General features: G+C 43.6%; 1 protein-coding gene across 3 annotated transcripts; it reads left to right on the top strand.

Moving 5' to 3' along the window:
• Positions 1-26,746: 26,746 nt before the first annotated feature.
• Positions 26,747-71,803, top strand: LOC147893990 (homeobox-DDT domain protein RLT2-like). Of its 3 annotated transcripts, none has more exons than XM_087385793.1 (19): positions 26,747-27,467; positions 27,585-27,876; positions 27,985-28,497; positions 31,198-31,307; positions 31,591-32,115; positions 32,238-32,327; positions 32,786-32,938; positions 33,057-33,279; positions 45,316-45,416; positions 45,648-45,734; positions 45,958-46,110; positions 46,493-46,648; positions 46,804-47,013; positions 47,199-47,924; positions 54,061-54,606; positions 54,844-55,524; positions 68,714-68,818; positions 68,898-69,134; positions 70,192-71,803. In XM_087385793.1, exons 2-19 carry the CDS (start codon positions 27,771-27,773, stop codon positions 71,056-71,058), a joined length of 5,589 nt encoding a protein of 1,862 aa, XP_087241919.1. In that variant the 5' UTR covers positions 26,747-27,467; positions 27,585-27,770; the 3' UTR covers positions 71,059-71,803. The 3 variants fall into 3 exon arrangements, with proteins under 3 accessions (XP_087241919.1, XP_087241917.1, XP_087241918.1); XM_087385791.1 differs by having other exon boundaries at positions 32,774-32,938; XM_087385792.1 differs by having other exon boundaries at positions 26,748-27,467; positions 32,774-32,938; positions 47,199-47,921.
• The last annotated feature ends 286 nt before the right edge of the window (positions 71,804-72,089 follow it).

Below are 72,089 nucleotides of genomic sequence, written 5' to 3'. Positions count from 1 at the left end.
TATTCTATTCTCTACAAAGTTAAAATGTTTATCTAGGCACCTCAAACATTAAGAAGGTAACTCTGTGCATGATGTTGGGTATTGGATAAATTTATCATAGATCTATACTCTTTCTCAAAGACATTGTTTGGCTTTTGTATACATTAACCTCTCTCCCTTCCTCCCTCCCTCCCTCTCTCTCTCTCTCTCTCTCTCTCTCTCTCTCTCTCTCTCTCTTCCTAATGCTCCAAATCTATTGTAGCCTTGCAAACCTAACAACTAAGGAGAGACATAGAGAATCTTTGTACTCCTTATTTGGGAGGTGCTACATGGCACTCAAAAAGAAGTGCCACATGCCACTGCCCTTTGAGTTCCATCATGTTTGGATTTGACCTTTCTTTCTTCATCCTCCAAGATATAGCCCTCACCAATGACGATACCTTCTAGCTCAACCTTGATGAGGTCCAATTGGACAAAATGCTTGAAGGCTTACCTTGCAACCTTAAGCCCAAGTTTGTTGTTTTTTGTATCTCTACTTACCTCAACCCAGTGCACTCCACTATGATACTAAAGAAGTTGATTCGATTTTAGTATTGTCAATTTAGAAGCTCAGTATAAGGGGACATGGCATTGCAACCATGTGGAGCCCTTCTCGGCAACATTAAAAGCATGCATTATGTACTAATTATGTAGGATATGGACATGTCAACAAATGGAAATGGTTGGCACATGATTAGTTGGGTATATAGAGAGGTTGAGGCATCTTCTCCCTCTTGCATCCTCTCCAATGTTTCAAGCAACCAAAATGTATGCAACTTTAGCATAATGTTAGCTCAAGCATCAACACTTGGATGTGTACATTGACATAAATGTAGTTGCCTAATTCAAAGGTAGAACCATCCACTTCAGCTCTTGAATAGTGGGCAACACATTGTACAACTTTCTGCAAGTTTGGTGCCCTCCCATAAACATTTGGAGACAATGTTCATAGAAGCAATAGCTATCAAATTCGGCACCCAACAACAATTAAATTTCAAAGTCAAGAAAGATATTAGACTCATTGACTCAAATTTTTGTAAAAAATTAAGGGGACATAGTAACATGGATGCAAAATTTGGTAAGCAAGTAGGATTGCTAAGGAAGCAAATAATTCTTTCTTCAACCCAAGAATCTTCCAACACTGGATTTGGAGGCACCTCCCTTGATCCCATCGCTAGATTGATCAATTTGTAGAGCTCAAAGGATGGTTCATTTGCCTCCTCAATGTTGGTGTAATAGGCAATGACGACTGTTATCTGCTTGCCTCCTACACCAAGGATGCAACATTGTCTATATGATCGCACCCATGCCTCCAACTATTGCAACCATCTTCTCCTTGCAAGAGAAGAGAAGCAACTTCACTTGGCTGACTGTATCATCAAGACCTACCACAAACTCAAGTACTCACTATACATTTGCTCCAACTTGCCTCTAAACTTGATCATTACCTGTAGCAACATGGTCTCTAGTTCTATTAGCTTGACTAACCTACTCCATGAGAAGAGATGTATTTTGATCACTGGCGCCCTGTAAGTGGGTTGTTGGATCGACCGATTCTTGCAGCTTCTATTGCTATTGCAGAACCAGCTGGTATGCATGTAGATGCTACAAACGTAGCATGTCTAAAGCCGTCTCAGCTTCGAGATGGCTTTATTGTAGGGAAGTTTCTGAATGGGGTGCTAGTGAGTGAGATACATGCAGTTGTGCATCAGCGATCTCCCCACCTCAGGCTTTTCCTAGAAATCGACCAAGGAGTTTCCCACAAATGGGTCATTGGTGTTGAAATATCGAGGCATATTTCAGAGAAGATGGGGTGATGGGTATCAAGGTCCTTGGCCAACGCCCTCAGTATTTCTTGCGCCACACCATCTTTTTCAGCTATAGTGGAGGGCTCATTGTAGACTTGAGTGCCTCCACCATGCCCTCCTTGTCTCTCCATCACTAGCTCCTCAGATCTGTCAATAGCCTTGCTCACAAATTTGCACCTCCGTGTTTGTGAGCAGTGGAGAATTCATCATTTTTTTAGTCGTTCGAGGGGCCTACAGAGCTTCTCGTTGGTCGAGCCTCAATTCAAAGGGGTACGTGCCGAAGATGAATAATTCTCAAGCTCGGCTAGGCTAGGTGCCACTGAGATGTGTGAGGTGACTATGAAGGGAGAGGTAGATCTCTTGCTAATAGCACGACTATCTCTAGCAGCATTTTTGTAAGCTTTTTGAGGTTCGCTTGGCACTTGTGTTCTGCCCAATCTTCTCCCTCCCCGTGAACGTTAGAGTACGTAGCACCCATCGAGCGCTGGAATCACTCCTTCACTCTGCTTTGGCAAGAAGAAAAACCCTCAGGAGATAACCGCTACAACTTCATCAGTGAATCAAAAAACTGTTATTTCTTTACATTTCGAAAAAACCTATGAGCAAACTTGGAAATGATGCTGCTGCACACAAACGTCCGTAAATCCATCCATGGTCTTAATTCTGGCACCTCTGATCAAATCTTCTGGACTGTGAGATGCTCTCGATAACGGTAGATAGAGATTGAAGTTTGATAGTGCTTTCCAATATGTGATTCTCTTCCACTGCAAGGTTGGCAAAGATCAGCTGCATCCATTATGTGACTTTGATTCGCATGGGTTGTTCAGGTGGTTCTTGTTTGCTTTTCTGTCAGGTGGAGCTTGCGTGAGTTGCTTTGTCTACCTTGGCTGAGGGAGACTTCACAGCTTGGATTGGAAATTTTAGGTGAATTTTTTCCAGGATGGATTCGATGGAAGGAGTGACTTGCAACTTGTGATCAAATGGGTAGCTGCAAATCCTACACATCACAACGACGAACCTCCCACGTCCGTCTTGTCCCCCAGCTCCACCACCCTCGAAAACTCCTTGTCCATTGTGCTGGCTCCCACCATTAGTAACCATGGTGCCGTATTCACCACAGTTCCAACCTCCAGATCTCCGTTCCCCGCTGCTGTTGATTACCCCCCCTCTTATCATCGCTCTGAACCTTCCCACTGCTACCACATTTTCAGACAACTTCCCCCGTTCTTGCCCTCCTAACGATATGGACACTATATCTACTCCGTCCCACTTTCTCCATCACTGCTACTATATCCACCAGCACACTTTGTACATCACCACCCATGGGAGGAAATTCCTTCTCTCTACCAATTTTGAGGGGGTCATGCTAAAGGGGAGTATTTTTCACTTGAGAGGGCAAATCCAAGCTCATAGACTTGGAGGCATGGAATTGGATGGGTAAACATCTTTTCTTGCGATCTCTAGCTTGGCAAATTCTTTCAAGCTCGGTAAAGTCTTGAGAAAAAGGAATTCGGGGACTTGGCGAGCCTGGAAGGAAGTAGTAGTGAGTAGGCGGAGGACATTCCGCTACACAACTGTGCCCAAGAACGACATTAAAGGTCTCCAGTATCAAACTCCTACATAATAAATAAAGAAAACGCAAGAGAACACTCAATACATTGGCGAGTAAAACTGGATACATTCAACAGGTAGAAAAATGGATAGATAGTTACGCTGTAATCCATCGCATCATTAAGGAGAGATATCGTGTGCTCAAAAACTTCGCCCTTATTCTTTGCTTGTAGGATGTCGTTCATGCCTTCCTTGTGGGGTGAGGCATCTCTCAAGCTTGTAGAAAGTTCATGGCAAATTGAATGTAGGGGAGTGGGTGGCTATGGCAGATTAACGGGGCAAGGGGAGAAATCACTAAAGCCTTTCTCTTGTAGGAGTCATGGGCTACAAGGCAATGGAGGGAAGGTGGCCAACCGAGGAGAAAGAGCACCAAATTCAAATTTCAAAATGTGCCTTGTCCTATCCAAACCTCCTTGTACTTCTTCCCAAGTTCTAGTCTCCTTAAAAGCTCCCCTTCAACTCCCTCTCCACATGACATGTGGCACATTCTTGCAATTCCCCCTCCACACAACACATGGCACATTCTTGCCTCCCTCCCTCCTTAAGAAATACCATATAGTATAGAAGGTTGAAGAACAAGAGGGAGAGGGCAGACATCCTGACAAAAAAAGTCATGAGGGAAATTGCATAGCACATAGAGAGAGCTGCAATGTCTCTAAAGTCCAATAGCATGTTTGGTGAGCGCAAGCTGGAGTGAAGCAAATTTTGATTAGAACTAGGGAGGATGAGAGAGTTGCATTTTTCTTAGTGTTGCGCAATCAAGAACCGTTGGACCTTGGGTATAGGTCGAGACTCCAGACTCAGAATATAATGATAAAGCTGGGCAACATACATTGATTATAGTTTCTTATGTCAAAGAACATTTAGAAGGAGAAGACACTAAAGATCGTTCTCAAGTGCAAGAACAAGACACATACTCTTTGTAGGCATTATGGGTGATAGAACTTCCACATTCAAAAGAGTCATTGCACAAAGATTGCAATTCAAAATTGATGCACATGGACACAAACCTTCCGGGTGATCATGATTTTTTGCGATCAACGATGTATTCATTGTAAAGAACAGTGGTAGTGACTCTACTAAAGATGGTAGTGACTCTGCTAAAGTAGTGGCTACACTTGAGCTGTTCCAAGAAAGATGTCTCAAATTCCTCCGAGATTTCATCCACTACTTTTTTCGCTGATGGCACCACCTGCTCATGCAGTGGCATTTGAACCCACTCTCATCATGGCACTTCTTGTGGCACATTTGGCAATACTATCAAAGTTTCTCTAGTTGGTGATAGCTTTAGTGGTGAGGAAATTGGTGATAGCTTTAGTGGTGAGGAAATTGTTCTTCCCCATATTGGGGAATGAGCAAAAGATACAACGCTTCTACCTATGCTACACATCCTTCATTCCATTTTGTGAGTTCTAGCAGACCCTGTTGGCCATGGCGATTGCTAGAATTGGCCATGATGCAGATGCTCGAAAGCACACTTATTGGCATGGACCTTCCCTTTCCAAGTAGATCTCCCCAATATAAAGGGGAGGAGTTGCCATCCATTGATTTGCAATTCAATAAATGGCCTACCTCCGTGGTGGACAAGAACATCATACTACAGCTCGCAGATCATTGCAACTCACGAATCAAACTATAGCTTGCAAATCATTGCAACTTCCAGCAAGATTAATGTGTTACAAATCAAAAGTGGCATCAGCATTCTATTTGCCATGGCTTCATTTACTTCAAGAACCTCAGCTCTGGATCATATGCCAAAAAGTCTCAATCCTCCTACTCCCAATTAGAGCCCACGCAAGAAGAAAACGTTAGGAAACACAACATCCATCATGCTCTCTAATTAATCCGAGCCCCAAAATGGGCGTCACATATCCAAAGGATAACAATAAAAAATTAGTAGTTTTGTGAATAAAATTCGGATAGCTCTACGGAGAATGTAGGAAATTCAAAGCTTGAATCAAAAAGCAAATCTGCGCATAGAGAAAGCTCAGCCTATGATTAATTTTTGCAAAAGATGTCAGAGAATCTAGCTTCGGGTTTATTTACGGTGTTGGCATCGTGGGAATTCGATGTTCCTCTTGCCATGCTTCAATTGATTCTTTGCATATCCTAAGCTAAGCGCATATGCCACTAGAGCATTAAGGCAATTCGTAGTAGCAGTTCGCCATTGACCTCCACGTAAGTATGACATTGCAAGATTGTTTTATTTTTACGCAACATATCCAACATTGGATGTGCTCTCCCATATGCTACACCTCCAACACTAGTGGCTATCTTTTTAAAAATTAGGGGAAGGCATATTATGAATTTACGGAGAGAGTTGAGCTGACTCTCCGGCATACGTTATGTATGGATTTCTTTTTTTCCCTCTTTCCCCTCTCTTCCCATCCTTGTGCACACATTCTTCTCATGCACATTTATATTACTTTAGGATTCCAGTCCAAACCTACTAACCCTTTTTGTTTTTGTTTGTTTTCGCTAAAGTTTGCAAATTCAAAACAAACATCGTACTTTGGACGAATATATTCTTTAAAAGGTATACATTTTCCAACCTTTTTATTATGTTACAATTTGGAATAGATGTAAAAAAGAAACAATGTATGAACATTAGAAAATAGGCATCAAATAAGATTGTATTCATCATGTCAATTATCATGCACATCAAAACTTCTAATCTATGAATAGAGGTGGCCTACATGTTTACATACTACTCATGTTGAGTATCCTCAATACGACTCATGCACATATTTGCATCCGACCTGGCCAAGCATTCTAGTTAACATTCTAAGTCCCTTTTTTGTCAAAGCTATATGTCATGTCTTCATTGGCCTTTCAAGAAGGTTTTTTTTCTCCTTACCCACTTACCCACTCTTACACCCATGAAAGGGCTTGTGCTACCATGCAATAGGAGACATTTGACAAGGTTCAAATGTAGGCAGCCATATAAGGTAGGCAAATGCCCCATCGCTCGCTCCAACCCCACTACTCTTAAGACAATTCAAAACAAGATGCCTATCATCTTTATTGGCCCTACTAAGAGCCTATGGAAAGTTTGGGGATTCTTTTTGGGCTGTAGTTTGTTTTCCTTTGTATTTGGACAACACGACTTTTTCAAAAATTGGGTTAACCTATTAAAGTCATTAAAATGGGGATTAAAATAGGCTTTCTTTCTTCTACCTTTTTGCAAAATCAAAATTGTATCATGTACAAGAAAAAGAAAAATTTCGGCCTCCTATAAAGGTAGGTAGTTACATAAAAGCTCTTTGAGTAGACAACTTGTTAATAACTCCATGAGCTTGGTAAAGAGAGCTATTTCTTTTCCAAAAAACTCAAGTAATGCTTCATATCTACCAAAACTTCTTGAAGAAAAAGATTGCATCTATATTAATTCATAAAGCACAATAGTTGTGAAATTTTCATATCTTAATGATCATCACACCTCTAACAACCTACCATAACTAATACAATAGATCATTTAGCCTCCCTCTATCACCTAACAGTGCTTGCTTCCAAGTTGGCACAAAATATAAGGATGCACTCGCAAGCCACTTGCATACTCCCCTCCATATAGCACATACAACAAAGCATTCCCATAAAACATGGCAATGGGTTTCTTTCCTAAGCTTACAAAAAGGACATAACGGCCGGAGACATTCCACTTTGATAATCTTGACCTGACTGGCATCTTTCCAACTATTACTTTCCATAAAATTGAAAGACGGTGTGGCATTCCATATCCTTGCTAGTCTTACTCTCCATGTAGTAACCCTATCAAAAGGTGCACTGATAACCTATTGTCTATGAGCCATACAAGTTATTCCACCAACATTTTCTTTCATAAAGTCTTTCAAAGTGCATTTCTATAAGAACTTACCCAATCAATGCATAAAACCTCATCGGCTCTTCCTAAACTACCTTTCTTTAGTACTAGACCTCAATGGCTCTTCCTTTCATTAAAGCAGGTGTTATAGAAATTATATTTTTGCTATATCTTGCTTTGGATATTATTTTATTTTAGTCAAGTGTGACTATGGAAAAGTATTCCATAAGAACGCACCAGACATGACATGGGTCCTAGTGGATGCTTTGTGTGGTTAGTTGGGGAGGCCTAAGTAGCCTATGTTTTGCCATGCTAGATGGTTGGTATTGTGGGTGATTCCATGTTAATACTGTTGTCTCTAGTTTTATTGGTGTTGTGCTTGATTATTATACTTTAAGCACGGTTACATTGGGATCGATTGTTTTGGTGATGCGTTCAATCGATTGTTAATAACTAATGTAATGGGAAGCTTGAGTACAGGTGATGGAACTAATTGGAGTTAGTGTGAGGGTACTGATCGAGGTGTCACATAGTGCATCTTGTATGGCCATGGGCTGATTTTGTATTTCTTTAATATTGCAAAGTTTGAATGATATATTTTGGAGAGGACACAGATCCTGCCATTGCCCGAGCACAGGCAGAATGGGACAAGAAAGACAAGTATGCATATCATCTGATCAAGCAGAATGTGCAAGATGTCATGCTAGGATAGCTCAACACAGTCAAGACATCAAAAGAAGCATGGGATATGTTTGCAGCTCTCTACGAGTCCAAGAACACTTCCAGGATTCTCACCCCGAAAAATCAAATCAACCAGAGTTTCTGCAATAGTGGTGAAACCGGTCATGCTTGCATGCTCAGGTATCAAAGATCACAACAATCAGCTTGCAACAAATAGGAGAGACCATGAATCCAGCAGAAATGGTTAAAGTCATCCTGAATGGACTAGGAGAGGGATACATGAATCTAGTCCAGAGTATTGCCATTCAATGGCAAATTCTGACACTGAAAGAACTTCAGTCAATTTTACTTGGTGAAGAACTCACGACTCAGGCCATTCATGCACGTAAAGGTAATTCTAATGATCAAGCATTCATAGCTTTAGACAGAAGTAGAGGCAGAGGTAGATCATTCCAGAGAAGTAGTCATCATCATCAGCAACAAAATCATCATCAAAGTTAGAATCAGCATCAGCAACATCAAAATCAGCAAAGAGGAAATCATTCCAACCAAGGAAGATTCTAAGGATGAGGGAATGCATCCACCAACGTGTCAAACATTCAGTGCAACTACTGTCATAAGTTTGGACACTATGAAAGAGATTGCCGTAAGAAGCAATACGACCAAAATAGTCAATCTAGTAGCAATCGAGGGAATTTTTGCAGAAGAGAAAATCATCGTAGTGGACATTCTAGTCACAATCATTATGCAAATTAACATGGGAATATGTTCCTTGCAAACAAGGATATGTAGAAGACTAATACAGTGTATCTAGACAGTGTATCTAGACACTAATTGCAATTCAAAAGAAGATTTCAACTATTAAGTCATCCAAGCATATCAGGAACCTTGGTACGTCGATAGCGGTGCATCATCTCATATGACAAATCATCAAGAATGGTTCACAGAGATGAAACCATTAGAAGGTCAAAAGAATGTCATCTACACAATAGATAATACACCGAATCCAGTTCAAGGGACAGGTACCCTATGAACAATTTTACTGGTATGAAAGGATTGGTGAAAGATGTACTCTATGTTCCGAAGCTCAGCAAGAACCTCTTGTCATCAGTAGGTCAAATGATGGAACACAACTATCGAGTCATCTTCAATGGAGCTGAATATATTATCAAAGACAACTCCAGAGGATTTCAGCTAGTAGGAAAAGGAGTCAAGGAAGAACGCTTGTATAGAATGCTAGCTACAGTACTAGATTTGCATGCCATGTTAGCCCAACCACAATAGATGCCACTATTCACAAAATGGCACAAGAGATATGCTCATGTCAATTTCAAGAGCTTGATAGATCTCAGGAATCAGAATATGGCAATTGGAATTCCTAAGCTATAGTTTCTTGGAAAATTTTGTGAAGCATGTTGCTTTGGCAAACAAAAGCGAGCCAACTTTGGTAGAAGCACCTCAAGGTCTTCTTGATTTGATACATACAGATGTCTGGGGTTATGCCTAGACCTGCAGCATCAATGGTTCACTTTACTACTTGACTGTCATCGATGACTACAGTAAATATTGTTGGGTCTACTTTTTGAAAGAGAAATCTGAATTGTTTTCCAGATTTCAAGAATTCAAAGCCATGGTAGAAAACCAAAACCAAACAGGTAGAAAGATCAAAGTCATGAGATCAGATAGAGGAGGTGAATACCTTGTGAATACATGTCTTCAGCATTCATGAACTTTTGCAGAAGTCACGGCATTTGAAGACAATTCACTTGTGTAGATACTCCTCATTACAATGCAAGAGCTAAAAGGAAGAATGATACTTTAGCAAACAGTGCTAGAGCAATGCTTAGTGAGAAGCATCTTCTGAATCAGTATTGGGCAGAAGCAATAGCCACTGCAAACTACCAAACCGATATAGGGTATGACACCTTATGAAGCATTCACTAGACACAAGCCATGCATTGGGCATCTCCACATATTTGGTTGCATAGCATATGCCCACATACATGACAACCATCGTAGGAAATGGGGTGCGAAGTCAAGCAAATGCATCATGGTTGGCTATAGTGAAGAAAGCAAAGCATACAAATTGTATGATCCCATCAACCACAAAGTCATTATCTCCAGAGATGTAATCTTTGATGAGGAATCAAAATGAAAAACCTCAAACACACAGGAGATAGATTCACCGATTTCACAGTCATCTACAAAAAAAAGTTGATGAAGAAGAGCAAAAGTTGCTAGAAGCACCTCAAGAAGAACCACAGCAACTCAGATGATCTACTAGGGAAAGCAAACCTCCAGCCAGATTGACATATGCTCAAAAAGGCAAAGAAATTCAAGTTGAAACCACCAACTATGCTCTTATGACTACCATCATGGCTACAGAAGAGCCATTGTACTTCTTCGAATATGCAGTACACAAGCCTGAATGGAAAGCTGCTATGAATGAAGAAATGGATGCTTTGTACAAGAATAATACTTGGGAATTATGCGACCTTCACTAGGAAAGAAGGCCATAGTAAACAAATGGGTATACAAATTGAAGTACAATCCAAATGGAAGCATTCAAAGATACAAAGCCAGACTAGTTGCAAAAGGATTTGCATAGCAATATGGTCAAGATTATGATGAGACTTATGCTCTAGTAGAAAAGATGGATTTCATATGGTTCTTGATATCACTAGCGACACTTAGTAGATGGAATGTGTACCGGCTTAATGTCAAGAATGCATTTCTCAATTGTTACCTAGATGAGGAAGTCTACATGCAACAACCAGTAGGTTATGTTGAACCCGAAAAGCGGAATCAGGTTTGCCATCTTAAGAAAAATATCTACGGCTTAAAGCAAGCACCCAGATTTTGGTACAGCAAAATCGACAAGTATTTTACTGATCTTGGATACATGAAGTCCAATGCAGATCATACTCTCTAATACAAAGTTCAAGGGGAAGACATTACTATTGCACTTTTGTATGTAGATGATCTGATTGTGACCGGAAGGAAGGATAGCTTCATTAAGAAATTGAAACAAGATTTATCTGCAGAGTTCGACATGAAAGATCTTAGACTTATGCACTATTGTCTTAGTATTGAGTTCTGGAGAGATTCAGACAACACCTTTATGAGTCAGATCAAATATGTTGACAGTCTCCTGAAGAAGTTTCATATGGCAGATTGCAAGATTGCAGCTACTCCCATGGAATAGAGTTTGAAACTTACAAAAGACTTAGAAAACTCTACAGTCAATAATAGGTACTATAGGAAGCTCATCGGATCTCTTATATATCTGACTATCACATGGCCAGGCAATAAGTTCACTAGCACAGTTCATGGAAAATCCAACATAGTCTCACTGGAATGCAGCCAAAAGAGTCTTGAGATACATTAGAGGTACAAGATAGTTTGGAATAGAATATAGAGGAAGCCATCCACGATAGCATGGATACTACAGTGTTCCATGAAGTGAAAGCGAATGAAGTGCAAAGGAGAAATAGACATGATTGTTGATATGAGGTCATTAAAGAAACTTGTATTGTGCATAGCATATGGGGCTTTTTAAACAACCATGGGATCAAAGCAAGAAAACTTTCTTGTTTCATAGTGTATGCATCACAGGGGATCATGACAATTGTGAGGACATTACAACTGTGAAGAGATGAGAGATAGTTCAAGTTTTTCCTCTACGTGAAGATGGAGTGACAAACAATGGAGAGACAAATGATGACTCACCAAAGTTTGGGGAGTCTTTTGATGACCTCACTAACTATCTGGAATTGAAGATGGAGTGACAAACAATGGAGAGACAAATGATGACTTACCAAAGTTTGGGGAGTCTTTTGATGACCTCACTAACTATCTAGAAGAGGGGGATAACTTTGCAGTTGTCGTCGCTTTTGCTGACTCTAGGGAGAATGAGGAAGATGACCCATACTTTGTGTTGCAGCATACTAGATCCAAGCACAAGGTTAAGGAAGCATTTAAGGATCATTGGGGAACAAACTAGGAAATGTGGGATGCAGTAGTTGGAGCTGTCTAGTACAAAAGAACATCCAAGAGAGACAAAAATTATGAAATGTTACCTAAGAATATGCAAACATTTATGTACTCTGATCTAGTAAGAGCATTAAGTTCTAGTTGCAAGTTGTACCTAGACAAAAGAAGGGTAAGAGTATATTTAGAGATGCATGACTGAGTAGTAGACGACTAAGATAGGACAAGAAATGCATTCTTAGGAAAATTAAACTATACCAAAATTCATTCATAGACAACCATCGAGATGGTGAAATATATTGCTATTCAACCAATCTAAAACCTATAAGCGAAGAGGCAACTTACAGCTCCAAAGCAGTCACAATCTTTTGTGCCACCACTTGGCACAATGATGCATAGACCAAATCTGATTTCCCCGATCTAAAATCCAAGGTGGAGGCATCAAACCTTGTACCAACTGGCCACTATTATATTAGCCCATGGAAGAGGATGAGTGCCCGAATCCTGGCAATGCAGTGCCCAATCTGTAAGACGATAAGAGAGCTCTAACTGCGGCACTAGTAGGAAAAAATGAAGCATCTGAGAAAGAGAATGCCAAAACTGTCTATAATGCAGACCCAAACCATTATGACAATCACATAATTGCTGTTTGACCTAAATGACCAGGGTGATATATTACATGATGTTCCAATGACCGGGTTGGTCTGGGACAATCACATTAAGTCCAAGCCAGCATAGTTTGGAAATTAAGTTAAACAATTAAACTATTCCATAACTAGTGTTTGACCTAAACTAGCAGGGTGATCTATTACATGGTGTTCCAACCACTGGGCTAGTTTAGGACAATCACATTAAGACCAAGCCAGTCCAGTTTAGAAATTAAGTTAAAAAATTAAACTATTCCAAAACTCACCATTGACCTGCATTGTATCAAGCATGTGTAAGATGTGCTCGTCCCACTGCTTGCATCTCGTTCGATTTTTGCATATGTCCTTTTTTGGAGAAACTCTCATATTCTTGTGCCAGAATTTTGTCACTCGATCAATAACTTCCGCAATTAGGCTATCTCTCCTTTTCTTGCATTCTATTGAAACCCAAAGACTTCTCGAATACGGATTGCTTCCTCTCTGCATCGAATTGCTAGAGCTATGTTTGTCCTTTTAATTGAAGACATTTGTGATATTGTGAGGATATTGTCCACCTTAGCTATTTATGCTTTGTTTTAGAGGATGCCAACATAGCCAATGTCGCTCTCTTTATAGCTAGTTGATCTAAGCTGTGCAGCCCTTTTACTTTCTATAGGCCATTTCTCAGGTTGGATAGAATCATCTCTTAGGTGTGCATCTCTCGAGATGCTGGTGGTTATCACTCTTTACATTTTAGGGTGCAGGCTAAAGCTTGTGAAGACTCAAGACTACTGGTATTCACTTGAATGTGCAAACGGGACACCTTGATGGTAGGAGTAAGGGCTGCCCTTTTGTTTCTCAAATGCTCTTAGCTTGGAAGGAGATTTTATCTCATCTCAAATGGACTGGGCATGACTCTTTGCAAGGAAATTCTTTAAGGGCTGAAAACTTACACTAGTCAAAAGTATTTCACCCGCCGCGTGCTCTACAAGAACCTAGGCATTCCTATTTCCTCTCTTCTAAAGGTATTTCACTTTTTGGTGATGTCCTTTGTGATGATGGTACTTTATTGCCTTTTCCATTCGCTGCCAAATAGTATGGATTGGGGATGCATTATAGACCACTTTGGCATTCCCTCTCTCATATACTTTTTCCTTTCCTACTAACACCCAGATTGGAGTTCATAGATCGGCTTACTGATTGGTCTTTGCATTGCCAAGGTTCTTCTATGCACCGTTTGTTGAGATATCAAGCTCTACCCCCGATATATCTCCTGAATGACTATCATTTATGTCACCGCCTATGTTAGTTGTACTCGTGGTGTAGTTAGACTACCACGTATGTTTTTGGTTTGGGTTCACATATGAACCACGTATTCTAGGGTTTGACATATAGGGTATTTCCCTCTTCTATTGTATTGTTGTTGTGTGCAAAAGTGAAGAAAGGCTTCACCCTCCAACCTTGTGTCCTCTCTCTTTTGTGTGTTGTGAAGAAAGCTGAACTTGAGTCTCCTATCTCTCTCCCTTATTCTTTACATGGTATCAAAGCCTTGTTCGTGGTAAGGAGCTCAAGAAAGCAAGCCAAGTTTGTGGTGTCCTGGTAAGAGGACCAGTGTTGCTTTCCTATTTCGAGTTTGGGAGCAAATCTCTACAGGTAGCACAGCCCGAAGTGCAGGAGTGCACTGTTTCAGATTGAGAGGCCCTTCGCGGTGTGGCGAGAGCACAGTATATGCTACGGGACTAGGCGAAGCCCTTGGTGACTTTATTTTTTTGATTTGAGGCCGTTTCGGGGCCCGTTTTGAAGGCGGAAGTTCTTTGCAGGCACTCAGAAAAAGGCCCTGTTTTTCGCTGTGCGACCACTACGCGGCTAGTCGGTGGAAAGGTGCCACAGAAATTGCATCGTATGCCTGTGTGCAGAGATATTGGGAGTTGCAGATTCATGCCTGTTGCCTGTTGATGCAAAATCGTCACTAGGAAGTGACTGTGTGGTGAAATACCACTTTCGTCAGTGTTGCAGATCTGCCCCTGTGAGGCTTTTTGCAGAAGTTTTGCTATGTGCCCTTGTGAGGCATTTGCTGTGTTTACAGGTTGCTGTTGCAATTCGTGATTTGTAAAATGTCTGAGAATCTGTCTAGCATTGTCAGTGAGAAGCTTGACAAGAACAACTTCCAAGCATGGAAGTTCAGGATGACAAACTTCCTTATGGGAAAGGGAGTTTGGGAGTACATCAGTGGTGAAACTGCAGAACCAGTTTTGGGTGCTGCTCCCACTCCTGCTGAATTGAAGGCCTTTAAAGAATGGCATGAAAAAGCCAGAAAATGCCTGTATTGGCTGCCTGTTAGCATTTCAAATTCTATGATTGTGCATATACAGGATGTAGAGACGCCTAAGGAGGCATGGGATACATTGGTGAAGCTATATAGCACAAATACCAAAGCACGAAAGATGCAGCTAAAGCAGGAGTTGCACAATGTGCAAAGGAAAAATCTGAATATAAATGAGTATTCCTTGAAGGTGAAAGGCCTTGCAGATTCTCTTGCCTCCATTGGAGCACCTGTTGATGATGAGGACTTAGTGTCCGTGACCTTGAATGGTCTTGGGAAAGATTATGCACAGTTTCGGACATCCATTGGAGTCCGTGAAACATTTCCTGATTTTCAGGAACTTATTGCTCTCTTGCTGAGTGAAGAGCAAAGGAATGGTGGTTCAGCCACCTCAACTTCTCAAGAGACTGCTTTCTACTCGAATACAGGTAGAGGCAGGGGTAGAGGAAGAGGCCGTTTTGGTGGCCGTGCAGGAAATCAGAACCAACAGCAACAACAGGAAAACCAGTCCTATGGAGGAGGACGTGGTAGTTCTAGAGGCAGGGGGAGCCAAAGAGGCCGTGGTTCATGGCAAAGGAACCAGCAAGTAAATAGTAGCACAGAATGCTATTATTGTGGAAAGCCTGGACACAAGGAGAATACATGCTATAAAAAGCAGAATGACATCAAAAGTGGGAAGTTGCAGCAAAGCAACTATGCATCATCAAGTGGGCATGGTGACGACAGAAATGAGCACCTTTTTGTGATGCAGCATATGGTTAACTCCATGTCAGGAGATGCTGCAGCTTGCAATGATGTTTGGTATGTTGATTCAGGTGCCTCTAACCACATGACCAGTCATGGTGAGTGGTTTCATGATGTTAGAAATTTGGATAAGCCATGTTATGTTGAAACAGGTGATGATACTGCGCACCCAATTACGCAGGTTGGTAAAGTGCCATTGGCTATGCAGGATGGCAAAACGAAGTACTTGGCAGATGTACTTCATGTTCCAAAAATCACTAAGAACCTGGTTTCAGTTGGCCAGATGGTTGAGCAAGGTCTACAGGTTAGATTTAATCCTGATGGATGCTTTGTTGAGGACTTGAAAAATAAGTGCCGCTTGGTTGCGAAAGGCAACAAAAATGGCAGAATGTTCACCTTGGATGTTGATATGCCTGAGGTGAAAGCTGCTATGTTTGCGCATGGGAGAGGTGTCATTGCAGATATTGAGATATGGCACAAGCGCATTGGGCACGTGAATATACAAAGGCTGAAATCTATGCAAACGAAAAACATTGTTGCAGGTTTGCCTAAATTCAGAGTTGAGGGAATGCAAAAGGTATGTGAAGCATGCCAAATGGGTAAGCAGGCCAGACATGCATTTCCCAAAAATGCTAAGGTGAGCAGAAGACCTTTGGAAGTGATCCATTCAGATGTTTGGACAACCAAAGCTGCTTCTATTGGTGGATGCCATTATTATGTGACGTTTATTGATGACTACACTAGGAAGGTGTGGATTTATTTTATGAAGCACAAAAGTGAAGTGTTCAGCCATTTCAAGGCTTTTAAGGCCATGGTTGAAAAAGAGAAAGGTGTGCATATTAAAGTGCTAAGATCTGATGGAGGGGGAGAGTACTTTTCAGAAGAATTTTGTGAATATCTGAAAGAACAGGGAATTCAAAGGAAGTACTCATGCAGGTCTACCCCTCAGCAGAATGGGGTTGCAGAAAGGAAGAACAGGCATATTGCAGAAGTAGGACGGGCGATCCTAAATGAGAAAAACATGCCTGATTATTTTTGGGCTGAAGCAGTAGCAACTGCTGTTTATATTATGAACAGAACCCCCACTGCAGCTGTCCATGGCATGACGCCTGAAGAAATGTATACAGGCCAAAAACCAGATATTTCTCACTTGAAGGTATTTGGTTGCATAGCTTATGTTCATGTTCCTGATGAGAAGAGAACAAAGCTGGATCCAAAGGCAGAAAAATGCATCTTTATTGGATATGCTCTGCACCAGAAAGGGTATCGCTGTTATAACCCTTCCACCCGCAAAATGCAAGTGAGCAGAGATGTTGTTTTTTATGAAATGAGCAGCTGGTATGCACCAACTGTTATGGTAGGAGATGCAGATGCAGGAAATGGGAATGCTGCAATAAATGCAGAGCAGCAATCTCAAGCCTTGAGTGGACCCAGAGAGTCCTCTACTAGTGGATCTAATGCATGGACAGGGAGATTGAGATCTAGTGAATCGTCACATGGCAGCCCTGATAGTGTTGTGTAGGTATCACATAAGGGAAAGAAAAAGTAGACCATGCTCCAGTGTTTGATGTGTCTGCTGGTAGCTCTCATGTTGATGGAGAGTCAAGCAGCTCTGAAATGAGCCTTGATGAGGAACTTGGGATTCCTTCTGTTGTTACACCTGGTGCAAGGAAAAGTAGGCATGATTTAAAGACTCCTGCAACTGATCCAGTTGTACGGAGGTCCACTCGTATTAAGTATCCAGTTGACAGGCTGAGATATGATGGGTATACAGCACATCACTATGCTTATATGGTCAAGGTTCTAGAGGAGCCAGAGCCCACATGTTTTGAGGATGCAGCAGGGCATAAAAATTGGGAAGCAGCTATGGATGAAGAGATGGCTGCCTTGGATGCAAACCACACTTGGGATTTGATGCCTTTGCCTCATGATAAGAAGGCTATTGGCTGCAAGTGGGTTTACAAAGTAAAGCACAATGCTGATGGGTCTGTTAGCAGGTACAAGGCAAGATTGGTTGCCAAAGGTTTTGCGCAGACATATGGAATTGACTATGAGGAAACTTTCAGCCCAGTTGCAAGGATGGCAACCGTGAGAGCAGTAATTGCTATGGTTGCTGCAAAGGGATGGTCTTTGCATTAGATGGATGTGAAAAATGTCTTCTTGCATGGTGATTTGCAGGAAGAGGTTTATATGATGCAGCCAGAAGGTTATGAGGATAATTCACACCCCGATTTTGTATGCAGGTTGCGCAAAGCCTTGTATGGCTTAAAACAGGCGCCGAGGGCATGGTCAGACAAGATAGGGCAATATCTTGTCACTATTGGATTTCAAATTTCCAATTCAGATTTTTCACTTTATGTGAGAAGGACAAACAGAGGGATTGTGCTTGTAGTCATCTATGTTGATGACTTGATTATTACAGGTGATAGTGATGCAAACATTAATGAAGTGAAGCTGCTGTTGAAGCAGAAATTTGAGATGAAGGATTTGGGAGAGCTGCGTTACTTCTTGGGCATTGAGGTTATTAGATCCCCGAGTGGGATATGGCTGTTGCAAAGGCAATACGGTTTGGACATGCTGTCCAAATATGGGATGACAGGTTGTAAGCCTATCTCTGTTCCATTGGAGCAGAATGTGAAGCTCAATGCAGAGACAGGTGAGCTTCTTGAAGATATTACTATGTACAGGCGCATAGTAGGTAGCTTGATTTACATGACTATAACCAGACTAGATTTGAGCTATGCTATGGGGCTGGTGAGTCAGTTTATGCAGGCACCGAGGAAGCCACATTTGGATGCGGCTAGGCGCATACTGCGGTATGTGAAGTCCACATTGCATTATGGACTGTTTTATGAAGCTGGGTGTGCATTACAGGTACATGGATACACAGATGCTGACTGGGCTGGTAGTGTCTCAGACAGGAGATCTACTAGTGGTTTTATGTTTTTCCTTGGGAGTGGTGCCATCAGTTGGAGCAGCAAGAAGCAGCCAACAATTGCCTTGTCGAGCACAGAGGCTGAGTACAGGGGTGCAGCAATGGCTGCATGTGAGGTAGCTTGGTTACGGAAGCTACTTGCAGATATGGGACAGTCAATTCATGCAGCAGTTGTCATTCATTGTGACAACATTAGCATCATCATGCTTGCTAATAACCCAGTTTATCATGCTAGAACGAAGCACATTGAGGTGCATTATCACTTTGTGAGAGAGAAGGTTCTAGCTGGTGAGATTGATCTTGCCTATGTCAGCACTGAGGAGCAGGTGGCTGATATTTTTACGAAGGCATTGGGTACCGAGAAGCTTCGCAGATTTAGGAGCTTGCTTGGTGTACGTGAGATGGATTTGAGCTTGAGGGGGAGTGTTGAGATATCAAGCTCTACCCCCGATATATCTCCTGGATGACTATCATTTATGTCACCGCCTATGTTAGTTGTACTCGTGGTGTAGTTAGACTACCACGTATGTTTTTGGTTTGGGTTCACATATGAACCACGTATTCTAGGGTTTGACATATAGGGTATTTCCCTCTTCTATTGTATTGTTGTTGTGTGCAAAAGTGAAGAAAGGCTTCACCCTCCAACCTTGTGTCCTCTCTCTTTTGTGTGTTGTGAAGAAAGCTGAACTTGAGTCTCCTATCTCTCTCCCTTATTCTTTACACCGTTTGCGCCTGGCTGATATTTGAGTGGCTGGTTTATACAGGATTCTACTACCTCCTCATTGGACCATGCAGCATGCCAACCAACTCTGGTCTTTTAATCATAGTGCCAAATGGTGGCATAAAAGATTCTGTCAAATTTGGTCTTGCAAACTGCCCCTTAGAGAGAGAGAGAGAGAGAGAGAGAGAGCGGGGGGAGAGAGGTAAATAGGGGAGAGGATGGGAGAGAGGTGTACATAAAGAGAGAGGAGATAAAAGGAATGAGAGAGAGAGAGAGAGAGAGAGAGAGAGAGAGAGAGAGATGATGGGAAGAGAGAGAGGGGGGGAGAGGCTAAATGGAGAGGATAAAGGAAGAGAGGGGAAGTGTACTAAGGGGTAAAATTGGTGAGAAAAGATGTAGGGTGTGAAAGGTCATGGATAAGGTTCAAAGGAAAGTGTGTGTGTGTGTGTGTCCATTTTCCTTCAATCTTGTATACCACTCATTGATTGTATACATCTATTGTATGCTATCAAGGGAATGGCAAGAAGCTATCCTACAAGATAGAGAGGATCGTAAATGTATAGCCATTGTGAAGATATGGAGGTGGAAGATGCATGATGAGATGGAAGTTGACTGTTTTATTCTCAATTGATACTATGAGTGTAGGGATCATCTCATAGCAATACATCAAAGACTCTAGTTGAATTCATATAACAATAATTGAGTCATGGGAGGATTACCAAAAAGCGAGCGACAAAAAGCAAGCAAGCCAAAAAAAACGAGCGATAAAAAACAATAAAAGATTTATAGTCCCCCATTTTAGTAGCAAAAAATAATAACTTATTCAAAAGTGCATATGTTCCCTCAATGCCAGAAGGTTAAACATGCATATAACTTTAAAGTCATTAACACTAATTTCACATCATCCATGAGACAGTTTGTATGTTTAACTTCCAAGTCATTGTTTGTATCAAAGACAAACCCTAATGCAATCAAGTTCTCTCTTCCACTAGAGTAATTGAGATCATCTTTCCAAGGACTCCTTGCATGGATTAGTCTAGATTCCATGCATATGTAAATGCTTAGGTTTTTTAACTCTGTTCACTCTTGGAACAAAACCCATGTTTCTTTTTACTGCAAAAATATCCTTCCCTAATGATTTATTCTTACCTCCCACTAATCTTACCAATGCAGCAAATTGGCCACAAATTCATTTTTTGGTGCATTAAATTTTACTAGATGGTGCACAGAGACATGATAATCATCTAAAGTATGCCTTGCCATTTGATTTGATATGTAACATGACCCCGTTTGGACTTGTAAATCAAAAGATACAGGGATGTGAAAATGTCCCCTTTTGGGCCAAAACAAGGACGCGCTCCCTGTTTTGGCCCAAAAGGGGACATTTTCACATCCCTATATTTTGGCAAGATGTCAACATTTGATTGTTTGGCCCAAAAGATGAGTTTTTAACATCCCTGCATCTTTTGATTATCAAATATAAATGGCATAATGTTACATATCAAATCAAATGACAAGGCATGATTTAGATGAATATCATGCCTTTTTGCATCATCTAAAAAACTTGTGTGCATTAGTCTTGACTAACAGGATGGGATGGCTTCTCACACATGACTGTGCTCCATACTTTTGAATAGATTTTAAGTAAACCGTGGAACTATATTTTGCACATTAAGTAGCTTTCATTGTAGCCCATGGTTTGTTTCATCCCAAACATCACAAGTGTACATTATTTTCACATGCATGTGAAATGTAAATGGTAACCTTGAATAAAGGGTGAAAGAAAGAGCATCATGATTTGATAGTGACAATTGGCAAGCTTAATCATTAGCATATAACTGGAATTAAAAAGAAGGCGCCTAGGGGGAGACTATTTATTGGGAGGGGAAGAGCACTAGTTGGGGAGGATAGCCTCCCTTTCATGTTTTCAAATGACTTATTATTCCAAGAGGATGGAAGGGAAGGAAACTAGGGGAGGGTGGTATGGAGAGGGTAGGCATGTGTAGTAGCAGGAAAATGAAGCCACAAAGGCACTTCAGTGTGCTCGTAGCAGCATCATTATAGTAGTTATGCACTCACTGCAACAGATATTATGCCTTAAAAGGAATAAGGAAGGCTATAGAGTTGAATGGTTAGAGGCGTCATATTAGTGCATGATTCATTCTGTGTCATGTGGTCAAAGGAGCAATAGGGTATTGGGTAGCCTCAAATCGGGTGAGGGGGGGTTGCATATGCTTGGACTTATTCACTATAATTCCAATGATGAATATTTGTACACTCCTTTTTTCATGACTTTTTCACTATAATTCCAACGATGAATATCTATACACTCCTTTTTTCATGACTTCATCCAAGTGTTTTGCATGCTATATTTGGTATGGAGCTACTGTCATTGTCTCATGACTTTCTGAAGAAATATGTTGTTTACAAGTTCATATAGTTTGTTGAATACAAAGTATTACTTCATGCACACATGTACTTCTTTCCTTTCATAAATGGCTTGAACTTAAAATTGTGGATCATTGATCCATTGATTTCCTTAATCTCCCTAATTTTTGCCATTAACTTGAAGATAACATTTTATTAATGAGAGCCCAACCAAGAAGCTAAGAATTACAAGGAGATTTTATCATGTGGAAGCTTTTTCATTGAGCGTTGTTACCTCCTTTCTTGGATTGAAGATATGTTACTTATCGTGCTCTCAAGTAGGCCCCCCAATTTAATTTTTTTACAAAAATCATTAATATAGTTGAATGAAAAGGAGGGTAAATTTTTTTAAATCATCGTGTCTCTTGACTATGTGGCTTCATGTCTTGATCCTTTGTGCTTATGGTAAATAGAAGGCAGAGTACTATAGACAGATAAGACAAATTAAATGCACTTGTATGCTAAACATTTGTTTTGGTCTTGTATGGTGGCCGAAATTGCGGCTGTAGGTCCAAAGTTTGGTGTAAAAAGTTGGGTTAATGAAATGTTTCTCTTGCATGAAAAACAAGAAGGCAGCTTCGTTACATGCCCCAACAATGAGTAAGCATTTGTTTTGGTCTTGCCTGGTGGCCAAAAGTGTGGGTTCAGGTCCAAAGTTTGGTGTTAAAAGCTAGGTTCACGAAATGTTTCTCTTGAATGAAAAACAAGAAGGCAGTTTTGTTATATGCACCCACGAGTTACATCTATTGCTTGAGGGCCTATGTTTCTAGGTCGTATGATTTGTTAGGAATGGGTTGGTTTTTGACTTTGTTGTTGGGTAACGGCTGTGTAGTGGTGGGGCTATAGTGGACCATTTGTGGCATGTTGTGGGGTAAGAATTTAGGAGTCAGTGGCTAAGCCTTAGAGATGTTAGTTTTCATATGTAATGGAGAGTGTGACTATATTGCATTGTAGTATAGGCCACGGGTAGCCAACCATGTTGCAATCGTCCTTCCTTTTGGTATTATTTCTTCTTTTATTATTTTATTTTATTTTTGCAAAAAGGAGACTTCTATTAAGTAAGAAAGAAACTCGCTAGAGCAAGCTCTGTGCGGAAATACAACATGCTAAGCATGTAATGAAAACACCTCAGAGGAATGAGGTAGAAAGAAACCAAGGCTGAGGCTGAAAATGCCAAGTCAACCCTGTAGAAGTCTCAGCAAAGAAGGGAGAGTCTCTCCAATCTCTGAGAAAAGTAACTTTCTTGGAGGAGGCTGCTCGAGATGATCCCTGCATGGTCGCCCAAATGGCCATCAGAGTGTGTACTATATCTGTCCAAGTACTAGCCAAGATCTGAGAAGGGTGAACCTGAGACCCCTCCAGAGCCTCAGTGCATCTGGCTCTCCAAATGTGCCATGCTGCAATGCTAGCTAAGATCTCCCATGGAGAGTCAACCGAGGAATGAGCAGCTCTGAAGAGAGTGGTCGGAACATCCTCTAGAGAGCACGACTTCACAAGATGTCGTCGGATGTGAAGAGCCTAAGAGGAGTCAAGTCTCTCAAAGAAGACCTGGGGCCCTGAAAGAGTGAGCCAAGCCAGATCCTCAGGTCATGAAGAAGGGTAGGCAAACAAAAGTGCTGAAAAGTCTTGCAATACCCTTCCATATGATTCTCGCCTATCTGCAGTCCCAAAGGCAATGCTGTATTGTCTCCAAAGCAGAAAGGCAACGAGGGCAAGAAGGGTCAGCTCCGAACCTAGATCTCCATTGGTTCACTGCTATCCCATCATGAATAAAAAGCCAAAAGAAGAGAGTGATTTTTCTATTCCGGTGGGATTTTCAGAGCCTTTGCCAAAAAAATTTCTGCAAGTCAGCAGAAATCTGAAAGTTCTCCCAATGATGAGCTCTAGTAGGCCTTCAACCCCTACAGCTGAGCTAGAATTTCCTGGCATTACTGACCGTGTAACGAAAGAAGGGGATGCCCTTCTCTCCATGCCCTTCATCTATCCATTCCCATTCCCTAGGGTCCCACTGCAAAAACTTAATTGGGACACCTCCATAGAGCCACAGCCTCCATGAGCCCAGGGCGATGAGAAGCGGGTCAGGATCTAGGTACCACTGTGAGAGAGAGCCATGCTCCATGAAGCCCACTATCCTGACTGGCTAAAACGGTACCTCCAACAAGATATCATCTGTGGATGTGGACAGCCTGCCCCTCGAAGAAACATCAAAGATTAAGGCATCCTCATGAGTGTCACGAAAAGCAATCACCTGTAAAGGAACTCCCAATCTACAAAAAGCCCCCATCCAGGTGGAGCAAGTAATAGGCATATCATCTGTGTCCACCCAATCCAAGGGCAAGGCTACATCAATCTGTTGGACTCTCCCTGCACTCCCTTTGAGATTAAGAACCAACTGGGCTTGTCGATCTGCAGGAAGCTTCCTGAAGGCTTTCCATGCTCCCACAGTAGATACAGGGCCCCTCTCCCATCTTGGCCACTACATGTAAGGAGAAGCTCCAAGTGGTCTGCCATGCTCATCCAAACTACTGTTGTTTCACATGATAGGCTGCCTTTCAATCTCTTCACGGGTGGAAGGGGGAATCCTACGAAGAGTACTCCTGAAGCTAGGCCATGCTTTCAGGATAGCAACCATAAGAGGGGAAGAGGGAGATCTGAGGTGGGCTGTGGTGAAAACCCATCTGGTACTGTGTGTCCAATCCTCTCCAGAGGTGGGCGTGCGAGACTGTATGCATCTAATAAAGAAATCCTTCCAAGGCTCTTGCCGTAGCATAAGTCCTCTCACAACGACCTTGTAGAGTAGGGCTCTGCACTGTAGATCCGGGTCGATGGTATTCAAACCCCCTTCTCTTGTAGGAAGAATCAAGGTCTCCCAAGCCACCCTGGTTGTAACATCAGTTGTGCCATCTAGACCACTCCATAAAAAGTTTCGTACGGGTCTCTTAAGCTGATTGATACAATCCCTAGAGTGGCACCAACAAGAGCATACAAACCATGCTATGGATAGAAGAACCTGGTTAACCACCACCACCCTGGAAGTCAAGTCAAGTTTGGTTGAGCTCCAGAAAAGGAGCTTTCTTCTAATACTCTCCAACACCGGAGCAAACTGTTGTGAAGGAGAAATGCCTACCCCAACCTGGCAGCCCAAATATCTGACGGAGACGCCCCTCTATACCCAAGTGAAGCCAATATCATTACCCCAATCCGGGGTGTCATCATCGCAAATCTAGAAACCATTGGATTTATGCCAATTAATGTGTGCACCTGCAGTCGTGCAAAATAAATCCAAGGCTGTCCAAAAGGAAGTGAGTGTCCTAGGGGAGGCATCAAAAAAACAACTGTGTCATCTGTCAACTCACTATCCAGGAGCTCTTCTTCCCAGTGGATAGGAAGCCTCAGCCCATAAATATCAGCTTGAGATCTAAGGTAGACACTCATAGCTTCCGCCAGAAAAGAAAAAAGGGGCAAGAGGACATCCCTGGCGGACTGATCTGAAAATCTGAAATCTGTCTCCTCTTCCTCCCCCAATAAGCACCTAGCTATGGGCTGATCTGTAGAGAGAGGATACTCCTCTAATCCATGCATCTGAAAAACCAAAGCGAGATAGAGTACCCACTAAAAAATCCCAGTCTACTCTATCGTAGGCTTTCTCAAAGTCCAAGAGTAGAATGGCCAATCTCTGGCGGTTCTGCATGGCCCATTTTGAGGCCTCCCAAAATGAGAAAGTATTATAAAAAATACTTCTACCATACACAAACCCTGTCTGCGTGTCATGAATCAAATCTGGAAGAAAAACCTGTAGCCATAGACTGATGGCTTTCGCCGAAATCTTGTAACCAGTGCCCAATAGAGTGATGGGTCTCCACTGAGACACTAGATTCCTATTACCCCCCATTGAGATGAGATGAATGAGACCATTTGTAAGTGAACCAGGCATCTCACTAGATTCCCACACGCCTTGCAGGGCTGATGTAATGTGATTACCAATCTACTCCCAAAAAGTTATTAAAAAGGAAGGGGTAAGTCCATCCGAACCTAGGCACTTGCCCTTGTGAAGGGCAAGCAATGTAGTCTTGAATTCCGCATTGGTGAAAGGTGCATCCAGAGAACCATACATCTCATCCTTCACCAATACAGGGATACACTGCCAAATAACCTCTCTGGCATCATCTATGGCCTGTGTGCCTGGATTTGCAGTAAGAAGGGATGCAAAAAATTCTGAGACTATACGCATGATAGCATACGGATCTTACTGTAAAACCTTGTCTGAGTCAACAAGGTGCGAGACACTATCTCTACTATGTCTGGGCCCATGAGTAGAGAAGAAGTGTTTGTTGACCCTGCCACCCATCTGAATCCAAAATGATTCCCGTGCATGAAAGGCATACTCTGCTCTCTGATCCAACAATGTCTGCATATGAGCCCTCGCTGCAGCAAGGCGCTCCTGAATCTAAGCATTAGTGGGCCTCTTCTGCTCTTCCCTCTGAAGGGACGCTAACTGTTGGCGTATACCAATCTCACGTCTGAGAATCTCACGTCTCCTTGACTCAGCAACTATATGATAATAGTCACTAATTATTTGCATGTAGGACCAGGAGAAAAACTAACCTACCTAATTATTTGCATGTAGGACCAGGAGAAAAACTAACCTGATTCTTCTTTTATTTGCATGTAGGACCAAGAGAAAAACTAACCTGATTCTACCAAAAGTGCCAAAAAGCGTCCCAAAGGGGGGGGACCAAGACTCAACTGCCCCTCGGACTTGAACTCAAACCGGCGGCAACGCACCCACACTGTAGTGCCACTTGTGTGAAGTTCTCAAGTGGTGTGCACAAGCTTAAGATCGAAGTGTCTAGAAAACTCCGTCCAAAGGGTTAGTTTTTTGTCTCTTTTGTGGGATTTACAGCATATAAGGCTAGTACTAATGTGCTGAGACTGGTGTTATCAATGATGAGAGCCCTGGGCAGAAGAGACTCAAGAGCGGCTGTGCGGCAAAGTCACGAGATAATGTCTATCCTCACAGAAAACCCACTGCTTCTTCAAGTCGGAAGGCGCGAGAAGGATGTAGCCTGCAGCTGTGGAGCTCCGGAGTAAAGGTTTTCGATTCCTGCACCGCTGCCAAAGAATGGTTAGTGTGTCCACGGTCGTAATATCTTTTACGCGTTGGTTCAGATCGATGGCGACGGGTCAAGACTCACGGCCGTCCGTAGTGAGTGCAAATTCACTGGCACGACTCCAGCAAAAGCATTCGCGGCACAGGAGGCGTACCGCAGCGAGTGTTAAAGCGTAAAGGGCTGGCATTCGGTGTCACATACATGGGATTTTCCAACGCGTCAATCGCCTTTCGTCTTCCCCACATTTGCTTGCGAAAATCCAACGATTCCAACGCACTCTGGCATCCGCCTTTCGTCTTCCTGAATCCCATCGCACATTGCTTAGGTCTGGTCTATGGTTGCGAAGGATCCAACGCCCACGCCCTCTTTCGTCTTCCCCCATGTTTGCTGATGTTTCATCCGCCTATGGTCTGCCGACATTGCTATGTTTGCTTTAGCCGTTCCTTCCACTTCCCAATTTCCTGTTTCGTCCCGGGATCAGAGAGGGAAGAGTGTTTGGCAATGGGGTTCGCTGGAAGGAAGGACTTTGGAAGGCGATGACAGCCGGACGCCGGAGCACAGCAGCACGCCACTGCCCAAATTCCGTATGCAGATGCTAGACTTGACTCAGCGCGCGCCTGTCTGTCTGTCTATATGTAAATAGACTTAAAAGGTAAAGTACTTGTGCGAAGGGCCTTATAAGTAAAGTCTCGGTGTAAATCATACGCTTAGCGTCATCATCACCATGCCCATCCATCCATGCTAATGCATGCCCATCATTCTGTGACAGGGGCGTGCCCTGCTGGCAGGACTCCGACGGTCTCCACGTCATCCGTCGCCCCTTACACTGTCTTTCCCAACAACGACGGCTTCCTCTTCATCATCACCGTAATGCCTTTCTCTTCATCACCTTCCCGAGGCCTCCTCCGCCCGATTTCTCCGTCGCTCGCACCTCCAACCCTCTCTCATCCTGGACATGGAGGCGGAAGAGGACCGGGCGCACAGTCCCCACGATGATAAGAACGGTAAGCGCAGGATGAAAACTCCTCTCCAGTTGGAGACGCTCGAGAAAGTCTTCGCAGGTGAACTCACCGAGTCTCTTCTTCTGCCCGATTTGCGTCGTTTCCAACAGCTTTTGGAACAGTCGTGCGAATTTGTCTAAATTTGGCTTTGTTTGGTCCCTCCCGCAGAGGAAAAGTATCCCTCGGAAGCCGTTCGGGCGCGGCTCTCCGTCCAGCTTGGACTTTCGGACAGACAGCTGAAGATGTGGTTTAACCATAGAAGGTTGAAGGACAGAAAGTCTAGAGAAGACGACGATCCTATTATCCCAGCCAAGAAGGCGCAGCAGAGGGACAAGGCTCTCCCTTCCGGCGAATTTCCGGCATCGGAGGCGATGGATTGCGCCGCGGTGCCAGGGAAATGCTGCGACGAGGAGGAACGCAAAGGGAGTAGTAACAATCCGCACGATGAAGCTGCTTCCCGTTCCAAGAGGTCAGCGGAGAAACGTGGGAAGGATCCAGACTGCGCGCCAAGGAAAAGGAGTCGTCACGCAGGGTCGAAGAGTGCAGATCCGTCAAGAGCCGCCGAAGTGCTAGCTATCTCTTCGGTGGAGGCCCAGCTAGGCGAGCCTCTGAGGGATGATGCTCCCCTGCTAGGCGTGGAGTTTGATCCTCTTCCACCGGGCGCCTTTGGTTCTCACGCCGGTAAGTGGTCTTCTCCAATTGCTGCTGGAAAAGTCATAGCTTGTAGCCACATGCGCGTCATACTTTGGATCGGACAATGCTATTATGTGCAAGTGCCGTGGATGCGATTAACTTGCAGTATTATTCATCGTCGTCAAAAGGGATTAAGCTGCTTGCTTTGTTCTTGAGCTGCGCATAAAAGCAATCTATCAGTCGCTCAAGCGTAAAAAAATTTGGGCAACTGTATATAATTACGGGCAACAAGCTAGGTTCTGTTTTGTACAACGCAAGGTGCGAACTGCACGAAATGCATGCTCCATTACCAGATAACCGATAATGGGAAATTTTGGAGAAGCACTCCAGAAAGATGTGGTGTGTGTGTCTATGCTAGCTGGCAAAGGGTCTGGATTAGATGCATGGCTGGGATGTGGAAACAGAGTCTCGCTCTCATCTTAGCCTCAAGCAGTTTGTAATATGCGCCCCAATCAAACAGAAAACTCATTCAAAGTAAGATTAGTTGGGGGAAGGAGGAGAGGAGAAAAAACGGTGGCCGTGAGTTTTTTCAATCTCATCTTCCATACGGACTGGTGATCACTATCAAACAATAGTGATCTTTTACATTCGCTGAAAGAAATTACTATAGACTTGCTGTGTAGCTAGTACTTGTTGCTTGTGTGCTAGTCCAAGGACCTTTTTGCGGGGTTCCAAAACTTATTTTACATAACTTCCTAGCTTTGTAGCTGGCTGATTTAAAAGATTTTTTAGATAGCCTCTGTTGTCATCATATCTTTCTCTGATGTGTGCGAGGCCTGACATATTAGGAGTACGTGCTACTCATTTTTCACCTTCCCCGTGGGGCAGATTTTGCATGTTCTTTCTCCCTTGGGACCGTAGGCCTTGCCCACCTTCCCTTCTCCACTTCTAGATCATGTGAGCTGGTTCTCATTTTGGATATCAGATGCCTTTTAAACATTGATATGTCTTCCCCTAGGTATTTTTTGCATCCCATAGCTGTCCAGTGGATTAATCCCCTGGTTCTTGCCATAATTTTGGTAGCATCTTCTACGTCACTAGCCCCCAGATCTCACATGCAGCCTCTGCTATATCAGCAGCTGTTATACCCCATAATTCCATCTATTTCATCTTGTCTCGGTGCCATCCAGTGGTTTGTGTAACTTTCAATGCCTTGTGAGGTATCCTGCTGGGGTAATCCACGAATTGGCATAATGCCTCCCCTGAGAGAGAGAGAGAGAGAGAGAGAGAGAGAGAGAGAGAGAGAGAGAGGGGGGTTATGAAAGTCATGCCTTTAATTGTGTTCACTAGAGCTCACTTTGCTTATTGACTTAGTAGGGGTTGTGAACTGAATGCACAGCTGTGATAGTGATTATTTGCTTTTAACTTATTTGCATGCGAATCATGTGCTTCGTTGTGATGTCAGAACTTTCTGATGGAGTCCTTGTGAAATTTGGTTTTTGATAATGCAATGGCTTTCCAACATCTCCACGAAGGTCACCCTACTTGTCTAGGGAACCAAAACCCTCTTTGGAGTTCGTATAAGAAGCAAAGCTTAGGGTAGACTCTTAAGAAATGTCGAATAGGGTTAAAGTATTATATGGGTAGGGGGATCAGATGACAAAGCCGTGCTAGAGTATGGTATAGGAACAAAGAGAGCGGATGGAGGATATTGTGAAATTTGGTTTTTGCTTATGTAGTGCCTACAGCATCTCAGTGGAGGTCCCCTACCTGCTTGTTTTTTCCAATAACAGCCCTCTCCAATGAAGTTCACGTGAGAAGCAAAGCATAGGACACATTCTTAGAGATGTCAGACAATGCTAGAGTACGATATAGGAGCAAGGGGAGCGGCACCATCGTCCTTGCCAAAATGCCCGTGGCTCCACCTTTTGTGCATCGCTCAATCTCCCACGTAAAATCTTTCTAGCCTCTCAAGTAGTCCATCATGTTGTCGCTGGCCAAAGGAGTAGTGGATGCTACCAGGGAGTCTACAGAACTCTACCTATCGCCAAGGATCTTTGCCACTAACCACAAAGATGGACTCCCAAGAGTTGTGCTCTGATGAAGGCATTGAGAAGGAAGCGCCACTCTGCTTGTCCTCCTCAAACGCTAGATTGTTGAAGTCTCCTTCAACAATCCATGTCTAGAAGGCTCTTTATAAGCCCTCTCTAGAAAGGAGGTTGTCGTTGCTGACAAGCAATGTGCATACACATTCAGGATCCCAATCCTGGAGTCTCTCATCCTCAAGCAAATCCACACCACATGTCCTCCAATGAGCTCTCCCGGATCAAACACGTCTGGGGCCAGAGTCTGGGCTATTGAAATACACACAGCCCCACTCTTGCCCACAGCTGGAGACATGAGGTGGCTTGTTGCTCTATGGGAAGCATTGGATTCTTCGATGCTGAGTGAGGTTGCGAAGGTTGTGGGTTGAGTGCATGGCTGGGATGTGAAAGCAGTGTCTCTGTCCTTTTGCTCATCTTCCTAGCCTCAAGCAGTTTCTAGTATGAAGTTTATCACACGCCTTTGAACATGTTCACTAGAGCACACTCTTGCTGCTGATTGACTTAGCAAAGGCAGTGAACCGAACACACAGCTTTGTACATGATTATCTTATTGTAACTTATTGCATGCAAAGACATGTGCTTCATTGCGAAGTCGTATTTATCTGATGGAGGGTATTGTGAAATGTGATTTTTGATTATGCAGTGCCTTTGCAGCATCATAAGTCTTTGCCCGTACGAGATTCTCAACAGTACATGGAGAATAAACCTGTTGAGAGGTCTCGCAAATCGAGCTCACTGAAGCCTGCCTTTTTGGTGAGTATGGCTTTTTGTATTCCTTGTGATTGTTAGTAAGCATGAAGTATTACTCAGTCTCGCAAAGGATAGATCTTAATGGTTCCTTTTGAAGATAGTTTCCTAATGTCAAGTGCACCATGTATGGTAGTTCTTGACTTCTGTATCACAAGTGCACCTTCATCATCCCCCTTGTTTCTCCTCTACCCCTTGGTTTTTTTCTTCCCCCATTATTTTGTTATTGTGATGTTCATGTAGTCTGATTTTAAACCCTGAAGTTGTGGAAATTTCCTGTTTCTTACAGGATTCGGTTTTTGATCCACCCTCTCATAAAGGTGATCGACGCCGGAAAGTACCTTCTGATAGTGGGCGGAGCATCCACACCCAACTTGGATCAAGAGCTCTGCAGGAGTATCAATTTATTCCAGAGCAACCTTCAGGAAGAACTGATGTCAGCGCTGCATACGAAAGATCAGGGCAATCAAAGCTCTTTTTAGGCTCTGAAAGTCCACTGCAAGCTTTGACGCCTCATGGATCCTTTTTACGAGGTGGTGAGAGCCTTGCCAGCTCATTTGGATTACAGGGGAGACTTCCACATATTGGTGGTGGTTTATTGTTCCATGTAGATGCCCATAACAATCATTTGTTTTCGCATTCTCGAGTGGAGTTTGATGGTCTGCGTCAGGACTCTTTTTCCAGTTTTGGTTATGACTTTGGGGGTCGCAGTAACCCTTTTCAGCTACTGCCGGTTGGCACATCATTGAGCAGTTCTGAAAAGCTGTCTATTATGGATGAACATGAGCCCAATCAAATGGGCAGGAAAAGAAAGGTAATGTGCTCTTTATGTTATTGGTTCTAGTATAATATCTGTTGTTACTAAGATTTTTGCAATGCCAGAAGCAGTGGCTGCCCTTAAATAGCTGGTTTCTGTATGCTATGTTATGGTTGCAGAGTGAAGAAGCCAGAATCGCAAAAGAAGTTGAGGCTCACAAGAAGAGAATAAGAAAAGAAATTGAACGACAGGAAATCTCCAGACGAAAGGTGAGTTCAGAGCTTTGCCCAAAACCTACAAACCCATTTTGATGGTTGTGATACTCTCAGCTGTCCTTCGAGAGATAAGAATTACATTTTTTGGGGACTTTGCAAGGGAGGGGAGGCTGGGGTCTGGAGTGGCAAGTAAGGAGGTCTGCCTCTTTAGCATCTAGCACTTTTACCTCACAAATAATCTGCAGTGCGTTTTCATTTCACACTATTGTCTAATCTAGATATCATGTTAAGCATCTGATGGACGTTTTGTTTTCTCTCTCTCTCTCTCTCTCTCTCGCTCGCTCTCGCTCTCGCTCTCATTGGTTAGTTTATAAGCACATGTTCTGTGTGGGCAATGAGTAACCTGTTTATTGAAAAAAGTGCCTGGAGGTACCTAATTTGCAAGGTTAGGGGGGAGGCCTTAGCTACTGATCAGAAATGGGTTTGCTTGACTAAGTTAGAGAGAGGAGCAGATGCGAAAGGAGCTTGAAAAGCATAACCGAGAGAAGCGCAAAGAAGTTGAAAGAATGGTTCGGGAAAGACAGCGTGAGGATGAGCGAATGCAGCGGGAACAAAGGCGTGACTATGAACGTCGTGAAAGATTGATTCAGAAAGAGACCCAAAGAGTAAGTTCTGGAGAAAATAATTCTGCAAGTCCCCTTTAGCTGGGAGCTTTAGCTTCTAATGGCACTTTGCTCGTGGATGCTGGTGCGTTTAACGTTAACTGTGTTTCTCTTACTTCAGTTGGAACGACAACGTCATAAGGAGGAGGTTAGAAGACTGAAAGAGGCCACAAAGTTGAAAGCAGCTATCGAGAGAGCAACTGCTCGGAGGCTAGCTCGGGAATCTATGGAGCTCATAGATGACGAACGCCTGGAACTGTTGGAAGCTGCTGCAGTGTCCCATGGCCTGCCATCCATCTATCTGCTAGATGGAGAGACCTTGCAGGGATTGGGCAGATACAAAGGTATGGAATGAGTGAATACATCCTTCAAAATCCGACTTTGTTTCGAGCAAAGCATTGTGATGACATCTCCTCTATAGGATATTGTATGTATTAAGGAGCCAATTTGTTGGTCTTTCTTTCAAGTGACAGTGTAGCAGAGGCCACTATCCTCTTCAAAACAGCCAGCTCACTTCCATGAGCATGCCTTGTAGCACTCTGTTCGTGCTCATGACATGAGTGGGGTTATATGTGTGCTACACTTGATGGAGTCCAGGGTTTGAAATCAACCTAGTGCTTGACGAAAGTTTCTGCATCCTGAATCTTTGACATAATTCGGTCCGTCCACTTTATGTCCTTATAGGAGAGACATGGAACGTGTGGAATGAAGGTTGGCTATGTAGTTCATAGCCAAACATGCCATAGTGGCTAGCCCTTGCTCTGCACAATTGATTGATGATTTTGTACTATATATACTCATAGATCACGATTATTGGGTTAAAAATTGCATTAAAAAAAGAAATTGAATGGGGGCACTTGAACATGGAAACTTACATATAAGTCATAAAGGGTGGGCTCTTTTATCTTTTCCATGAGCCGTCAGCATACTGAAATTGACTTCAAGAGAGTGCTTTTCGGGTGCTAAGGAGGAGAAAGTGTTGAGTTGTATGCCATATGCTTCCACTTAACGCTGTATTTGCCTGCCTCTTGATGATCATGCATGGGTCCTTGCTAGCAGTGCCATGCTCTGTCTGGTTGGATTGGCAAGGACACGGCCACTGCCACTGTCAAATTTGGAGAATAAAGTAAAACTGGTTTATCACGAGTTGAATCTTTTTAGATAGTTAACAACTGTCTCAGTCAAGGCACTTATATCTAGAGACTCCGCGGATCTTTAGAAACCCAGTATAGGGCACTGATGAAGACATAAGTGTTGCTTTGCTTGCTCAGTGTGTCTTCCTTTTGTTTTTAGAAAAAAATTGCTACCTCTTTTTTCTTCTCTTTCGTTCTCTCTTTTAGATTTTTGGATTTTAGAACAACAAAAAATCTAAATTTGTACGATTGGATATATTCTAGTCCTACAAAGGTATATATACTTATATCTAGAAATAGTCTTGCCAATCTTTATGCCATGTCAAGGACATCTCCCACATTCCGTGATACCTTTAGGTACGATCCCAGTCTTTTGCTGTCTGCTTAAAGTTATAATGCACAGGTTTTTCAGCATCAAAGTCCCAGATTATTTGGTATGCTTGACATGCGAAAAGGGTGTGATGGTCCTTGATGTTTCCTATATTGTAATCCCCAATGAGCCATCCATTCCATTCTTGCTTTGTGCCAGAACTTGTGTCTAGTCTCTGCCATCGCTGCGGCAATGTGTTTGCATCCAACTTTGATACTGGTAGCTTGTCTGTCTTCATTGATGAGTGGAGTAGGGGGTCTTCATGTTTATTCCTGTTTTACCTGTGATGAATCTATCATGCACCCTCTCTATCATGAGTGGGGTAGGTTGTTGACCGGCACCCATCGGGCTCCCACCCGTACCTCCTAGGGGGACGGGGCCTATGAGACTTAGGTTTCCGAGACCCTAGACTGCACCATTTGGAACTGTAATGGTACCTTATGGTCAGACCTAGGGAACTTCTCGGAGGCTTATACAAGACGAGACATAGTCTTTTACACAGAGACACATCAGAGCCCAGAGCGTCCACTACCGATAGTCAGTGGCTACACATGGGAGTCAGCCTTCAGGGCTGAGACGAGGGATACAAGAGGAGTCCGAGGATTAGGCGGGGTCGCAATATTGTACAGGTCTTCCCTCGTTGGAGCCATCTCCATTGAGAGGAAGGACGCACACTCTCGATTCATGTGGATCCGGATCCGACGCACAAACACCCGTGACCTTTTCATAGCAATATGCTGATCACGGAAGGAGAGGGTATATTGTTGCTTTGTGGATTTTCACAAAGCCTTTGACACAGTATCTCGAGCTCGTCTCATCACACGCCTACAGACACTAGGATTTGATCAGCAGATCATCTGGGCAGTCATGGCATTGTATGAGAGAGTCTCAGGCTGAGTTCGGACAGGTGCAGGTTGGACAGATGAGATCCTGAGTACCATAAGGGTCAAACAGGGTTGTCCCTTATCACCGACCTTGTTTGGCCTCTCATCGATGAGCTTGAGACTTTCATGGGGGGGTTCGGAGGGACCGGTTGCTCACTTGCCGGGATCATCATCAGGATTCTTCTTGATGTAGATGACGTGGCACTCTTGTCGTTCACACCTGAGGGGCTCCAGCGACACCTGGATGCAGTGTAGGCTTTTTGTTGATCCCATGATTTGGAGGTCAACCTTGGCAAGACCAAGGTCATGACCTTTAACACCTCTCGAGCAAACATGCAACGGAAGCAGGTTACTTTTATTTTCGGTGGGTTACCAATTGAGATCGTATCCTCATACACTTACTTAGGGGTCATCTTCTCCGGCCCGATCTTCACGATGAGACGAGCAATGCAGGCCAGACTGAGTAGGGGATATGCCTTGTCACGATCTGTGACGCATTCCTTCTCTATACCTTAGACTTATGGATGGTTTGATGAATGGGCACTTGTGGAAGGGTATGTCCTTTCGACGGGACACTTCCTATGAGGCACAACCCTTCACAAGAGACATTCTATGGAAGAGACACTCCCATTGTAATGTACCCTCTCATCAAGGGTCACACCCTTCACAAGGGGTACGCATCTCTTCATGCACATACACTTTGGAGTACACACCTTTTCATGTGTGACTCTTCACTCTCTATATAAGAGAGGCCCAACTGCATGGATGACACACTACAGACACTCAAGCAATACAAATATTCCTTGTTCTCTGCTATTTCAGTCTCCTTTCTGTTCCTTAGCACATTTCTAAATATAGTAAATCTAGGATTTCTTACAGTGGTATCAGAGCGAAATTTGCTCCTGCCTATAGGAAATGCCCCCCACCTTCTAGCGCCCATCTAATACATCTCTTTTCGCTAGAAGGTTATCCACGCACGTTGTGCATGGAAGAGATGGAGAGAATAAGCGTAAAATTTTTTAGCGCTAACCCCACCTAAAGTCATTAGTGGCCTCTCCATCTCCCTCACATCACGAGTTGATGTGAATAGAAATGTCCCTTAGCACATTTCTAAATATAGTAAATCTAGGATTTCTTACAGTGGTATCAGAGCAAAATTCGCTTCTGCCTGTAGGAAATGCCCCCCACCTTCTAGCGCCTATCTGATACATCTCTTTTCGCTAGAAGGTTATCCACGCACGTTGTGCATGGAAGAGATGGAGAGAATAAGCGTAAAATTTTTTAGCGCCAACCCCACCTAAAGTCATTAGTGGCCTCTCCATCTCCCTCACATCACGAGTTGATGTGAATGGACACGACAAAAATCGTGTCTTTTGATGTGCTCGTGCTGTCCCAAAACCAAGGGACGCACCTTTTCCACCATCGGACACACCTTTTGATGGAGAGTTTCTGACTCCTCACCCAAGGGACACACCCCATCGTGGAAAAAAGGACATCTTTTCGTGTGGGGACACCCCTTTTTAAAACAAGGTCACACCCCTTAATAAAAAGGTACACCTATTCCAAGGGTCACACCCCTTAGAATAGGCACACCCTTTGGCACCAAGCACCAACTACAAAAGTGTACCTAGAGGGCCTAAAAAGGGCAACCAGCCCTACACCCAAGGCCTACCCTAGACTACCCTAGGTACAAGGCAACCCACGTTTTAATTTTTGGCAACCACCCAACGTAGGCAGCCAAACAGAAATGACGATTCCTGTTTGACGCCCATACGGAAATTCATCATGCAGGTTCGCCTCTCTTCCACGCCATACGCAGCTCTCCATCAGCCGATTTGCTGCCCTGGTTTCCAGCCAGTCTTTCCTGGCCGAGATCATTAGCCCTTGCTGCCCGCAAATCAGCCCTGGAAGCAAGCAACGCACTTCCCTCAAGCAGCGCCAGATGCAAGCAGCCTCTGCCAGAGAAGTAAATCGGCCTGGTCCCTGCTGCGCATAGCCTGTGAACAGCGACTCTTGGCAGCCCTCTCTTTCCATCTAGCCAGGCTCGGTCCTCTTCTAGTACCCCACAGGTTTCAGCGCAGGCCATCTTCGCCAGGCTATGAACTTCCACGCAGGAAAAGTGCGCCAGATCTCATGCGATCTGCAAAACGCCTCTGCCAACGTCCCTTCTGCCTCGAAAGTCTCGCCAGGTACTTGTTGCTTGTTCACACATCCACGTGGACTTGCAAAGACAGCAACATGGACCTCCGGACAGAGATCTGCAGGCCTTTTCTATGCAGCTAATTGGCAGATCTAATCTATCCCAGGTGGATTCTTTCCATTCTATTTCTAAGGATTCTCTTTCATATTGTTATTTGACGCTCATTATCAAATTACAGCAAATGAAAGCCTCCTCCTTAAAGCATGGAAACCCCTGGTAATTCCCCAGTCCCTTCAAGGACACCTCAGGCATCATCTAACACAATATCGTGTTCAGATTGCACAACCAGCCCATTTCGGAGCTTTTGCATCGTGGGTCTTCTGTGTCACGTGCCCTTCTAGTGACTTGGACCACATGCTATACCTTCTGCGTGAGGCACCTCAATGACATTACTTCCTCAGCACAGTCCAGGTTGTGTTTCACGAGACACGTAGATACCCAGAACCCGATATTCCTCACGAGTTTGCTGTCCATCTTTGGAGAGACTTTTACCCCTCAGCTTCAGCATCTCCAGGGTACTCTCCACCTCTTTCAGCTCCCAGATATCCTCTTGCACAGGTTGTACCTTTCCCAAAACAGTATTTACACTGTGAAGGTACTCCTCCTCCTGCCTGTAGGAAATCCTCCACTCCCGACAACAGCTCTTATCCCTTCTCAAATCCGTGGACTCTGCAACCTACCCCTGTACTCTCACGAGCAGTAACACCCACTTCGGGATCACCAGTGTTACCTCCTACAGGACCTCCTTTACCAGATTTCCACGGCTGGTTCCATCCTGCTTCTCCTACCCCCTCCAACATGAGCAACCTCAGGGAGCAGCCCGAATTTTCTTCCAGGAATGGTACAAACTAGAGCGCAGGTTCGTGCTCTTCTCACAAGGACCTCCGATATGTTGCAACGCTCGCGTGCAGCCTCTCCGGAGATAAGCGACTCAAGTCCAAAAAAGACCCCTGAAGTCAACTTACAACGCGAAGCACTACTTCAACTTCAAATTTCTCACCTTCAAGACAGCATCTCCGACTTGGTCTAGAAAGTCCAACAACTCCAAGATTCTCACAGTACGACACATACAGAGGATGACGTGACGCCACCGGACGACTATGTGGACTCGTTCCCACTTGAGGTAGAAAATACTGAACTCTGTGTCCTCTACCGTTTACTCCAAGCTTCCAAAACTAAAAGACTTGACATTAAACTTCCGAAAGCCTACATTGGTCAACGAAATTGCCGAACAGTTGACCAAGGGATCGCAAAACTGCGCATGTACTTTGATATTGTTAACCTCACTGAAGGCAAAAAGATTGCGTTGGCAGCCTCCCTCCAAGGATACAGCTTTCCTATGGTGGCAACGACGCTTAAAGGATGGCAAAAGTGTGTTAACTTGGGAACGTTTTGAACACGTGCTCCGTAAGCAGTTCATACTTGCCAATGCGGACGTCCAAGCACGTTCAAAACTCAGACAGTTGGAGCAAACAAGCTCCTTGTCTTCCTACATCTCTCAGTTCACCACATTGGTATTGGAGATTGATGGTTTAACTGATGATGATTGCCTTCATGCTTTCATCTTAGGCCTAAACCCCTCGTTACGCATTGATGTCCTCAAAGCAAACATCACCATCACAGCTGGCGCTATTGCTTACATAGAGCGCATTACAGATTTCCAAAACACAGGGAAGCAGAGCGCTAATAGAACACAGAACTCTACTATGGCCAAAGGTGCTCGTCCTCAAGATAACCCCAAGTTTAGAAAAAACTCGGGTAATCAAGGTCAGCGACAGTCTCAAGATTTCCACAAGTCTTAGAAATCGTATGTTGGATCCCAACAGAAGCACTTCTCCAAGGATCGCGCCTCTTCTTCTTCACAAAGTCATCACTGTCATCCCCAACATAAAGGTGTGGCCACTGACAAGAAGAACAACTCCAGCACAAAAGGACTTTGTACCATCTGTACAGGCGACCATAGATGGTTCGATTGTCCCAAGCGACCAAAGCAAAATTCCAATACGGAACCTAACACTTCCCAAACAGACGATGTTACCCTAGCACAAGACAAGAAAGGCAAAGCTATTCGAATGGCAAATACCATACACGAGTCTTGCCAGCAACCCCGAACCTTCCCTGGCCACTCAAGTACTTTGTGTCCAAGGATCGATTCGTGGAACAACGGTCACTATCCTCATCGACAGTGGCTGCTCCCATAACTTCCTAGCTAGTTCTATGGTCGACAAACTTTGGTTGACCACCCGTCCTAGTCCCATGGACTATCAGATTGAACTCGCAAATGGAACTACCTTCTTGTGCAACACCAGGATCAAAAACTTATCTTTTCGCATCCAACATTATAACAAGTTAAACTTCGACATCATGCCTCTTTCTCGGTACGATGTCATACTTGGATAACAGTGGCTCTACAACTATGATCCATCAATCAGTTTTCGCAGCCATACTATCCAGTTTGCTCACCAGGGAAAACTTATTAAGCTAACTGGTTCTAGGGACTCTCCTTCAACCCCAGTTGCCTCTGTCCTATAAGTAAAGAAGTGGGTTCGTAAACGTCAAGTAAAGACTTCACTTCTGTTGGTTACGGCAGTAGAGGAGACACCAACAAAGGATCCTCCTGAATACCTCAACCAATCTTTTTTTCAGCCCTACCTGGATATTTTTCCACAGGAATTGCCAAAGCAGTTACCACCTCGACGACCAGTGGATCACCCAATCGAACTTATTTCCGGCAGTAATCCACTGTCGAAACCTCCTTATTGGGTTTCTTATACTTAAAATGAAGAAATCCAAAGACAGGTGACCGAACTACTCGACAAAGGTCACATTCGGCCCAGTCGCAGCCCTTTCAGATCTCCTGTACTACTTGTGGAAAAAAAGAATAAGTTAATGTGCCTCTGCATCGACTATCGATCCCTCAACAAGCTGACTATAGAAAACAAGTATCCATTGCCTCGCATCGATGACCTCTTCGATCAACTTCTACACGCAACACAATTCTCAAAGATTGATCTTCGTTCAGGTTATCATCAAATTTGCATACGAGAAGGCGATGAGTACAAGACAGCTTTTCGAACAAAGTATGGACACTATGAATGTTTGGTCATGCCTTTTGGGTTAAACAATGCCCCGGCCACATTCATGACATTAATGAACGACATGTTCAGGCCTTTCCTTGATAAGTTCGTCATCGTTTACCTCGATGACATCCTCATTTTCAGTAGATCCCTACATGAGCATAAAAAACATCTTCACCAAGTTTTTGAAGTTCTCCATGCAAATTCTCTCTCCATCAACGTTGAGAAAAGTGAGTTCTTCAAGACCCAACTCGAATATTTGAGATATGTTATTTCAGCTCAAGGCATCTCTGTGGATCCCAAGAAGGTCAAGGTAATCCACAACTGGCCTACTCCTAAGAATGTTCATGATGTCCACTCTTTTCTCGGATTGGCAAACTTCTATCATACAAAGGTCTATCAGTTTTCCAAAATCGCAGCTCCTATGTCCGAATTATTGAAAGGTACAGCAGTTTTTCAGTGGCTTCTCGCAACAGAGTATAGCTTCCAACAACTCAAGCAAGCACTCACTACCACACCAATTATGGCTATTGCTGACCCAAACCTTTCATTTGAGGTCATGACCGACGCTTCCGACATCGCTACAGGAGCAGTCTTGATGCAAGAAGGCAGAGTTATTGCTTTTGACAGCCATAAACATTCTGATATCCACACCCGATACCCGGTTTATGATAAGGAGTTTCTTGCGGTTGTACATGCTTATCGCTCTTGGAAACATTATCTCATGGGAGCCGACTCGGTGGTCAAGACAGACCATCACTCTCTAAATGAACGCTCGACAAGCATGTTGGGTTTAGTTTCTGGCCAACTTTCACATGACCATTGAGTACATTGCAGGACTACGCAATGTAGTTGCAGATGCTCTCAGCAAGTTAACTCTAGCATCAGCTATGGTAATCTCTACATTATCTGTGGATGTTCCGAATTCATTCAAAGAGAAGTATTTCAATGATAAAGACTTCGGCACAGCAGTACAAGTTCTTTCAAAAGATCAACCTTCGACTTCCGAACAGAGGATTTTCTCATCCTATTCTTATACGGACGACCTTCTGTATTATCAAGATCGTGTCTGTGTACCACATGACAAGGATGTTCGACGTCTTTTGTTAAAAGAGCATCATGTAGTTCCTTATGTTGTCCATCCAGGCATCAACAAGACTTATAGGTTACTCAGTGCAACATACTACTGGCCTCAAATGAAAAGCGACGTCATTAAAATGGTATCTTGCTTATCTTGTCAACAAATGAAAGCAAGCCGACGACTTCTAGCAGGACTTCTTTAGCCTCTTCCAGTTTCAACTGAAAGGTGGGAAAGTATTTCCATGGATTTCATTACAACACTACCACGCTCCTCGCGAGGTAACACTCAGATTATGGTAATTGTTGATCGATTGTCCAAAATGGCACACTTTGTTGCGAGCAAAAGAAGTGCACAGGCTCTGGACATCGCCAAACTCTTCATACAACACATCTTCCGACACCATGGATTGCCCAAGAATATCATCTCCGACAGAGATCCTAAGTTTACGAAGTCACTTTTGGATTTCACTGTTCGAATCTTTGGGTACAACTCTACTATTCAGTTCAGCCTACCACCCAAAATCAGATGGCCAGACTGAAAGAGTCAACCAAGCTCTGGAAGAAATGCTTCGACATTATATTCAGTCACACCTAGTAGCTTGGGAAGAGTATCTACCACTCCTTGAGTTTGCTTATAATAACTCTTTCCATAGTGCCATCAGCATGACTCCAATCCAAGCAGCTTATGGACACACTCCGATTGTCCCAACGAATTTTGTACTTCAACATCGAGTGGCCCTAGTTGATCAACTGGTTTAAGAAATGCAAGACATTCTACTCCAAGTCAGGGATCATATGCGAAATGCGCAAGAGCGGTATCAATGGTCTGCCAACAAACATAGACGTCACTTGGAATTTGACATTGGTGACATGTTGCTATTATTTGTAGCCCCACATCGCTATAAGACGGTTAAGTCTGTGTTTCCTAAGTTGCGACCAAGATACTATGTGGACCTTTTCGGATTGTCAAGAAAAATTCACCTTTCAGTTACGAATTGGAATTACCATCATCATGGGGTAAAATCCATCCGAAATTTCATATTTCTTGGCTAAAGACGTACATTCCAGGCGATGAAGCAGTTCCTCCTGCAGGTGATTATGTCCTAGAAATCGAAGACGATTATGTTCTCCTAATTCTTGAGTGTAATCTGGACCATCGACAGCGAGAGACTCGACATCGACTTATCACGGAATTCCTTGTTCTTTGGTGCGATCTGGACGACTCAAACGCTACCTGGCAATCTGATGAAGACTCACAGCAGTACCTTGACATTTTACAGCAGTATTTTCAGAATTTACTGTGATATTTCCTTCATCAGTTCATTATCTCCACCAGGGTCTTATTTTGAGTGGGAGGGGATGTCACGATCTGTGACGTATTCCTTTCTCTATACCTTAGACTTATGGATGATTTGATGAATGGACACTTGTGGAAGGGTATGCCCTTTCGACGGGACACTTCCTATGAGGCACAACCCTTCACAAGAGACATTCTATGGAAGAGACACTCCCATTGTAATGTACCCTCTCATCAAGGGTCACATCCTTCACGAGGGGTACACACCTCTTCATGCACATACACTTTGGAGTACACACCTTTTCATGTGTGACTCTTCACTCTCTATATAAGAGAGGCCCAACTGTATGGATGACACACTACAAACACTCAAGCAATACAAATATTCCTTGTTCTCTGCTATTTCAGTCTCCTTTCTGTTCCTTAGCACATTTCTAAATATAGTAAATCTAGGATTTCTTACACGCCTCACTAGCTCGGCTAGAGAGACAATGCTTTCACTCCCACTTCCAGGACCCTCGGACCAAGGCTCTTCTCTTCGACTCCTTGGTCCCAACCGGCCGGTATGTATGGCAGCCCTTGTTGGGGGCCTGACATGTCAGAGATAGAGTGGACACGGGTGGAGCATCTGCAAATCCTCATGCTCTCACGGATGATCCGGGGAAAACCGTCTGTACAACATCACATCATTGAGGCCGAGTTTGGTGCTTCTCCACTCTAGCTAGATGTAGCCTTTTAGACCATCACATATCTACACCGGGTTAGATCATATGAGGACTGCACATAAGGGAGACAGAGGTTGCCATGGTTGGCTCTCGATTTCTCCATGAGGTTGGCAGCAGAGGGAGACGAGCGATGCTGGTATGCACGGACTCATAGATGGTTTGTGAGACTAGGGTTCTACATCGATAGGATACCTTCTTTTCAGTATAGTTTAGATGCCCCTCCGGGACTCCCATCCACCATCCCGATTGGGCCACACACCAACCAGGTCATTCGAGAGGATCTCCTGCAGCTACACACCTTTAGGACCTGGTTGGAGTCGAGGGAGCTTCCAGTGAAGCTAAGTTTCTAGAGAGATTACTGTCTTCGTATTTTGGAGGAGGGATTCATCACACCACCGGGGTACACTGAGCTTCATATGCCTCACTCACTATAGATCTCCATCGGACAGTTTCGGGTATCATCACACCGCCTCCGCATAGAGAGCGGCACAGAGGGGATTCCTAGGGAGCATTGCTTATGCATATTGTGCGACTGTCAGGAGGTTGAGTCGGAGGAGCATTTTATTTTCAGGTGCCTAGTGTACTACGAGATCCAAGGTCACTACCATTGCCTCTTCAGAGACGGCTCCGAGCTCCTTTCCAGATTCCTCGCCTACCCAAATCAGAGATGCCTCGTAGCCTTCATTCACGAGGGGGTCCGATACAGAGAGTACTTACTCAGGCGACGGGGCTTGGCCACATCATCAGACACCTCTCAGAGCAGGATCACAGAGTTCTTTCCATCGAGTGACATTGATCGTCCAATCTCTAGCCGCAGACATGACAGAGACCCCGACCCGACGACCGCAGCGCGACACATGAGACATCGAGGGGACACACATATCACTCTGGGGGGCCTCCCGTCATTGTTTAGACCCGGGATACGTCCCATGGGAGTCACGGTGGCTCTGGTCTTGTGTCGAGCCTCATCCAGGAGACCGAGATGCACAACATCCCTTGACAAGCGCCAACGTCCCATCACCTGCTATGCACCAGCCAGGGCAACATGACATACGGAAGATTCCGCTCCGCTCCAGTCCTTTTCTTTTCTTTTCATTGTTACATCCAGATGTATTTGATTATGTATGATCAGACTTAGGATTCAGCACGGGTAATGATGCTCGTTTCTGTAGCTCCACCCTTATTGTGATTTGTATCAGGTTTTCTTTCAGTCGCATAGACCCATCAGTCTTCCAAAGACTCTAATAAAATTTCTTTCTTTCTTTCTTTCTTTCCATTTTTCCAATATTCTCAGTTCCTTATGATGTCAGTCACCGTTTTGATCTGTTTCCAATAAATTTGGGCAAGTCTAGGGGCCCATGCTCAGCATCTATAAAAGATCAGTCTGTACCAATGTAAATGAATTGGAATTTTCTCAAAGAGACAGATGATTGTGAAGATGAGCCTTTTAAATGTCGTTGCACAAGCTAGGGACCTAAGAATGGAGAGAGGGATTGGATAGATTTTTTGCGTAGGTAGAGTAGCCTCTTCAACTACAAATTTCAATTTGCCCTCATATAGCTCCGCAGCTGATTGGATAATAGTCTTGTATTGATATATAATTATGTTTTGCAGAGTTTTTGAAGAAGTTCCCCCCTTCAGCCGTTAGTATGAAGAAGCCCTTGGCAGTCAGCCCATGGATTGACTCTCAGCAGAATGTTGGAAACCTTTTTATGGTATGCAATTATTCTGGCTTCCAATTGGTATCTGTAGCATGGATTTGATTTAGTGCAAGGCCTGCTGTGTCAGAGATTTCTTTTAATCATGAGGAAGTTGCTTAGGTATATTGCACGTAGGGGATGTCATCCCACATTGTTGTGATATTTCACCATTTCTCTAGGATAGTTACATTTGCTGTGCAAAAAGCTTCATCCAGATGTTCTTATACAAGCTGATTTTTGGTTCAGGTGTGGAGATTCTTGACAACTTTTGCTGATATTCTTGGTCTTTGGCCATTTACTATGGATGAGTTTGTCCAAGCATTTCATGACTATGTAAGATCTCTTAGTGGGTTTGTCAATCTATTTTTTTCTGAGGCTCGAGGTCAAGTAATGTTTTTTGTGGCAGGAAGCATATTTCTTGAACATTAAGCTAGTTTATGGAAAGGAGGGTGGATCTACAGACCGTGCGATTGTGGAGCCTAGAGGTTTTGATTTTCTGTACGAATGTTTTAAAGGCTACTCTGTGATGTCTTAACCTTTTATTCATATGATGCAGGATCCTAGATTGCTTGGTGAGATCCACATTGCCCTCTTAAAAACGTTAGTGAGAGACATAGAAGATGTGGCTCAAGCTACCACATCTGGGAATGCGGTGAATCAGTATTCAGTTGCATCAAATGGAGGGGGGCATCCTCAACTTGTAGAGGCAGTAAGTGATTGAAACCTACCTTCTTTGTAGAGCTAAGGACTGCACAAGCAATTATAACCATTGGTGCATGTAGCCCGATGAAAGCATTATGAAACCTTCACACTCTTCATTTGCACCAGTACACTTCTTCTGTGTTTGCATACAAGAAGGAAGATAAATGGATTTCATGCTGCTCTTTGTTTATCTTCCTTTGGAAACAAGTAAGTTTTGATCCAGCGTGCCTGATGCGGTGTGAAATATTTATGGTGGTTTCTGTGGTGCTCGCAACCTTAGTTGGGGGTATTTTTGTAGTCCATTATGTCTCATGATTTCAGATGTCAACTTTTTGGATGCAATTTGAAATGGCAGCTCGACATTTTGACTAATTTAGTCAATGCAACAGGCATTTGTGTGGGGTTTTGATATCAGGGAATGGCGACAACATTTAAACCCCTTGACTTGGCCTGAAATTCTTCGGCAATTCTCCCTGGCTGCTGGATATGGTCCCAGGTGGAAGAAGCAGGAAGTGGAAGTGGATGACTTCCGTTGTGATGATGAGGTATTCAGTGTGCATCAAGGTTCTAAAATGCTTGTGAATCATGCTCACTGGTAATACATGGGCATGGTCTTGAGCACAGTCTCTCTGTTTCTTCCTTTGAAAGGGAAAGGGAGAGGGATATATGAATATGAGTTATTTTCTGGTGTTCTGTAAAGGGGAACGAATGCGAGGAGGCTGTGAACATATTAAGGTCAGGAGCAGCTGCTGCAAATGCAGTTGCCCTTATGAAGGGAAAAGGGAGTTTGCATTCTCGGAGGTGTCGATATCGATTGACTCCTGGCACCGTGAAATACGCTGCATTTCATGTGCTGTCCGTTGAAGGTGCCAGTGGCCTCTCTATCTTGGACGTGGCAGATCGTATCCAGGTATGAACAACTTGCTCTAATAAGTCGCAAAGTGACTGGAATAAAATAAAGGACAATTCTGATTCTTTTAGCTTTTTATTATGACTAATAATGAAGGGTAGCCAAGCATTGATGTCTGTCAGGTTATGCTTCACATTGCATCATTTCAGCCAGCTGAGCATATGTTGTGGGTTTTTTTTGTCAAGAAATCTGGCTTGCGTGACCTTACAAGCAGCAAGACTCCAGAGGCTTCAGTTGCTGCTGCACTCTCACGTGACACAAACTTTTTTGAGAGGGTGGCTCCTTCAACATATTGTGTACGGCCGGCTTTTAGAAAAGATCCTGAAGATGCAGAACGATTGCTGCTAGCAGCCCGGGAGAGAATTCGCTTGTTTCAATATGGGATTTCTGAGGTTGATGATGCTGAGAAGGATGCAGAAGATGCTGATGAGGCTGATCGGGAGGAAGAATCTGATGATGACACTGAGGATGCCGAGGGAGATGTTTTGCAGGGTGCTTTCAATGAAGGAAAGTTTGTCTTAGGTGTGAAGGAAGGAAAGGTTTTAGAAACAGGAGAACCCTCAGAAAAAGCCAAAAGTTTGCAGTTACTGGACAGCAATACAAGAAATATTCTGAAACATAATAGTGATAGTGTGTTAAGAGGCAAGGATTCTTTGGTTTCAAGCACAGTAGATATCAATACACCAGTTGAAGGTGCATTAGAAGGAAGCACACAGCTAGACAACTGCCCCAGCCTTATGGCTGCATCTATGGAAACAGAGATAGATGAGAGCCACGCAGGTGAACCATGGGTGCAGGGTTTGATGGAAGGGGAGTATTCGGCCCTGAGTGTCGAGGAACGTTTAAACACACTGGTAGCTCTTGTTGAAACAGTGAATGAAGGCAACACTGTTCGAGCTGCTTTGGAGGTGGTGCATTTCTATACATTTGAGCTAATTTTGTGTGAAACATCAAGAAGCGCCGTGTTGTGATTTTTTAAAAATAAATATTTTGTACAAAGCTGCTTTTTTCTTGACATCAGACGACATACATAAGGCATTGACGTCGGAAAATTACCCTTGCAAAGACTACTTACAAAAGTTCTTTAGGGGTCATGAATCCTCAATCTATGCCTGGTGAAATCGTTTATCTGAATCATTGTTGCTGCAACTCCCTGTGTTTGGATGACTTGAGGAGAGAGTTCACGTGTGGTTGAAGCTGCATGTATGCAAGATGTATTTCACTTGAGTGCATATACCTGAGCCTAATCCATGATCTACATTGATCCCCTAATCTCTGGAAGTGCATCAATCTTATGATTGCTAACAGGGCATGGAGTTCTTTATGTATAAATAGCCTTTATAACAAGACTCTAATTATTTTTGTAAGCCTGGCAGATCCTGCAAGGGCCATTCTTTCTGGTAAAGGTATGAAGGCCACCCAGATACACTCTGCTTGCTAAGGCTTGTCTGTTGGGATTGGGTCTGGCTGTTGCCATCCACATCAATAGCCAAAACCAGTGGTGACCTTTTTGTGAGAGGTGACACTTGCAATCTGAAAGCCCCAAGCATTATTCAGGTGACATTAAAATGGAGGGTATCAGTCTTTATTTAGGCTTTGCAACCGGGTCGAGGAGTGAGGTTTTTAGGCCGAGTGATCTTTTCGGATGAAGCATCTGACAGCCAGCTGTGCAGGTCACTGACTTGCACTTCCTGGTCACTGGGCAGTATGACTGACCTGGTGAAATACCTCTCGCTCTTGAAAGACAGCAATTACTCTTTGATTCACTACGAACCTTCTTCGTAAAAGACAGCAAGCACACTTCCCTTTTTGGTCTCCCTCTCTCTCTCTCTCAACAGAGACACTAGGGCCTAGGACAACCTGTCGGGCTGGACCCCCCCGAAGGCATTTTATTACTTGAAGAGAATCTGTTACAAAAGTTCAGCGTAGAGCTGTCTGATACACCCTCTAATCCAAAACGTGAATCCTTCATTACAAGAGCTTCAAGCTCATTTCAAATTGGCAACATGCCACTTGTCTAAAATTTAGACTAAGTCCTATTACATGCCACTAAGGGCCATTCTGGAGTCTTCAAAGCACTTGGTCACATGAACCGCCTCCTAGATGCTTATTAGGCTCCCATAACGCTTAGGAAAAATAACTCTTCCTAGTACCTGCAACAATTAATTAAAGCGCACCACCATGGCACCCATTAATTGTTAGCGCTTTGCATGCAAATAACACACTGTGGACTAATTCTAGTCATGGTGGGCGTCCCCACTGAATACATGTGCACACCTAAACAAATATAAAAATATATATTTATTCTCTGGTTGACCGGGGTCAACACTCTTGATTATAATTAAGGAGCTTTGACTAAGGGTCGAGGCGCCTTAATTATAGCCAAGTCTCTCCAACCGAAGTTGGCACAACTCTCCAACCGAAGTTGGCACATCTTGGTTAACCGGTGTTAACCCTGTTGGCGCATGCCAAGTCTTGTTGATCGAAGTCAACACTCTCTGACCGTAGTCAGCGCTGTGGTTCTCTGGTTAACCGCAGTCAACCCTCTTGGTAATAAACCAAGTCTCCCCGACCTAAGTCAGGTTTACTTGACTAGAGTCAAGTATCTTTGACCGTAGTCAATCCTTTGATCATTAAAAGAACTCTTTGACCATAATTAACACATATAAAACTCTTTAATTATGATCAAATAAATAGTCAACTGTATTTTGACTTAGGATATTTACATTGTGGTGACATCCCCTCGGCTTCTATTCAGTTGACCTCAACTGAAAAGCTTCCTTGTAAACATCCAAAAGCTGTGGATGGTCGGATAACATGTCTTCGTCCATCCACTTGGCATCTAATGCCGTATAATTCTTGAATTTTACAAGATACCTGCAAAACTCCTTATCCTGAGGGCCATTGCGTACAGTATGGTACACAATCTGCTCTGGCTAAAGGACCTCCTCCAGCTCATCCACTTCTGGTGGATCCTCTGATACTAGTTCTGTAGGCTCTGGTCCCTGGAATTTCTTTAGAAGACTCACATGGAATGCATTGTGAATTCTCCAATGCTCTGGCAATGCTAACCTGTATGCAACCTCATTTATTCTTTCTGTAACCCTGAAAGGGCCATAGTATCTAGGAGATAACTTTGCATACACTTTCTGTTTGCCTTTAAACTTGCAGAGCCTAGCTTTTTCAAACTTCAAAAGTACCCAGTCCCCTTCCTTGTCTAACTGTCTCCTATGCTTATCTGCAGCTCTTTTATGTTTCTCTTGAGACCTTTCGATTGCTGTCCGGACTTGGCTGTAAGCTGTCTGGAGGTCTCTCACAAACTGATCAGCTGCAAATATTTCATCTTTGGTCCTCAATATAGGTGGCAAAATCACCTTCCCATATATGACCTCAAAAGGGGCTTTCCCTGTAGAGCTATGTACTGTATTATTGTAAGCAAACTCTACCAACGGTAGGTACTTTTCCCAGTCTGAACTTTGGTCACCCACGTAGCATTTCAGCATATCCAAAACTGTAGAATTTGCTACTTCACTTCAGCATATTCAGATTCGTCCCCATGTTATCAAATAAAGCTCTCCAGAATAGACTGGTCATTCTGGGATCTCGATCACTAACAATGGACTTAGGCATACCATGATGCTTAAAGATCTGTGCCATGAAAAGCTTAGCCATATGATCTGCCTTTATGGTTTTGCGAACCGGAATGAAATGAGCTTGCTTGTTGAATCTATCAATGATAGTCCAAATCCTATCATTCCCTGACTTTGATCTTGGCAAATCAAAAATAAAGTCCATTGTAATACTTTCCCATGGTGCGTGAGGCACGGGAAGAGGCATAAGTAGGCCAGGTGCCTTCCGTCTATCATACTTCACTTTCTGACACGTAAGGCATTCAGTAACAAACTGATGTATATCTTTCCGCATCCCTGGCCAAAAGAAATACCTCTCTAGTGCTAGAGTTGTTGCTGTAATTCCTCTCTGTCCAGCATAGGGAGGTGCATGGCATTCCTCCAAAATTTTTTTCCTCATCTCCTGGGTGATGCATAGGCAATTATCTTTCATTAGATACCCATCTTTCAGGGAATAGTGACTGGTGGATTGCCTCTCTTGCATTTGCTGTAAAATCTCACCAAAATCCGCATCACTAACATATTGCTCCCTCATGCCTTCCAGGTTTTGATGATAAGCAATAGTCACATTATTGACCTGGGGTCTTCGGGACAAGGCATCTGCCACTCTGTTCCGAACTCCTGTGGTATGGACAATCTGAAAATGATACATTGATAGCATGTTTGCCCATTTCATATGCATCTCGGAAAGCTTGGTCTGAGTCAAAAAGTATCTCAGACTTTGGTGATCTGTCTTAACAGTAAAATCTGCACCCAAAAGATAGTGCTTCCATGTATGGATGGCATGAATTACAGCCAATAACTCTTTCTTATAGATTCCTAGATCTCTCTCTGCATCCCGAAGTCTCCTGCTTTCATAGGCCACTACATGACCATTGTGATGCAATGCAGCCCCAACACATTCTCCACAAGCATCGCAATCAACATCAAAATATTGATAAAGATCCGGGACTACAAGAATAGGCTCTGTAGTCAACTTCTCCTTGAGTGTATTGAATGCTTTCTTCTGTGATATTCCCCATGTGAAGGCTGCATTTTTCTTAGTAAGGTCATATAATGGAGCTGCGATATTAGCAAAAATGCCAGGCTGGCTGCCATGTGTCTGCTCTCTGCACATGCTTGTGCCATGTCAGCATGCCACGTGTCACTGCCACGTCAATTGGACCTGCTGGCTGCCACGTCAGCTCGCACGTGTGGTTGCCACGTCATCTGTGTGCCATGTGTAAGCACCACGCCATCGCCTACGCCACGTCAGCAGGTGCCTAAGGTTCCAAACCTTGGCTGTGAATTGGTTGACGTCGCGCGTCGAGCCTTCTGGAGACCATCCGTCGTCACGGGACCTTCTGCGTGCATGTAACCATCCTGGGCATCCGCAAGCACTCAGCGGTGTGACACCCTATGCAGAAATGGCCACCACCATAACCTTCCGTCGAAGACCGTCGTCTGTCAGGCGCTACGAAGCATCACAACTTGCTTCTACTCCCACAGCAACCGTTCGGTCCAATCTCCCCTCGTCAGGTCTCACGACGCTAATAGTCGTTGTGGAAGCTTCGCCATCGAAAATTCGGTCGGGGTCTAGCAAAAGGCACCCCGTCACCTGATGTAAACACGTGCGTAAGGGCGGTGCTCCTTTACGCCACTTAGACTTCTGGCGTTGGCTCTCCGTCTTGACTTTCTGTTTGCAGACGCTTAAACACCACACTTTGCATTCGCCAACAGGCTATGCGTCGTTGTGGTAATAGGCGTCATCAATTTAGCGACTACCTCCTTTACTCAAGTACACTTGCGCCTGCACGACAGTTCTTTTCAGGGTGCTTCCCAAAACCGTCATGGTTCAAGAGAACCACGAAGCTGTGCTCTGATACCAATGAAATACCTCTCGCTCTTAAAAGACAGCAATTACTCTTTGATTCACTACGAACCTCCTTCGTAAAAGACAGCAAGCACACTTCCCTTTTTGGTCTCCCTCTCTCTCTCTCTCTCAACAGAGACACTAGGGCCCAGGACAACCTGTCGGGCTGGACCCCCCCGAAGGTATTTTATTACTTGAAGAGAATCTGTTACAAAAGTTCAGCGTAGAGTTGTCTGATACACCCTTTAATCCAAAACATGAATCCTTCATTACAAGAGCTTCAAGCTCATTTCAAATTGGCAACATGCCACTTGTCTAAAATTTAGACTAAGTCCTATTACATGCCACTAAGGGCCATTCTGGAGTCTTCAAAGCACTTGGTCACACGAACCGCCTCTTAGATGCTTATTAGGCTCGCGTAACGCTTAGGAAAAATAACTCTTCCTAGTACCTGCAACAATTAATTAAAGCGCACCACCATGGCACCCATTAATTGTTAGCGCTTTGCATGCAAATAACACACTGTGGACTAATTCTAGTCACGGTGGGCGTCCCCACTGAATACATGTGCACACCTAAACAAATATAAAAATATATATCTATTCTCTGGTTGACCGGAGTCAACACTCTTGATTATAATTAAGGAGCTTTGACCAAGGGTCGAGGCGCCTTAATTATAGCCAAGTCTCTCCAACCGAAGTTGGCACAACTCTCCAACCGAAGTTGGCACATCTTGGTTAACCGGTGTTAACCCTGTTGGCGCATGCCAAGTCTTGTTGACCGAAGTCAACACTCTCTGACCGTAGTCAGCACTGTGGTTCTCTGGTTAACCACAGTCAACCCTCTTGGTAATAAACCAAGTCTCCCCGACTGAAGTCAGGTTTACTTGACTAGAGTCAAGTATCTTTGACCGTAGTCAATCCTTTGACCATTAAAAGAACTCTTTGACCATAATTAACACATATAAAACTCTTTAATTATGATCAAATAAATGGTCAACTGTATTTTGACTTAGGATATTTACATTGTGGTGACACCTGGCCATGCATGGCACGTGTGAGAAGGTCCGTTTGTAGACTTGTGAATGGTCAGACAGCTAGATCAGACTTTTGGGATGACATTTTGACACTTTAAATTTAGTGGATGTTGGGTTTTATTCATGAAACCCAGTGTTGTGCCATCACACTGCATCTGTGCTTGCATTCCACTGTCGATCCCCTTGCCTTCCTTTGCTTAATACACACTTCTAAGCGCCGGTGTGTGTTTGTACTTCAGTCTAGGCCCCCTTGATTGAGCTTACATCATATGGATAATTATGAATGTGTGCTGCATAGGATGCTTTTCTGGAGACTGAAACATGTGATTCATTAGAATTCAGATTCCAGAGTTAAAATTATTTTCCTGTGCATGAGGCTTCAGATCGACTCTAAACGTTTTGGGCTGCTCATTGACTGAAAAAGTTCTTACATGAGCTTAACGATGTAATATGCTAAAGTCAGTTGAGGGAGGAACTGCAATAATAGTTTTATAATTGAGGTTTGCTGATAGCTCCTATTCCTTGGACAGGAACGAATGGAAGCTGCAAATGCTTTGAAAAGACAAATGTGGGCTGAAGCACAGATGGATAAGCGGCGGGTAAAAGAAGGGCAGCTATTGAAGTTAGCACCTCAGTCGGGTGAGGGGGTTAAGATTGAAGGGTCTAATCCCAATGCTGAAGGACTAGAGAGTCCTAGGGATGGAGATGAGATGATGGCTGATGAAGAGAAGCCATTGGTGGACAGTTTGGCTGCAGAAGCTACGATAGAAAATGCAGCAGAAAATTCTTCAGCCGTGGATAAAGGAACAGGGGTGCAGAGTCGCATCAACCAGGATTCTGCGACTGCCTCCATTCCTGGATTCGCCTTCGACAAAACTCGTGCACAGCTGAAAGCTGATATTGGTCTCCGAGCAGAAGAGCTTTACGTTTATCGGTCTTTGCCTTTGGGCTTTGACCGTAGACACAACCGCTATTGGCAGTTTGTGACATGCAATACTGGTGAAGACCCAGGCTGTGGTAGGCTCTACTTTGAGTCATCCGAGGATGGTCACTGGGACGTTATCGATACCGAAGAGGTTGATTACTTGTTTTTCCTTACTTTATTGCTGCATTGTATATTGTCTTTTTGAGCTCATTACAGTATTTTGTGCTTTTCCCTGCCAGCCATATTGAAATGTATTTCATTTCTTTTGTTTATGGCTATTAGCAGGCATGCTAATTGTCCCATCTTGTGAATGAGATCTCATTGTCATGAAGAGTTTGGTTAAGCTTGGAAGGTTAATGATACTTATGTTTCTGAATGTCATGAACAGGCTTTTGATGCACTGATAGCTAATTTGGATACTCGAGGAATTCGGGAAGCCCATCTGCATGGAGTACTCCAAAAGTTAGAGAGCTCTATCAAGCAAGGAATGAGGAAGCTTGTGTCAACTGGAGGGCTTCATCAGCAAAGGTTTTCAGTCGACGAATACAAGCCCAGACCCACTTTGATGACGGGTAGGAGTTCTAGGAACGAGCCGACTTTAGCCTATCATGCGGGATATGCTTCTGAAGAAGGTAGTTCTGGAGATGGGACTGTAGTACCAGGGAGTGACTTGACTACACATGCAGGTTCCATACCGATTCAGTGCAGTAACACACAGGCTGAGAGGCAATGTGCACTTGTGCGCTACAGTGAATTTAACAAATGGATCTGGAGTAAATGCACTGAAATATCTCCTGTTGTTGCTACAAAGGTAGGAAAGAAACGGAGTTATGATTTACTTGTGAGGTGTGAAGTCTGCCATGAATTCTACTGGCCTCGAGAAAGGCACTGCCCATGCTGCCATGCAACTCTTGAGGGCTTCCCAAAGGCAGAAGCTAAATTTTTTCAGCATCTCAATGACTGCGAAGAGAAACGGAAACTAAAGGATGCAAACTGGAAGTTTCAGGGCCCATCGAGTCCTCTTCCATCCAGGATCCAGCTTCTTAAGGCTCAGATTCTTTCTGTTGAGGTAAGATAGTTAAGCCATCCAGAATCCAGCTTCTTAAGGCTCAAATTCTTTCTGTTGAGGTAAGATAATTAATATCACTTTTTATAATTGAAATATTACAAAGGTATATATGATCAAATTTGTTTGAAGTGAGGAGCTGAGTAATATCGTGTGTGTGTGTGTGGTTGTGTGTGTGTGTGTGTGTGTGTGTGTGTGTGTGTGTGTGTTGCCATAAGTTTGGGCATCTAGCCTCTGAATGCCCAATAGTTCTGCATCAACCCCCTCCTAATGCCTTGCCACCTCAGACAAGGGAAAAGAATGAGAATTTGCAAGTCAAGCCAGCAACCCGAAATGGAGCAAAGAATGCTAAACCGGTTAATCAGGTGCAATCACTTGTTGGAAAAGGGAAAGAAAAAGAAAAGGAGAAGATGAAGGAATCTGTGGGGACAGATCGGGATGGTTTTCAACAGCCAAAGAAGGTGATTGCATTGAAGCCACGCCCCTTTCAATCTCGGCAATGGGATGCTTCTTCTCCCTTACCAGGACAGGCTTCTACTTCAGCTCCTGTCCTTCAAAATTGGGTGGGGGTTTTGAAGAAGGGTATCCCCATATGTGATTCTGAAGAAGGGGAAAATGCCATATCTTTCATGGATCATGAAAGCCTGCAACCCATGCAGGCAGAGGCATTGCCTCTTTGAAGATCTTGTTTCATACTTATACTTTATTGTATATATCTCTTTCATGCATCAAACACTCAAATGTTTTACATACAATGTACAGAGCCTCTGCAATGTCTCAAAGTGGAGGCTTTTATGGAATTATGTACATAAAATGCAGCCAGATATTGTTTGTTTGCAAGAGCATAATCAACACTCTAAGGCTGGTCATCATGATCACTTTGGTGGCTATGATATATATTATGCCAGTACCACAACCTACTCAGGGGTATGCATAATGGCCAGACATGAGCTGGACCCTCAGTTAGCATTCAATGATAGCAATGGCCGATGGATAGTCATACAATGTAATGTCAATGGAGACATTATTGAGCTTGCATCAGTCTATGCCTCCGAGACTTCTGCCATGAGGGCCTCTCTATGGGAATCTTTAAGCAAATATCCATGGAGATCTAATGCATTTATCTGTGGAGATTTTAACAATTCTCCTCTGTTGAGAGATAATACCACTTTACGATCTCATATGCTTTCATCGGAAAGACAGAAATGGGATAGCATGCTTCTCTCCGTGCAGGCTGAAGATTTATGGCTTCTTTTACAAGGGTCAGTGCCCGGATATACTTTCCATCATAATGCATTTACCACATACTGGGCAAGGCTTGACAGATGGTATCTGTTCTTTCCACAACAATATGCAGATTTCAGCCTTCATCTCCTCATTGATTTCTCATTGGGATTGTCAGATCATGCCCCATTATGGTTAAATCTGCAATTTGGTATGCCACTGGATGATTTGCCGACTCTCTCCAGCAGATTACTGCATGTTAATCAGGCTTATTTTCGACATCAATATTTCCAGCAAATGATCAGAGTTGCAATTCATCCTTTGCTTTTGCATGCTCAGGAGGACATGAATTATGCCTGGGACAACTTTGTCTCTCGTATACATAATGTTATTAGGGACTATGGAAAATGGCACATGGCTACATGGAGGAATGAGGTCAAATGGACAAAAAGGACAGTACAACAGCTGACTGAATTTTCACATTTAAGGCCTCTTTCTGAATCAGAAAATGATTCCCTCTCACAAGCCCGGATTAAACTGACTGACAATGATCAGCGGAAATTGCACAAATGGCAGATTAGAGCAAGAATGAAACCCCTCATGGATAAGGGCTGCTCATTAAAAGCCTTCTTCAAGGGCCTGCATGCCACTCGAAAGAAAAACTCATGTCTAAGGGTCAGGAAACTAGATGGATCTTGGACGCACTCTTTCTCTGATCTCCAAGATGAATGCCAGAATTACTTCCAGACACTGTTCTCTACCCCTGGATCCCCATCAAATCAAATGACTGATGCAAGGACTGAAATTCTTCAATATGTCTCTGGGATAGTGAAAATGGATGATGCTCTATTACTTGACAGACCTTTTACTGACACGGAACTTGAAAATGCTTTGTCCCATCTCGGCAAATACAAGTCCCCTGGCTGGGACGGTCTTACGGTGGAATTTTATATTTCTTTTTGGGATGATTTGAAAGATGTTCTCTTACAAATGATCAATGTTGCCTGGCAACAAAATCAATTTCCGCATTTCTGGAAGCATGGCATCATCAAACTTGTGCCAAAAAAAAATCTTTGTGATCATATGTCAGATTGGAGGCCTATTACTTTGATGCCTGTAGTTTACAAACTCATTGCCAAAATGATTGTATATAGGCTTCAAGGCACTCTGAATGCGGGCCTTCATCCTCATCAGTATGGATTTGTGCCGCGAAGACAAATTCATGACAATATCTCCAATGCATTGACTGCAATTGAATATGCTAAGTACTCGAATCAAGATGTGCTCATATTGCAGGTAGATATCTCTAAGGCATTTGATACTGTACAATGGGATTTTATCTCTCAAACCATGACAAAGCTGGGATTTGGTCCCAAGATAGCAAATGCAATTTATTGGTTTTATTATGGCTCTACTTCTCAGTGCATTCTCGGAAGCCATCTATCCCGGTCATGGACATTGGGTAGATCAGTCAGACAGGGCTGCCCCCTTAGTGCTCTTTTCTATGCCATTGCGACTCATCGCCTCCTGATGTATCTTGATCACCTTACAAGCACAGGACAGATGACTGGTCTTAAAATCCCTGGGGCTGCATCCTTCTTGGCGCAAGCATATGCTGATGATTCCTTTTTTATGCCACAGAACTCTCCTCGGGAAGTCCGCATGCTTATGGCCACATTATCATTGTATGGATTAGCAGCGGGATTGCATATCAATTTTGACAAATCCAAATTGCTTCCACTGAAACAATGTGACTGGCATTCTATTCTCTGGCTTGGTCAGATAGTGCATTCCAAAGAGATTGTCAGGCATTTGGGATATCCTATAGGATGGCATATCACCAGGAAGCAGCAGCTAAAATGGATCTTCCAACGACTTCAAAATAAATTGGACTATTGGAAAATTTCTACTTGGCCACTTCATGTTAGGCTCAGAATAGTCCAGTCTATTGTAATGTCTTATGTTCAGTTCTTCTTGCCTTTACTACATTGGTCCTCTAGAGATATCTCAGCTTTTATGTCTCAAGCGATGGAGCTGTTATGGAAGACAAAAACTGCTGTGAAAGCATTGAGACTACTGAAGATGGAAATGGTGTGCTCCCCTAAGATGCATGGAGGACTTAATGTTCTAAATATCAGATATCATGTACTTGCAAGGAAGGTGACTATGTTCAATACCTTTTTCTGTCAAAAACAGCCATGGACTTGTATGATAGCATCCATGTGTGTCAACATGAGGACAAATGCTTATGGCCATTGGACTACTGATCATTGGGAGGTTGTCATTGGGAGATTTGTAGGGAAGATTCCTAGATGCCCTTTCTCTACTGCTCTGATACTGGACTGGAAACAAGTGCTTTCTAAAGTCAAATGGACTCCTGATAATCTTTCGGGGACAAACTCAATGCGGAAAGAAAGTATTCATTGGAGTGCCATCTTTGACACTCCACTTGCTTTACAGGAACCGGTTAGGGCATATAATCTCATGAAATTGGGAATCAGATACATCAATGACGTGGTAGATGATAATGACCATATTTTATCTTTTCCTCAGGCCTCTGCTATTTATGCATTGGGAATGCACCACAGGTTGATATGGAAGAGAATTGCTGATCTCTTGCATCCTTTCCTTCCTATTCCCCCTGTGGCTGACATAGACAGGCTTATGGATTGGAAATTGTACCCCACTGCTACATGCTCTCGTCCCATTCCTCTGTCTGTTTTGACCTCCATCAAAGTCTACAAGCTTCTTCAGCCTGCCCCTTGGATTCATCACTATGCTAATACTCTGTGGCATATCAGGCGGCCTCTTTCATGGTGGCGGAAGAATCTCCGACTAATATGGAGGTGTAAAATGCCTTTGAAACAAAGACTCTTTCTTTGGAGATGTTTGACTGGCACATTGTCAGTGGGAATCACACTTGCTAAACGTCACATTGCTTCACCCACTTGCCTACGGTATTACAAATCTTTACTATCCTAGTCTCTTGTTCAGATCACGGGAGTAGCACCTTGATCTTCCTCCCAGCCAAACTGCCAAAGCTTCACAGCAAGAGAGAGAGAGCAATCTCTAAATCACGTAAATCCTCAAATTCTCCACTTCTCTCACTAGCCTTGACAGACCCCAATTCCCTAGATAGATCTAGATGCCACATGTCATCCATATAGGGCCTTTCTAATGCAACATTTCACCCCTCTCTTGGGATGCATTTAATTCCTTGCCCCTAGGCACATTCTTTGCACTAGGCCCTTGGTCTCAGATCTATCTAGTCTGGTGCTATCAGCCCTCACCTAGGACCTTGACATTGATCCCTCCCGATCATTTACATAAAGCGCAAACACATATATTACAAAGATAGATCCTATAAGGGAAATGTCGACTGATTCTTCCGAGGTCATGCTACCTCGGCTAGAGCGTAACATTCCTTCCCTCTTCAGACATCAGCGTCCTCGATGATAAAGTCTGGGAACATTCTCCGCAACTGATATACGGATTCCCAGGTAGCTTCGGATAGAGGCTGACCATGCCATGCAACCAACACCGTGGGTATCTTCCGATTTCGTATTTGCATTGTTCCTCGGTCCAGGATTCTTGTTGGTTTGCGCCTTGCAATATCCTCTATCTCCTGAAACAAACCCACACCTTCGATTAGTGAGTCACCAGTATGTAAAAATTTCTTTAAACGTGAAACATGAAAAACCGGGTGCACCTTACACCCCTGTGGCAATTCTAATTTATAGGCTACACTGCCTATTCTCTTTAGAATTAACCACGGCCCACAGTATCGAGGTGATAACTTAGCACACTCTCCTGAAGTCAACGACTTCGAGTGCGAAGGAATTGTGAGAAAAACTTTTTCTCCTTCTTCAAATACTCTTATAGACCGATTTTCATCCGCATACACCTTGGCTCTATCCATAGCCTGGCGGATGTTAGCTCTCGCAAGTGCTAGCATCTCCCGCATCTGAACTACAAAGTTCGCGGCACTAGGCACTTTCTGAGGTACTCCAACTATAGTCGGATTGGTTGGTCTATAACCATAGTTCAGTTCAAACGGACTGAACCCGGTAGATGAATGCTTCCTATCATTGTAGGCAAACTCCAACAATGGCAACCACTTGTCCCACGTATGTTGCCTCAATGACACATATGCCCTCAGCATATCCTCCAAAGTCTGGTTGACTCTCTCCGTCTGACCATCCGTCTCAGGATGATCCCCACTACTCATTCCTAACTCAGTCCTCAGTGTCTCAAATACCGCTGTCCAGAAATGACCGGTAAATCTGACATCTCGGTCTGACACTATGGATCTAGGTAATCCATGCAGACGGAATATATGTCTAATGAACAAATCCGCCACTTGCGGGGCACTAATGGACTCTCTAGTCGGAATGAAGTGAGCCATCTTGGTTAGACGATCAACCACCACAAGGATAGAATTATACCCTCCTTGTGTTGCAGGTAGTCCTACAATGAAGTCCATGAAAATGCTCTCCCACTTACTTAGTGGTATTTCCAAGGGCTGTAAAAGTCCGGGTGGCTTCACCCGCTCGGCCTTACTTACCTGACACGAGAAACACCGTGTCACATATTCATGAATATGCTTTTTCATCTTTGGCCAAAAGAAATCTCGCTTCACGAGATCATATGTCTTCTCGACTCCTGGATGTCCCGCACACGGGCTATCATGGCATTGTCGAATGACTCTCTGCCTGAGATCATTCTGACCAGGTACTACAACCTTGCCATTTCTAACTAGCATACCATCCCTTATGGTATATCTTGCATAAGTTTGGCCTTTTCTGGATGCCAGGTCATCCTTTTCATTTTCCCCGGGTTTTAACACATGAGCCTTAGGCCATAAGCTCTGGACAAACTCGTCCACCTTCTGAGTTTCTCTGATCTCGGTCATTAGAGCACTCTCTAATACCGTGAAACTCAGGTTGTGCATAATGCGAGACAACGCATCAGCTACCTTATTGTCTTTTCCTCTTCGGTACCGAATCGTTAGATTAAACTCCTGCATGAGCTCTGCCCACCTAGCTTGGCGGCCCCTCAAGTCAGGCTGTTTACAGAAATGTTTCAGAGTATCATGATCCACATCCACATAAAACTATGAACCATACAGATAATGCCTCCATGTTTTCAAAGCATGGATAACAGCATACAACTCCAATTCATGAGTTGGCCAATTCCTTTGAGAGGGAGAAAGCTTCTTGCTTTCAAAGGCTACTGGCCTTCCCTCTTGAAGAAGGACTGCTCCTACCGCAATGCCACTTGCATCGGTTTCTAGGAACAACGGTTTCTGGGGATCAACTATTTTTAACACCGGTCCTGAGACCACAGCTTGTTTTATGGTGTTAAAACTTTCTTGTTGATTCTGTCCCCAAATAAAAGGTACTTTATCTGAGGTCAGATCAGTCAATGGCGATACTATTCCGGAATATCCTTTGATATGCCTTCTATAAAACTGGACAAATCCCAAGAATGATCGCAACGCGGTCAGACTCTGAGGGATTGGCCAAGTCAGTATCGCAGCCACTTTCCTCGGATCCATTTCTACCCCCTGTGGAGTAATTATGAATCCTAAGTACTCAAGCCTAACCATACACAGTATAGTTTTCTTTTTATTCACGTAAAGACTGGCTTTCCTCAAAGTACTGAACACCATCCTTAAGTGTTCACGATGTTCAGTAACACTTTTACTGAATATCAGGATATCGTCAATAAAATGTACTACGAACTTTCCGATATACGGACGTAGTAAATCGTTCATAAGCATGACGAAGGTCGCTGGAGCATTGGTAAGTCCGAAGGGCATTACCAAAAACTCATAATGACCAAACCTGCTTCTAAAAGCGGTTTTATGCACATCCTCGGCTCTAATCCGGATCTGATGATAGCCGCACTTAAGATCTATCTTGCTGAAAATCACGGCTCCATGTAATGCATCTAGCAAATCATCAATCCGAGCCATCGGATACCTGTGCTTAACAGTGATATTATTCAATGCTCTGTAATCTATACAGAGGCGAAACGTATCATCCTTTTTCCTCTTTAATATCACTGGTGAAGCAAAAGGTGAGAAACTTGGTTGAATCTGCCCCAACTTGAGGTATTCTTCCAGTTGCCTACGCACCTCCGCTTCTTCAGTAAAACTCATTCTATAGGGAGGTCTATTTACAGGTTCTGCCCCTGGGATCAGTTCAATCTTATGCTGAACTTTCCGCTCTGGAGGTAACCCATAAGGTAGTTCATCCCTAAAGCATTCAGAGAACTCCTCTGTTATAAGATTAGCCAACTTGGCCATCTCATCACTTTGCGTAACATCAGTGCTAGTCGAAGAATCATTCACCGACTCTACCGATGCGGTGCAAAGGTATAAAAACTCTACTTGAGCCTTTCTGATTTCCATTACGGAAACCAACGGTCCCTGAGGTATATCTTTTCCACCTCGCAAGACATAAAGCACATCATTCATCTTGAATTGATATACGTGCTTTTTCCAATCAATGGCTGGATTCTTCCTAGAATGCCACGCCATTCCCAGGGCTATATCCGCATGAGCAAGCTTGGTTATTTCAAAATCAAGCTTCTCAGTATAGTCCTGAATCTGAAGCTCCAATTGGGTAACCCTTTGGTCCCATACTTCAGTTGAACTTCCATCAGCCATCCTGACTGTATACGCATAGTCAGATGGACTTGTCTTTAATTTCAGCCTCTTCACGAGCTTGGAGTTAATCACATTGTGAGTTGATGCTGAGTCAAACAACACAATGACATCATGATTGGCCACTTGCCCTTTCATTTTGATTAGCTCCGTATCATTGAAGGCTGTATACCCCGTTGCTGCGGGCTTAGATAGGATGTTATCAGGTGCACTCGTCACTAACTTAGTAACAGACACACAGAACAAACAAGGTACTAACCTCTGAGAAGATCCCGCTAGCTGAATCTGCATCTCTTCCGCTCTGGGACTTCCCTGCATCTCCACGTCGCACTCTGAGATCACCATCTCAGCCATCCGACGATCTTTATTACGTGGACAATCTCTCCACTGATGAGGTTGAAGGCAACCAAAGCATAAGCCTTCTCTCCTCGCTTTTTCCCTTTGTTCCGGGTTCAAGGGAGACTTAGACCAAGCCCGGGCTGCCATTGGAGTTACTTTTCTCTTCACTCCAATGGTGGTACTTGGTTTAGGAGTTTCAGCCGGTCTCGCCTGCTTGGCTTGACCACTCGGCTGCGAACCACTCCCTTTACTAGTCCACTTCTTCTTAAACCCAGATTTCTTCGGATACCCATACTGGGTTCCGACCTGTGCAAACCCACTTGGCTTGCTGCTCTTGGCATCCTCGTAGTTCAAGGCTATAGCTATTGCATCATCTAGCGTGTTCGCGTACTTAGCCCGAACTTCCATTTTTATTCGGTCATTCAATCCAAATATGAAATCTTTCACTTGGATTGATTGAGGCAGGGGTTCGTCAACCTTCATTACACTCTCTCGAAACTTATCAGTGTATTCTGCCACTGATAAATTTCTCTGACGCAGGTTCCTATATTGATCCCAAGCTCGGGATGCCTCGTCAGGAGGTAAGAAGTGTTTCCTGAACTCTCTTTTAAACCCCTCCCAGGTAGTGGATGCTATACCGTCTTTTTGTTGTTTAATCCACCACCGATCCGCCGCCTCACTAAACATATGGGTGGCCTCGCGGATCTTTTTGATGTCATTTCTGATCTCACAAATGGCGAACGCCTCGTCCCATTTGTGTAGCCAGGTCTCAATGACATCGGAGCTACGGTCGTTCATCCGACCAGAATACTTTTCCGGTCTGTAATTAGCAATATTTGGCACTTTAGCCTTTTTATTTAGGCTCGACCGTATGGACACTAGACTCCGGTTCCATCGGAGCCTTTCCCTTCTCCTCTCGAGAAGGTCTGGCAGACATACTCTGTAGTACTCTCCTAAGTTCGGACTGCCCTGCATTGGCTTGTAACTGCTGTGCTAACAACTGTTGCAAGGCATCTTCCAGCAATGCAATCCTGCCAGATAACGTATGAGCTACTGGGCGCGATCCCTGCTGGGTCGGCCGGACTCCTGATTCACCAGGGTCCCTCCTGGAAGCTCCTTCTTCTGCTTCCATTTGTTCAGTAGGTGTTTTGTTTTGGGGTTTTTTTTTTTTTTTTAAAAACACCCTTAGAACACTGTAATCACAAACTGACGCTCTGAACACAATTCCCTATACTAGGGAATTCCTGCAATCCCAAATTCGCACTAACTAAATAGCGCTTTTCCCTATACTAGGGAAATTCCTGCAAACTACTCCGACTGAAGCACACAGGCATAATCTGTTCAAGCATAATTTATTCTTGCTATAGCATCATCAACTGCGACCTCTGATGACCAAGAAAATCTAATTGCTTCCGACAAAACAGGAATAACGAAAATCAAAAGGAAAATAGATAGAGTGCTCCCTGGACTTCGAATCCCACAGCTTGCAGCCTGCATGTACGGCCTGCTCTCATCCGTACTCTGACATCTACCAGCGACCACCGAACGCTGTTCGCCTCACGCCAGCTCTATCAGTCAGTCCTCCACCATCGGGTGGAGCCCAACATTATGTATGGCACTCTCGAAACACCACCCGTGGCCCAGCAAGGCCTTGTGACTAACCAGTAGGAAATTCACTTGGAACCCTCTCCAACCAAGACACAAGCGACGAGCGGAACGTCAGCGATGAAATACGCCTCCACGCCACCAACCTGTGCATCGGCCGTTCTCGCCAAGTCCCCCGGACGACGTGCATAGCAAATCCTTCACCAGCTCACGCGATCCTCAGACGGATCCCTGCTCACGCGACGGGCTACCAACTGTCAACTGATTTCCTCGTTAGACCCCCAGGTGTCCGTCATGGTTTCGCTGCAGTCGCCCTGTACTTACTGTCAAAGCACCTATAACCCTTCCCTTGAAGTAATCCAGCACCCCGCCAATTCGTAGGTCCCCACGTTCCTGCGCTACGTCGTTCTGCGCCACCTACAAACTAACTTCGTCGAATCGCTCCAACAGCCCGTTCGTGGGTCCACGTGAGCGCCGCACTGTCGCAGACCTCGTCGTCACCAACTACCGTCCGTCGATTCTTTCTCTCCTTCCAACCTTCCGCTCTGATACCAACTATTACAAATCTTTACTATCCTAGTCTCTTGTTCAGATCACGGGAGTAGCACCTTGATCTTCCTCCCAGCCAAACTGCCAAAGCTTCACAGCAAGAGAGAGAGAGCAATCTCTAAATCACGTAAATCCTCAAATTCTCCACTTCTCTCACTAGCCTTGACAGACCCCAATTCCCTAGATAGATCTAGATGCCACATGTCATCCATATAGGGCCTTTCTAATGCAACATTTCACCCCTCTCTTGGGATGCATTTAATTCCTTGCCCCTAGGCACATTCTTTGCACTAGGCCCTTGGTCTCAGATCTATCTAGTCTGGTGCTATCAGCCCTCACCTAGGACCTTGACATTGATCCCTCCCGATCATTTACATAAAGCGCAAACACATATATTACAAAGATAGATCCTATAAGGGAAATGTCGACTGATTCTTCCGAGGTCATGCTACCTCGGCTAGAGCGTAACATACGGTGTCATGCTCCTTCAGAGACTGTCCTTCATCTACTTTGGCAATGTCAGTCTACTCGGAACCTCCTGGGGAAAATTTCAGATCATCTTCGCCTCCGTTTCCCGAGTCACATATTTGGCAAACTTTTTTGGTTATTTGGCAGATTTTAGACGTCTTTATCTCAATACCCACTCTTTTTCTCATGGGTGAGATATTGGGCTCTTTGGACAATTTGGGAAGAACATAATTTGGCATATTTGGGCCGTCAGTTTCAAAAGTCATATGAATCCTTTAGAGCCTCATTGCGGCAATCTTTATATGATGCCTGCCATGAGGGTGATATACATGCATCTTGCATTGAGCTTTTCTTTTTATGCTTCTGATCTTTGGAATACTCTCCATTTTGGAGACTTTCCCTCTTGTAAAGTTTTGATATTATAAATATATAGCACTGGATTTACTAAAAAAAAAAGTGTGTGTGTGTGTGTGTGTGTGAGAGAGAGAGAGAGAGAGAGAGAGAGAGAGGCGTGCAAAAGGCCAAAGAATTCAATAAGATAAAGCAATGAAAACATCATGAGAGTATACCCCCTTTGGGAGAATTAGAGTTGTCTATCACACCTCTAATAGGCTACTGATGAATCTATGAAATCAGGGGGGGGAAAGTGTTCGGAGTTGTGCCCGTCCCCAACTCCTCACAGATGAGTTTACTCTTGGGCATTGTGAGGTGGCTTGATGCCGACATGTAGCAATAACAATGTAACACAAGGGGTGGGTGCTTGTATCTACTCACCCACTGACTGGGCATATGTGGAACTTAGGGTCATGATGCCAGCACTCTTGAGTCAGTTCAAGTCTGTGATCTGCTGCTGTCTGAACATGACCCATGGTAGCCCTCATGGGTCTGGATCTGTGTCAAATGACCTCATGTATGAAAAGTAACGGTATGTCTTGATTGGGGGCAGTCAATGACTCCAATTATGTCTGTGCACGCTTAAATGAAAGACAGTGATGTCCTCCTTGGATGTCTAGTACCGCATCAAAACTTGATCCTCTCTACCTCTTGTGTCTTACAAAGAGTGCTGAAGTCTTTGATGTGTGGGAGTGATTCACTCAATATGGATGAGATGAGGTCCTGAGCTGATCCATGGTCATCTGTATTGCATGAGAGAGGTTGATGTATGGGTATCTTAGGAAAGCCATCCTCACTCGAATGGAGGAAATACTTGCAACGGGCTTGATGGACGTCTTGTTGTGTGAGACGTAAGAAGGAGCATCAATGAGGGTACATGATTAATAGACTTGCCCTGCTGCTGGAGCTATTTGGTGGTCCATGCACGATCGATTCCTCTTAGATACAAGCTGCATAGACGATGAAAGAGCTCTCAGGATAGTCTTTGTTTGCCCATGTCTATCACGCTGTACTGCCTGACTTGGTCCAGGTATCTGATGATTTGGAAGGAGGTATCTGTGTGGACGGGCCTCGCTTTGAACTCAACAAAGATAATGTCATGTGTGGTGCATCTTTTCACCCAAATTATGCGAGAGCATTAGGATCTGTCTCTCATAGCCAGCCCATTATTCTGTCTGAGGTCTTACCACCCACAAGGAACCTACATATAGAGCATCTTCTCAGACTAGAGAGTTAAAAAGAGGGACTTCCTGTTCACATGCTGGAAGTGTGCTTAGCTGGTAGGCTTGCCAATGCTGCATGTCCTTAAAGTCCCTATTATACTAGTTTCATGGTAAGCTTGAGAGAGAGAGAGAGAGAGAGAGAGAGAGAGAGATGATATGATATGATTGTATTAAAGTCCGTGTGAGACCCTTGAGGATCCATGACTATTGTACTAGTAGTGGTCTTTTACATACAGTGAAATAAGCTTCTTACAAAATTGTAATGTATTTATCACTTGTGCTAGCCCAAGTACCTTGTTGCGGTGTTTCAAAACTTATTTTAAGTAGCTTACTAGCTTTTGCCTGGCTGTCACAACATAATTTTCAGATTTCCTCTGCTGTCCTCATATCCTTTTTCGATATGTGCATAGGCTCTACATCCTAGGATCCTGGGTCTTTCCCCTCTCCACCTCGGTCATGTGGACTGGTTCTAATTTTGCAGATTAGATACCTTTTGAACATTGACGTATTCCCCGAGGTATTTTTGCATTCCGTAGCTGCCCATTGGACGAGTTTCCTGTTTGTAGAACTGCATTTTTGTCCCCGGGTTATGCCATATTTTCTGTAGCAATTACTGTGTCACTGTCTCCCTGGTTTGAGAGAGAGAGAGAGAGAGAGAGAGAGAGAGAGATCTTTCCTTGTCTCGCTAAATCGAACGAACATACATGGATGTCAAATGCAGGCTTCAATTCCTGTTGAGGCTCTGAAACCATTTTGGACCGAAACACATCGTAAGGCATGGGCTGCCATGCTGAAGCGTGCATCATCTCCCATTGAACTTCTTCAGGTGGGTTTGACAGTATATTATCAAGGTTGGCTCTTAAACTTCAGTCTCAAGCCCTGATGTGCACTCATTTTTAATGCAGATCCTTACAGAATTAGAGGGTGCTGTTCTTCGAGACTGGTTATGTTCTTCTTATGAAACCACTGAAGAGCTCTTGGAAGCTGCAACACTAGATGGAACTGCTGGATCAGCTGTACTCCCTTGGCTTCCACAAACTACAGCAGCTGTGGCACTTCGTCTCATGGCATTTGACTCAGCGCTTTTTTACAGTGTTGAGCGAAAACAGAAAAATATGAGTTGGCCTGACAAAATTCCTGCTGTAAGTTCAGTGTTTCACGTGTCTTTATTGGATCAGAATACTATCAACGGAATTGATGTTGGTTTCTTTAATGATTCCTTACGACCAGGAAGGCTAAGTAGGATGGTATATGCCCACTAGATGCTTGCAATATATCTGAAGATGAACCTTCATGCTCTTGTTTAAGAAAGCATAGTCGATGTGGAAGTTGAGCTATACTTAGTGCTCCTGAGGTGTCTCTGTCATCTTGCAATGTTTCTGTCTGTCTACTGCAGTTAGCCTACCTGGCCAGTCACTGAAGAACAAATAATCCATGATGTGGTCTCATGCTCTGTATATTCTTGGTATTTCACATTGGGAGAACTCTTGTATAAATTGATGTGGTGTCTTATGTAGGGATGCTTGAGAACATATGTAGAGATGCCATAGCATGTAATACATGATGAAGTTGATGCTCTCTATTTTTCGAGTGGACCCTTGTGAATAATGACATTAGTACGGAATCTATAGCTACAGCACAGCTATTCATGGCAGAAAATTTTCCTTCAAAACTTCTCTAGTGAGTTCTTGTAAAATGAATATCAGTATGAAGATTATCATAGCCTTTGATACGAAGCTGAAATTTGAAAAGTGAGTATTGGTGATTTCAGGCTGTGAAGTAGGAGAATACTTTTTGACTGTAGGATGAGCACATAATCCCTGGTTATTACCTTAAAAGTCTTGAAATCCTTTGGCAGAGAGATATATGGCTTGCAGAATATGGTTTTGTGGTCGTGTTGGGTGTAGTGTTACAGAACGATGATTATTTTGTCGAAATCCAGATTGCAGCTTATACTCGGGTAGTGATGAGAACATAAGTGTAGCTTTACTCACTAAGTTATTTTTATTTTAATTTCTCATTTACTCTTAATTTTGTTTAAAGTCACTTAGAAACTTCCTTTTTTCCTTTGTTCTTTCGCTTGTTTTATAAATTAATTAATTTTTAAGGGGAACAGTATGACAAGATTTATCCCATTTTTAAACATGTAAAAGCTTGATTTCCATTGAAAATGTGAGCATTGTTTATTCCATCTTGCAGGCAGCTGGAGGTGTGCCTGTATGGAAAGTACGGAACGTAGACACTAATGAGCTTTCACCATTAGTTGAGGAGGAAAAGTTTGATTCCCGGAGAGATTTGTGTAATGGACATCAATTTGGTCGTGGCCGTGGCAGAGGTGGGCGCCCTAAAGGTCGTGGCCGTGGCAGAGGCGGGAGTGGTATGATGAGCATTAGTATGCCTGGTGGAATACCAAGAGTTTCAGATGGTAGGGTTCACCCTGGAGAAGGTTATGATGCAGAAGTCAAGAGCAGAAGAGGCCGTGGTCGTGGTGGTTGTGCAAATAATTTGGATAGTACTGTCAGGGGACGTGGACGAGGTTGGCGGACTGGGCGTCGCAGGCAGTCCCGTGTACTGAGGCAAATCAAAGATAGGGAGAACGACCTTTATATAGCTGGTCATGGCATACAGGAGGTAAATGAACATACTGCTGAGCAAGAGATTCACAGTGATAGGGTTGGTTCAGAGAATGAAGAGTGGGACGCCCAAGAGCATTCTGATGAGCAGCTTAATGACAAACAGGTCTGCTACAGTGAGTTTGAAGAAGAAGAGGATCCTGTTAATGGAGCAGAACAGGATGATGATGATCAAGAAGAACTTATTGTAGAGGATGAGTACGAGGAAGAGGAAGAGGAAGAGGAAGATGGACAATTTTTAGAGCTGGTCCAAGGAAATATTGCAGACAGTCAGGAGATTGAAGCAGAAAATGATGGCGATGGAGATGATGATGAGAATGAGGATGAGGATGATGGTTATAATGGTTGCAATGGTGATGGGGCCTCCAGTGATGATGATGAACAGAGGGAAGTTGATAGTTTTGATTCTCAGTCATCCGATGAAAGTGAGTGAGGGCTTAGGTGGATGAAAGTATATTGTGGGAAATTGAGGATATGCTTAAGCTTATGCACCAGCTGTCTAAAGATAATGTAACATCCAGGCTACAGATAAAGGTGAAGGATGTAACATAAAAAGCCGCTTCGAGCCTTCGGTTGCAATGATTTACAAAGCAGGAGTCTGAGGGATCTTCAAGAGTCGTACAAGATCTTTGAATTCAGTGAACTACCGAAGCAAGAACCCAATGGGATTTCAGGGTGGTGTGCCACCCTGTGCCATGATGTATTTTTAACCATTTTGTAAACTTGTAAAAATACTGTCCTTTTTCTGAAGAACCTTCATGTACTCAAGTCAGTACATTGATGCCTTCAGGAGATACAACTGTAATGAGATTCTGGAGAAAACTATCCAGTGGAGCAGAAGCTTCTAGCTGAGAGGAAAAACTTATAGCTTTAATTATACTCAATAACCCCGTTCTGTTGTGGGGAAAAGGGAAGCGAAATAGTTGATCAAAGATCCCATGAAAAATGTTTGTGGATACAGTTATGTAGGTTTTCTTTGTATGGGGCTAGTATTGCTCTATTGTATCAATGAGGCATTTTTTGTAGAATCCACTTTGTTGCCTTGATGTAGAGGCCAACAGTGGTGTCCATGTGACCGCTCAGCAGATGTTTGTGATCAGCGATTGAGAATTGTCCCAGTTTTTAAGTACGAAACATTGTACTGAAATAATCTGAGGTGGAGGTGGACTTAAGAGTGCTCTGCCAAATGTTTCTTGGATTTGCTGCTTTAGTGTCTTGATCACCAAAAAAACGTGTGTTCTGTAGTCCTTTAACAGTGCCAATAATATATGAAGACCATGCTCAGATATGAAATAAAAAATTAGCACAGAGAGGGCAGAGGTCTTTCTGGCCTTAATGGGGATCTTGGGAATCAAGTAATCTCAACACACTTGCACCAAAATCTGGCCTTGGTTTGTTAAGGTGAAGGTTTATTATGCTATACAATGCTGAGCCTGTTGATGAGAGGCTATGTTAAAATAGCAT

Source organism: Dipteris shenzhenensis, chromosome 15, assembly GCF_047967505.1.
Source record: "Dipteris shenzhenensis isolate YYH24624 ecotype China chromosome 15, Dip_SZ_1.0, whole genome shotgun sequence".
In the NCBI taxonomy this organism is placed as follows: domain Eukaryota; kingdom Viridiplantae; phylum Streptophyta; class Polypodiopsida; order Gleicheniales; family Dipteridaceae; genus Dipteris; species Dipteris shenzhenensis.
The sequence above is the reverse complement of the archived record's forward strand: the minus strand, read 5'-3'. Positions and strand labels throughout refer to the sequence as shown.

What these genes read in the sequence shown, in the direction of transcription:
- LOC147893990 (XM_087385791.1), top strand. Translation starts at nt 27,771, where the DNA reads ATGGAGGCGGAAGAGGACCGGGCGCACAGTCCCCACGATGATAAGAAC. An exon ending in AAATGGGCAGGAAAAGAAAG is followed by an intron (nt 32,116 to 32,237) that starts GTAATGTGCTCT and finishes TTATGGTTGCAG; the next exon opens with AGTGAAGAAGCCAGAATCGC. An exon ending in CTCCCATTGAACTTCTTCAG is followed by an intron (nt 68,819 to 68,897) that starts GTGGGTTTGACA and finishes TTTTTAATGCAG; the next exon opens with ATCCTTACAGAATTAGAGGG.